Source organism: Piliocolobus tephrosceles, chromosome 8, assembly GCF_002776525.5.
Source record: "Piliocolobus tephrosceles isolate RC106 chromosome 8, ASM277652v3, whole genome shotgun sequence".
NCBI lineage: Eukaryota > Metazoa > Chordata > Mammalia > Primates > Cercopithecidae > Piliocolobus > Piliocolobus tephrosceles.
Window position 1 is genome coordinate 79620116 of NC_045441.1, and position 72089 is coordinate 79692204.

Below are 72089 nucleotides of genomic sequence, written 5' to 3' on the forward strand. Positions count from 1 at the left end.
GTGGATCACCTGAGGTCAGGAGTTTGAAATCAGCCTGGTCAACATGTGAAAGCCCGTCTGTACTAATAAAAAAAAAAAATACAAAAATTAGCCAGGTGTGGTGGCAGTCACCTGTAATTCTAACTACTCGGGAGGCTGAGGCATGAGAATCACTTGAACCCTGGAGGCAGAGGTTGCAGTGAGCGAGGATTGCAGCACTGCACTCCAGCCTCGACGACAGAGTGAGACTTTGTCTAAAAAAAGAAAGGGAAGATGTCTCTGAAGTTTTTGGCTTGAGCAGGTGGAAAGATCAAGTTGTCATTTACTGAGATGAGAAGAATGTAGGAGGACTTGGTTTTAGGGAGAATATTGGGAGTTGGACATCGGACATGCTAAGCTTGAGATCATATGAGACACTGAAGTGGGGGTGTTGACTAGGCAGTTAGAGGCACGAGTCTGGATTCCAAGGAAGTGGTCTAGGCTGTAAATAAAAGTTTTGAAATTGTCAGTGTATGGATGGTATATAAAGCTAGAGATTGGATGAGATCAACAAGAAAGAAAGTGTCTATAAAAAGAAGAGATCCCAGCCAGGTACGGTGGCTCACGCGTGTAATCCCAGCACCTTGGGAAGCCAAGGCAGGCGGATCACCTGAGGTCAGGAGTTCAAGACCAGCCTGACCAACATGGAGAAACCCCAGCTCTACTAAAAATACAAAATTAGCCGAGCGTGGTGGTGCATGCCTGTAATCCCAGCTACTAGGGAGGCTGAGGCAGGAGAATTGCTTGAACTCAGGAGGCGGAGGTTGTAGTAAGCCGGGATCATGCCATTGCACTCAGCCTGGGCAACAAGAGCAAAACTCCATCTCAAAAAAAAAAAAAAAAAAAAGAAGAAGAAGAAGAAGAGATCCAGAACCAAGCTCTACAGTGCCCCAATGTTTATATCTAGGAGCCCAGGAGTCGAAGGAAAATATGCAACAAAGACTAAGTGGACTTTACAAGAAGCAGTAGGTGAGCATAATGTCTGGAAATCCAAGTGAAAAAAATATTTTGAGAAGGAGAGAGTCATTGTTGTGACAAATGCTGCTGATAGGTCAAGGAAAATGAGGAGCAACTGATTAAGCAGCATGGAGAAGATGAGCAACCCTGAAAAGAAATCTTGATTAGGTAGTAGATGTAGAAGCCTGATAAGTTTTGATTCAAGAAAGAATTGGTCAGTAAGTGGGATGTGAAAAATACTAACTGTGAAATGAAAGGTACTAAGTGTAAAGTAAAAGATGTGAGGTGTGAAGTGTGACCTGGTACAATATTGACCCTACACTTTGATAAGCTCAGCGTACTTTCCTCCTAAGATCAAGAACAAAGCAAGAATGTCAGCTTTCACCACTTCTATTCAACACTGTACTGGAGGTGCTAGCTAATGCAATAAGCAAGAAAACAAAAAACATACAGATTAGAAGGAAGGTCTCTCTCTCTCTCTCTCTCTCTCTCTCTTCTTTTTTTTTTTTTTTTTTTGAGATGGAGTCTCACTGTCACCCAGGCTGGAGGCAGTAGCAAGATCTTGGCTCACTGCAACTTCTACCTCCTGGGTTCAAGCAATCCTCCCACCTCAGCACTGCAAGTAGCTGGGATTACAAGCATGTGCCACCACGCCCGGCTAATTTTTGTATTTTTAGTAGAGATGAGGTTTCACCATGTTGGCTAGGCTGGTCTCAAAGTGATCTGCCCAAGTGATCTGCCTGACCTCAAGTGATCCGCCCACCTCAGCCTCCCAAAGTGCTGGGATTACAGGTGTGAGCCACCACACCTGGCAAGTCTCTCTTTATTCAAAGACAGCATGAGTGTCTATATAGAAACTCCAAAGGCTCTACCAAAAAAAAAAACCTACTAGAATGAGTAAATTTAGCAAGGTTATAGGTTTAACTGCAAAAGAGCACAAGGAAACTTTCTAGAGAGATGGAAAATGATATCCTGATGGTAGTCACGGTTATACGATCACACACATTTGTCAAAACTCATCAAACTGAACATTTTAAACTGGTGGATTTTACTAGATGTGGAATATACCTCAATAAAGCTGGTTTTTAAAAGCAAAAGTAAAGATGTTTTCTTTCAATGCTAACAAAGCCATCCTGAAATAATTGTCCAAGAACGTTTATAGCTTGTGAGTCACCTCAACAAGGGTGGAACAAGAGGAAAATTACAGTGAAATTATAACCCATTGATTCAGGTGGCGCCCTCATGAGCACCAGAAACTTTCCTTTCTGACTCCCTTTACTTGGTAGCTTCCATTGCCTTTATCCAATAATAGTACTCAACCTGGGGTTTACAAGAAGAAAATTAATTAAAATGAATGTCTATTTGGTTTTCATGATCAAATCCTTTTTTAAAAACATCCTTTTTTGTATTTTTTACAGTGAGAAATATAGTTGTCAGGAGCACAAGATGATCACGTTTGCTGGGGATCGTTTTCTGTGCATGTAGCAAAAGTACATCCAGAGTTAAATGGTGAGTGTGGAATCAGAGCAAGGGCAGTTGATTAGCTGAGCAGTCCTATAAAATAACATAAATCAGAAAGAAGGGAATATGTTGGAAAATAAAAATTCCTATACCCACCCTCTAAACTCACTAATAGCATTATGAAGTCGCCAGCAGTGAAGATTTCAAGCATACATATGTAAAAAGTTGAACTATATGAAATTGCCATTCTTATAGGTTAGAAATTACCGCATATCGGCAATTTCATAAGGCTCAACCAATACATCCTCTTGCTGCACGTACTGCCAGCCATACTCTATACACTCACATTCACATTCTTTTTTTTTTTTTTTTTCCTTGAGACAGAGTCTCACTTTGTCACCCAGACTGGAGTACAGCAGCATGAACACAGCTCACTGTGGCCTCAGCCTCCTTGGGCTCAGGTGATCCTCCCGCCTCAGCCTCCCAAGTAGCTGGGTCTATTGTGCACCACCAACTCCAGCTAATTTTTTGTAGAGATGAGGTTTTGCCCTGTTGCCCAGACTGGTCTTCAACTCCTGAGCTCAAGCAATCTGCCCACCTTGGCCTCCCAAAGTACTGAGATTGCAGGTGTGAGCTACTACACCCAATCTACTCATACTCTTTATAATTCTCTTTTTCACTTAATAATAATGTATAGTGGCCATTTTTCCCTATCAACACAACTCTACATCACTTTCTAAATAACTGCATAATTTGCCATTACATGGACATACCATACTTTAACTCTTGTGATGGATATTTAACTTGTTTCCTGTCTTTTGCTCTATCCTTTAATATAGTTGGATAAACACAATGGCTGTTGTCTTCAAACATAAAAGCTCCATGCTTTCATTTCCAGTCTAGTGACATGCGTGCGAAAACAACACACTTGGGTTTGTGGGTTGAGTTTCTGTATCTCTCACCATTGTTTAAAATCTCAAATACCCACACAACAATTAAAAAAAAATAGGAAAATCAGGTTGGGCGCCGTGACTCATGCCTGTAATCCCAGCAATTTGGGAGGCTGAGGTGGGCGGATCACTTGAGGTCAGGAATTCAAGACCAGCCTGGCCAACATGGTGGAAACCCATCTCTACTAAAAATACAAAAATTAGCCAGGCATGGTGGTGACATGTGTCTGTAATCCCAGCTACTTGGGAGGCTGGAGCAGGAGTATCACTTGAACACGGGAGGCGGAGGTTGCAGTGAGCTGAAATCTCACCACTGCACTCCAGCCCGAGTGACAGAGCGAGACTCTGTCTCAAGAAAAAAAAACAAAGATGGAGAAAAAGAAAAATATATAGGAAAATCAACTATATTGTTTAATTTGGATATAGACCCAAGTTCATCACTAAAGATGCCATCTGAGTTATAATCTTTGTTATTCAAGCTGAAAAATCCTGCCTCAGATCATTAGTATTATTATTATTAGACTGTTAACTATTTACAGCTTTGCCTTTTATCAAAGCTTATGTTACTACCCTGCTTAAAAAGCTTTACCTCATTTGCAAGAACATGGGTAGATCTGGAAGACATTATACTAAGTGAAATAAGTCAGGCACAGAAAGACAAATACTGCATGATCTCACCATATGTGGAATCTGGAAAGGTTGAACTCATAGAAGTAGAGAGTAAAATTTGGTTATCAGGGGCTGGAGGAGTGGGAAGGGAGGGAAGTGGGAGTTGTGAATCAAAGAGTACAAAGATTTAAATAGACAAGAAAAATAAGTTTTGAGATTTACTGCACAGCAGGGTGACTATAGTCAATAATAATGTATCATATATTTCAAAATAACCAAGAGCAAATTTCATATGTCTCACAATAAAAAAGATTGGTAAGCAAGGTGATGGATATGTTAATTTGTTTAATCACTCCACATTGTATACATATAACAAAATATCACATTGTATTCCATAAATGTATACAGTGATTTGTCAATTAAACTAACATTAATTTTAAAAAGGCTCTACAGCAGGGTATGGTGGCTCACGCCTGTAATCCCAGCACTTTGGGAGGCTGAGGTGGGCAGATCATCTGAGGTCAGGAGTTCGAGACCAGCCTGGCCAACACAGTGAAACCCCGTCTCTACTAAAAGTACAAAAATCAGCCAGGTGTGATGGCGCATTCCGGTAATCCCAGCTATTTGGGAGGCTGAGGCGGGAGAATCGCTTGAACCCAGGAGGCAGAGGTTGCAGTGAGTTGAGATCTCACCACTGTACTCCAGTCTGGGCAACAGAGCAAAACTCTGTCTCAGAAAGAAAAAAAAAAGGCTCTGCCTGCAGAATAAAATATAACTTCTTCCTTTGGCATTCAAGGTCCTTTGCCTCCAGCCCCAGCGTACCTTTCCAGCCTTGTTCCCCTCTATCATATGTGTTCCATGCTGTCCAACCTGACCACATCACCACTCCTTTTATGCAGGCTGTTCCCTCTGTAATGTCCTTCCCTCTCAGTTCCTCTGAGGGAAGCTAGCCCAGGGTCACAATCCACCTGAAATGCCACTTCTCAAACCTCCCTCTCTTCTCTCCCCTCCCAAAGGCAGTGTGATTTTGTAAGGAAAGCATATGCTTTTATGGTGTGTGTGTGTGTCTATCCATGTCTACGTTTCTGCGTGTGTATTTAATAGAGACTGCATCTTGTAAATGCTTTCATGTTTGACACACCTGTGTTTGAATCCCCAGCTTCTCTGCTTTCTTGCTGTGGAAGCCGGCACAAATTACTCAGCTTCCCTTAGCCTCAGTTTTTCTCATCCACAAAATGGAATGTAATCTCTTGGTTATGCCTAGAACATTTGGAAGGGCATGTAGGCCCATTGCTATCAGGGAAGTGTATTTATTAGCAGATCACACATGTGCAGAGAATGTGTAAAGATTTCTACTGTCACTGAATTATATCCTGAGAAGTCTTGGACTGATTTGGTCTTTATGGCGTCTACTCAGATCAGCTCCCGGTAGCTCTTGCCATCTTTGTTATCTCCACAGGCCCCTGGTCATTTTCTTGTTTCTCTCTCCCCCCAGGGATTCATGTTTCATCCAGGAGGGGTTGTGTACATTGGCAGAGAGAGAGAGAGAGACTTCTAAAGGAAATACAACCTTTCTGTTGACTTATACCATATTTTTAAAAATTTCTGTGTTCTGTACAATCAGCCAACCAAGGAGCTGAAGAAGAAAAAGAAACTATATTATCTCACAGGCATTCTCATGATTATCATGTTGGAGTATTAAAAATAATATCTATCAAATGCCTACAATATTTAACACATGAAAAATAAGCCAGGAAAGAAAGAATAACTTAACATTAACAGGTTCTCCTCTTCGTCTTGTGTATAAAAAGAAGCCTGTCTTTAGTCAGAGTCCCCAGCTTAAGTCAGGGGTAACGGAGGAGGAGGAAAAATGAGAGATTGGAGGCCTCATTTTGGAAAGTGGGTTACTGAGAAATAATCAATACTTAGTAGGGAGCAGAACCACCAAGGACTGCATGTGAGAGTTTGGAAAAGTTTTGAGACAGAAAATGGCAGTCGGGAACATCTGTCATATAGTGTAGCATGAAAAATGCAGGGAGGCAGAGATTGGGAAAGATGACTTTAAAGCATGTTCTTGTATGTAATGAGTGTAATTCCCATTTTGCCATTTCCAAGAGTCCGGAGAAGATCCTAATGGATTTTCAACTACTTCCTAATGACACGTGCTAAGATGAACCCAGAAGGGTCGCTTTACTAAATGTGATTATCTTCTCTGGAGCCCAGATCATCTTCCTTAAAGTTGCGGTACGGAAGTGCCAATGTTATGATATGCTATGCAGTAAACTTGACCGTGTGTGTTTATCACCCTTACGAGTTTATAAACAGGCCCCTTGACAATAGCGATTTTTCTTAATCATCTTTGTGCCCTACCCAGCTCCAGCTTCCAGCCACCCCGTTAGTGACAACATGTTCAAAAATAAGTGTGAAATGAATGCATAGGTGATGAATGAATGGGATTGAAATTAGAGGGTGATTTTGTTAGCGGCGTCTATGACAGCACTGCCTTTCCCCCCACCAGCTGATGGGCTCCCTGAGGGACCAAGGCTCCTTGGTCCTCATTTTGTCCCCAGCACTTGCACTCTGTCAAGCACAAAATAAGCATCGGGAGAATCTTTGTGTACCCTCGCATATTTCAGCGCATCAAGAATGGAAGAAAGGCCAAGCACAGTGGCTCACGCTTGTAATCCCAGCACTTTGGGTCGAGGCGGGCAGATCACTTGAGGTCAGGAGTTATAGACCAGCCTGGCCAACATGGTAAAACCCTGTCTCTACTAACAATACAAAAAATTTAGCCCAGCGTGTTGACGGCCGCCTGTAATCTCAGCTACTCGGGATGCTGAGGCAGGAAAATCGCTTGAACCCGGGAGGTGGAGGCTGCAGTGAGCCGAGATCGTGCACTGCACTCCAGCCTGGTCGACGGAGCGAGACTCTGTCTCAAAAAAAAAAAAAAAGAATGGAAGAAAGCAAAACAATCCAAGGCCAAACTGAAGCGAGCTGCCTTGATGGGACTCCGGTGCATAAGTGCAGGGTCGACTGCTCTTGGGTGCCTAATAAACAACCGGACTCCCGCAGGCGCTCAGCCAGCTGCAGCGATCGCTGGAGCCGGCTGTCCTCCACAGAGATAGGGGGCGCTGTAGCCGAGCGCGGCTGTCGAGTCCGCCTGGTGCCGCTCTCTGGGCGGAGTGGGGAGGCGGTAGGAGGACCTGTGGCGGTCCTGCTTCTGCCGTCTCTCCGGCCCGGTTTTCCTTGGCGTGCGACTGTACGCTCAATCCAGCACCATGGGGAAGCGGGACAATCGGGTGGTGAGTACTCAGCGGGGAAAACAACAGGGCGACGCAGGGCCGGGCGGCAGGACAGCGAGACCCCTCGCTGTTCCCGGCCGGGCCGGAGGGCAAGCGGGAGCCCTCGGATGTGTGGCCCAGAGACCCAGCACCCTCCGCCGATCCCAGATGCGCGTGCGCCGCGCACGCAGTTGGCGCTTTAGGGTCCCAGCTCTCTCTTGCCCGCCCCTTTTCCTTCACCTCGCCTCTCTTTCTGGCGCTGCTCCTTTGCACCCTTGCTTCCTGGACGCGGGCCCTCAGTGCCCACTTAGAACCGCGAGGGCTCGAGGAAATCCCCCTTCCCCGCCCCGCCATGTAACTCCGAAGTCTTAGGCCCTGGGAGGCGCCCGACTCACCCGCTCCTCGGTATCGGCCACCCCAGGTCCGCACCCCTCTGCAACTGCGTACCCCGCTGCAACTGCGCACCCCTCTCCAACTGCGCACCCAAGTGGGAGGGAGGCACAGAGGCCTCGACTGGTCCCGGAGGGCTAGCAGCGCGTCTGATTTTAGCGACAAGCAGGCTCCCGTTTGAAAATGGGATGGCAGCATTGGCCTTCGTGTTTCCAGCGCCCTATAGGACCTGGCACCCATAGACACTGTGAAGGAATGAATGGCGTGAAAATAGTTGTTGGCTTTCGAGTCCAACACAAAAGTTTTGTTCCGTCGGAAGTTGGATGACCTAGAACAAGTTACTTTTCTTCTCTGTGCCTTAGTTTATTAAAGGAGATCGTTATTATCTACAACCTTACAGAATAATTGAAACCACAAAAGGCAAGATGTGTGAGCGAGTACTGAGCATGAAAATTATTACTCTAGTAAATGAGATAAAAGAGATACATAAATAACTTATAGCAGAAAGAGTAGGAAGTGGTTCTTGACAGATATGAGAAATTCTAAAGGCATTCAGAAGAAAAGATGCTTTTGAGAAGCGGAGATGGGAGGAAAGCATTCTAGATCGCTGGGGCCGGGGAGCTGATAAAACTCAGGTTATGAATCAGATTGAATGGGTAGTAAACATAATGAAATAACAATAAGCTTAGGTTGCAGCCTGACAGTTCCTGGGCTTGCCTGTGACAAAGTTTTAGCCAGAGTAGCAAAATGAGGAAAATGCACGTAAAACGAATGTGCTACGTTTCTTGAACTCGCTTTTTTGTTCAACAATTATTTGCAAACTGTGTGTCTCGCGCCAAAGGAGACTTACATTTATGAAATGATGACACTTGCCATCGGTATTAGCCAGTTCTTGCATGGCTTTTATAAAGAAAACCCTGAGACTGGATAATTTATAAAGGGTTTAATTGGCTCACGGTTCTATGGGCTATACAGAAAGTTTAGCGGCATCTGCTTCTGGGGAGGCCTCAGGGAGCTGTTACTCATGGTGGAAGGCAAAGCAGGAACAGGCGTCTTACATGGCAGGAGCAGGACCAAGAGAGAGATGGGGAGAGGTGCTACAGTTTTCAACAACGGCATCTCTTGAGAACTCTTATCTGTATACAGTGCCGGGGGGGGGGGGGGGGGGGGATGCTAAACCATTCATGAGAACTCCGCCCCCGTGATCCAGTCACCTACGACTAGGCCCCACCTCCAACATTGGGGATTACAGTTCAACATGAGATTTGGGCGGGGACACAGATCCAAACCATTTCACCATCTTAAAAGCTTTGTAGTTCTGTATAGTCTTTATAATGGAAAACGTCTAGGAACCACTGTGGTAGTGAATCTTGATTACAAGATAGCAGGATGTTCTTTCTCCTGGCTGCAGGTGAGACTTGGTTGTGGTATCTTGATTGTCATGGCGTTGAAGTGATGTAGCATAACACCGTTTCAGCATAGGAGCATCCTTAGGTGTTTGAATATTTGGGCTCTTTTAATACCCTTGGGCCTTGAATGTTTAGAGATCACCTGACCTTGGATGCAGTTTCATATACAGACCTAAAATGTTTCATATTACTGAAGAAACGTTTTGGTTTAAACATCCGTTTAAAGCATTTGAAAAACTTACCAAATTAGCTTCATTTACTAGAACGTTTTGCTAGCTCTGGGCTCTACTTACTGTTGGTATGCAGCCATGGCACAGAGTATTCTGGTAACATTTTGTATGCACTTCAAAGATTGGGATTAAGAACAAGAAATTAAGAGGTAGAAGACATAGATTGTCTAATTCAGTCTCCTCATTGCATAGAGGAGGGGTAAGACTGTTTAAACTGGGACCAAAACTTCAGTCATCTGACAGTTCTGTACGTCTTAACTCTTGATTTTCTTTTTAAGACTTTGTTTTTGTTTTGTTTTGTTTTTTTAAGCAGTTTTAGTTTTACAGCAAAATTGAGAGGAAAGTACAAAGATAACCCGTTTACCTCCTGGCCCCACTCATGCATAGCCTCCCCATTATGAACATCCTTCACCAGAGTGTACATTTGTTACAATTGATGAACCTACGTTGACATATTACTATCATCCAGTCAGTAGTTTATATTAGTGCTGACTCTTAGTATTCATTCTCTATGGGCTTGGACGAATTTATTTATTTATTTATTTATTTTGAGACAGGGTCTCACTCTGTTGCCCAAGCTGGAATGCAGTGTCGCCATCATGGCTCATTGCAGCTTCAACTTCCCAGGCTCAAGAGATACTCTTACCTCAGCCTCCCAAGTAGCTAGGACCACAGGTGCATGCCACCACACCTGGCTAATTTTTTGTCGTTTTTTTGTAGAGATGGGGTTTCACCCTGCTGCCCAGGCTGGTCTCGAATTCCTGGCCTCAAGCAGTCCTCCCGTCTTGGCCTCCAAAAGTGCTTGGATTACAGGAGTGCCACCACACGTGGCCAACAAATTTATAATGACTTGCGTTCGCCAATATAGTATCATAAAGAGTAAAAATCCTCTGTTCTGCCTAGCCATTCCTCTATCGCCCCTGCCCCCAAGTGTGGCAACCACTGATCTTTTTACTGACTCCATAGTTTTGCCATAACACTTGATTTGGAGCAACAAAATGAATATTTGCCTCTGAAAATACTGGCATTTTTTGAGATTGTCTCAAAAACAGTTCCTGTTCTTTTTTGCATTGATGATACAATCATAGTTTTAAAGATGATAGGATTGCTTTCCAAAAAAAACCCCAGTGAATTTCAGGTTGAACAGTTTTTTACATTTTTATTTTTAGAGCAGTTTTAGGTTCATAGCAAAATTGAACAGAAAGTACAGAGGGTTCCCATATACCTCCACACTTGTACAGCTCTGCCATTATCAACATTCACCAGCACCAGCAGGGTGGTACATTTGTTACATTTGATGAACCTACATTGACGCATCATCATCACCCCGAGTCAGTAGTTTACATTAGGGTTCACTCTTGGTGTACATTCTTGAACAGTTTTTATCATTGAACGTTTTAATTCAGGACTTGTAATGGACTCTTAAGTTCCTGATGGCCACCTTTTGTGCCTGTTGTTTTCCAAAGTGTTCTTCATGTTCTTTTATGCTACTTTGAGCCCTCTAAAATAGTTGTATCCTCTAGATAAAAATAGGTGATCAAATTGACAAATGAAATTCTGCACATTGTGTCTTTAGCCAGTTTTGCTGCGTTGCTCTTTTTGTACCTGCCCACATACATATCCCCTTGAGACCAATTTGCCATCCTGAGTTTCAGAAACAAATCATTTTCTGTTATCTAAACTCATGCAGGAGTTTGAAGCCACAGACAATTCTAGTTACATATGGATGTGAATGTTTGATTTAAAGGTCACAGTATTTATGATTAAGTGATAGTGAAGTGTTTCAAGAAGTTACACGATCTCTGTATTTTAGTGAATGCTTTACCATGCCACCCAGTTAATGTTAGGATCATTATTTTTCACACTGATTCAAAAATGAAAACTCTTGTACCTTTGTAAAAATAGTTACTTTTCTTGTTTTAAAAGCTTTCTGTTGTGCATAGTTTGAAAGAAAAGTATTGTTGCTTAATGAATAAGAGCAGACTATCAAGTGTTTTGCATGGAGCCTAGAACATAAGATGCACTTTTAAAAATATTGCTATTATAATTGAAATAAATAATGGAGATATTTGGAGTGTATTTAAGCAGACTGAGATAGTGTTTGGTCAAAAGCGTAAAAGTAAGCGTTATTCAGCAGTAGTTCATCTAATTGTACCCGTAGTCCTAGCATGTGAATATACTACTTTACTATTATTTTTCTCTGAAAAGTAGGAATGGGTTGGTATGTACTTTATAAAAGCAGTTTGATAGTACACAGTAAGACAGTAAAAATATTAATGTACTTTAAAGATACATGCTAGATAACTTGAAGACTGTAAAACATGGTAAATGTTACGATTTTTTTTTCATTAGAATGAAAAATTGCCACTGCATTATCTGTGAATTTTTACATAAGTATAGTTCGGTTCTCTGAGTTGGAATGGCAGTATTGTGGTTGGATTTTTGTCATTTTGTTTACCTTTATTATTACCATAATAATGTTTATGCAGTTACCTTTTTTGTTTTATAAAGGTAATCATTATTTAAAATTGTTTTCTCCAGTGTGAATGAATATAGATGTTTTCCTTTATATTTTGGTGCACATGCAGCCTAACTTTTAAATTTTTAGTTATTTATTAAAATAATTCTTTTTTTTGGCAACTTGCCTCTGCTTTTCACTTGAGAAATCTTAAACATCTTATCAGGAACTATGGATCTACTTCGTTGATTTTAGTAGCTACATAATATTTCATAGGGAGTATACTTTAATATATTTAGCGAATCCCAGTTTGATAGCTATTTGGGTGTTTTCAGTGTTTGCTGTTTTAGTAATTTAGACCTGAATATCCTTGATATGTATATATTTGCACTCTTTGGAAATGAACAATTTTTACAATTCTAACCTAAAATATTTTGCCATTAGGTACTGCCAAAATTATGACGTGATACCAAGGAAATTAGAATGTGATCAATATTGTTAAAAACAAAAACCTGAAACCAGTTAAATTTAACAAAGGTCATTTGAGCAAGAAAAAGATTCTAGAACTGGAGGAAGATGTTCTACATCCTGGTGACCTATATTTGCAACAGGAAATGACATACAGAGATTCCCTGATTGGTGCAGTTCTGAGTTTGCCTTATTTGGGCATAATTTGACAACCTTCTATTTGGGATTGTTTGAGGATTGGGCTCCTGTGATTGGCTGAGACTCAGTTGATTGGTTAAGAGGGCATACTCTTAGATTAGGCTAGAACTTATTTGCACATCACGCCAGGTTGCACTTCACCATATACAGAGGGTTTTTGCTTTGTTTTGTTTTTTCAGTAGAGACAAGGTTAGTCTCTCCTGAGCTCAAGCTCCTCCCACCTCACCCTCCCAAAGTGCTAGATTACAGGTGTGAGCCAGTGCACCTGGCCTTTTGGGCCACATTTTATTACCCAAATAGGAGGACACTTTGAGCCAAACTTAACTGTGTTGAACAGTACAAATAATACTCCTGTTTTACAAACAGTGAACTAAGCTGCACATGGTACTTGCTTTCATTGTCTTCATTTCTGCCTTCATAGTTTGTCATACTTCCACACCAGCTAATCGAAATGCTTAGCAAAAGCAGTTGAATGAAATCTTTGAGGGTATAACATTTTATACAAAAAAAATAACAATATGCCTCTGGCTTTAACATTGCATTTGATATCCACATCTTGCCCTGATTCTGTAAACATTCATGACATTAGGGGCTCTAGCATTTGTTCTTGCTTGTAGAAAAGTATGTCAAAGATTTGTCTTTTTCATTCCAAGTAATTAGGCTGTGTCAGTTGAATGGTAAGGGTTCTCAGTGTGTGTTGTTTATGCTGGTTTTATATTGATTACTCTGACAGAGAAATCTGGAAGTATATAACTTTTATCTGTTATAAAGCTGGGAAAGAAATGATGGTCATTTTCATAGATTTTGTTAAATAAAATGCAACAAATATATTGTTTCCTTTCACTTATTTTGGATTATTACAAGGTATAATGCCTTCAACCAACCTTGAGGATAGTCATTTTCAATCAAAATTATTTTTATTTAAAAAGTAGAAGAGTTTCATAAATGTCTGTTGACTGGGCATGGTGGCTCACACCTGTTGTACTAGCTACTCAAGAGGCCGAGGTAGGGGGATTTTTCGAAGCTGCAGTGAGCTATGATCACACCACTCACCACTGTACTCCAGCCTGGGCAAAAGAACAAGACCCTGTCGGGTTTTTTTTTTGTTGTTGTTGTTGTTGTTTGAGACAGAGTTTCGCTCTTTCGTCCAGGCTAGAGAGTGAAGTGGCACAGTCTCAACTCAGTGCAACCTCTGCCTCCTGGGTTCAAGTGATTTTCCTGCCTCAGCCTCCTGAGTAGCCAAGATTATAGGCGCCCGCCACCACACTTGGCTAATTTTTGTGTTTTTAGTAGAGACAGGGTTTCGCCACGTTGGCCGGGCTGGTCTCAAACTCCTGACTTCAGGTGATACACCCGCCCTGGCCTCCCAAAGTGCTAGGATTACAGGCGTGAGCCACCGTGCCTGGCTGACCCTTTTAAAAAATAATAATAATAGTAATAAATAAAATTTTTATTGACTTAAATTTGGAAAAACTAAATATAAGAGATAGAGAATGAATTAAAGACCAGACTGTACATCAGTAGTTTTAACAAAACAACATCGCTTTGCTAGACACTGTCAATAACAAAGAAACCTTTTGCTTTGTTTTGCCTCAATATATTTTTGAAAAAAATCTCTAAAATATTTTTCTGCTGTAGTAAGTGTAGTAGACAGCATGATTTAAATTTTTGCAGATGTTTTAAGCTAAAATATATATAACAAAATTTACCATTTTAACTGTTTCTAAGTGTATAGTTTAGTGACATTCAGTACATTCATACTGTTATGCAACCATCATCACTATCTATTTTCATCATCCCAAACAAGAACCTCTGTATCCATTAAACAGTAAACTCCCAAATTCCTCTTCTCCCCAGACCCTGGTTAACCTCCATTCTACTTTCTTTTCTAGGTATCAAATATAAATGGAATCATGTATTTGTTCCTTTTTGTTTTTCTTGTTTTATATCATTTAGCATATTTTCAAGGCTGATCCGGGTTGCTTATAGTATGTGTCAGAATTGCATTCTTTTTTAAGGCTGAATAATATTCCATTGTATGTTTATACCACAGTTTTGTTTATCCATTTGTCCATGGATAGACATTTGCATTGTTTCCACATTTCAGCTTTTGTGAATCCTGCGGTTGTGAACATTTGTGTACAAGTATCTGTTTAGTCCCTTCTTTGAATTCTTTTGGGTGTATACCTAGAAGTGTTATATAGGATCATGTGGTAGTTTTATATTTAACTTTTTGAGGAACCACTGAACTGTCTTCCACAGTGGCCACACCATTTTACATTCCCACCAGCAATGTGAAAGGGTTCCAGTTTATCTGCATCCTTGCTAACCCTTGCAATTTTCTGCTTGATAGTAGCCATCCTAATAGGTATAGAATGGCATCTCTTTGTGGTTTCAATTTACATTTCCCTAATGACTAGTGATACTGAACATTTTTTATGTGTTTATTGGCCATTTACTGTATACCTTCTTTAGAGAAATACCTATTCAAGTCTTCTGCCCATTTTTTAATTACTTGGGGTTTTTTTTGTTGTTGTTAAGTTGTAGGAGCTTGTTTTACATTCTGGATATTAATCTCTTACTAGATTTATGATTTACAAATATTTTCTCTCATTCTGTGAATTGTCTTTTCACTCTTAACAGTGTCCTTTGATGCACAAACTTTTACATTTTGATGTTCTGTTTATTTTTGTGTTGCCTGTGTATAATTTTTGATGTTAACTATTTGTGAATAAAATTGTCATCAGTATGACGTAGTATTTCCTGGGAGACAAAATGTAGTTGAATAAACAATGAATTTAGAGTTCGATCTTATTCAACTTCTTTGGAATTGAATTGAATTTATGTTATGTTATGTTATGTTGTGTTATGTTATATGTTATGTTATGTTATTGTAAGAGGGAGTCTCGCTGTGTCGCCCAGGCTGGAGTGCAGTGGCACAATCTCAGCTCACCGCAACCTCCACCTCCTGGGTTCAAGTGATTCTCCTGTCTCAGCCTCCCGAGTAGCTAGGATTACAAGCATGTGCCACCACGCCTAATTTTTGTATTTTTAGTAGAGACAGGGTTTCACCATGTTGGCCAGGCTGGTCTTGAACTCCTGACCGCAGGTGTTCCACCTGCCTCAGCCCCCAAAGTGCTGGGATTACAGGCATGAGCAACTGCACCCAGTCTGGATTTGAGTTTCTTAATTTTCTAGTGAACATACTGGTATCACCCTCACAGGATTACTGGGCTTTAGGAGAAAGAGCTGTAAAGCCATCAGTAGGTCAGAGGTATCTGTTATTTCATCAAATATCTTGTAAAACACACACACACACACACATTTTCTCCCAAACTTTAATATTATCTCCCAAACTTTTAAGGCTTAAAAGAGGGTTAAATTAATTTTTTTAGAATGAAAAGTTGGTTAGTCGGATTGCATATACTTAGCTGGATATATTATGTATTTATAGTAAAGATTACTTGATGAGTAAGTGAGCTTTTGCATGTTTAATGGTTGCTTTAATGGAATTAATTGTTGTTCTTTCCCCAAGGCCTATATGAACCCAATAGCCATGGCGAGATCAAGGGGTCCAGTCCAGTCTTCAGGGCCAACAATACAAGATTATCTGAATCGACCAAGGCCTACCTGGTATTTGTGAAACACTTTACCTATTTATAAGCTTTTTATCAACTTTTTAAAGTTTATTCTTAAGACTTTAATTGATTTTATTGATTGCCAAGCAATTACCAGATGAATAATTTTTTTTAAGTAGCATTTGATATATGCTTTCTTTTGAATGTGTGAAACACATGCATGTACAATTAAAAAGCAAACATTTGAGAACCCACTACCCAGTATGGCCAAAGCACTGCCAGGTAGCTTTTTCATACCAATCTCTTCACTGTCCCATAAAAGATCTTAACCTTGCAGTGGTCAGAGCTATTTAGTGAGTTTAAGTAGTGTTGTCCTTTAGTGAGGTGTAACCAGATATCAGGAAGAATAATATTCAACTTTGTTTCCAGTTTTATCTGCCATCTTTTCAATGAATTAGAAAAACTTACTGATTTTTTTACATAAAGCATCAGAGTATGGGCCATGTTATTCTTTAGTATGTCTTGCTTATTAATACCATACTCCTGAGACAACATGTGACACAGGCTTTAGAGCTGTTAACTTCAGAATCCCAAGTGCACCTAAAAACTGGGCAACTGGTTGAAAAGTATGCTTATGTATAATAGGGAATCCTTCCTTTGAGTTAAATAGGAAGTAAGGATTGTTTACCAGTGGGTGTCAGTGCCATTGTTAACCATTGCAGCATACCAGAAAATGCATTATCCCAAAACAAAGTATGTTTTAATGGGGAGAGGGAATGAATTTTTCAAGGGGAAATGTCCACCTAAATATATTATATGTGTATCACAGATCATCAAGATAGCCCTCAGGTTGAGTAACTCATAGGGACTCACTGGAGTTTCAGCAGATAGTCGTACTCATGATAAGATGTATTACTGTGAAAGGCTACCAAGCACAATCAGCAAAAGGAAAAGGCACATGGAACAAAGTTTGTCCAAGTCCTGGAGCAGGCTTTGAAGGGTCCTCTCCTAGTGGGATCACATGAGAGGCACTTAATTCCCTTAGTAAGGAGTTGTGATAATACATATGAGATATTGGCAACCAACTGAAGCTCATTAGAGACTCAGTGCCCAGGGTTTTATTGAGGCTGATCAGGCTTTGCCTGTCATGTACCAAAATTCCAGATTCCAGGGCTGGGCATGGTTGCTCATGCCTAGAGTTTCAGCACTTTGGGAAGCTGAGGCAGGAGGATCGCTTGAGGCCAGGAGTTTGAGATCAGCCTGGGCAACATAGCAAGATGCTGTCTGCACAAAATATATATATATATATATATATACACACACACACACACACACACACAAAATATATATATATATATATATTTTTTTTTTTTAAATTAGCTGGATGTGGTAGTACATGCCTGTAGTCTTAGTTACTTGGGATCCTGAGGCAGAAGGATTGCTTGAGGCCAGGAGTTGAAGATTACAGTGAACTATGATCACACCACTGCATTCTAGCCTGGGTGACAGAGCAAGGCCTTGTCTCTTAAAAAAAAAAAAAAAAAGTCCAGATTCCCAGAAGGAAAACAGGTATTTAGCTTGAACTACGTTGTTTGTAGAAACAGTTTAGGCACAATGATCTGCTCTTATCAGAGAATAGCAAGAATCCTCCAAATTCAAGTTCCCAGATGCGCCTCTAGGGCCAGTCTTTTAAGTACGTCTTTCCAAGAATAAGCCATCAGGCGAGCTGTATTAACTCTTCTCTGCACAGCATGTTAGCTACCTTATTAAATGGGTCATATATAGAATACAGTAGTTCAGTCAGATAGATTTTAGGGCATCCTAACACTGAAAACTGCCAGGTTTATGACTTTAGGTGGATTTCTTACCTTCTCCAAGCTTCGGTTTCTTTATCTGTAAAATGGGGATCCATACCTTTTCCCACAGGGTTTTTGTGAGGATTAAATGAAAATGTATTTTAAATAGTGCCTGTTGTAAGTGCTTAGATGTTTGGTGTATTTGCTCTTATAATCCATATTTAGAAAAGGAGTGATGAGTGTTATCTCATAGGCTTTATTATGGTAATTTATTTTTATAGATGCGAGCAAAGAAATACCAACATTGAATAGCGGTCTATTAGAATATTTAAAAGAGTTTATGAAATTTTTTTGTCTTATTTGTAAGCATTTATCTAATTTGAATTGCTTGAAATTTTATTTTTTCATTCTGTTTTTTAAGGGAAGAAGTAAAAGAGCAACTAGAAAAGAAAAAGAAAGGCTCCAAGGCTTTGGCTGAATTTGAAGAAAAAATGAATGAGGTTTGTAAAAAGCACCTGTTAAAAAAAAGACTAATTTGGACAGTTATGGTGGCTCACACCTATAATTCCAGCACTTTGGGAGGCCAAAACGGGAGGCCAGGAGTTCAAGACCAACCTGGGCAACAAAGTAAGACCCCCCCCACCCACCGCCTTTTCTCCATTAAAAAAAAAAAAAATACCCTAAGTATTTGGGCGTAGCTCTCTCAGTTAAAGAGGTTCTGTATTTTAGAAGTGTTATTGTTATAGTGAATACAAGTTTATATTTACGTGGATGCTTTAAAAGATAGAGAATAATCATCTTGTAAGTCATCTAAGACTCGGATAACTTGGATTCCAAGTTAGGGTTGAGCAGTCCTCCCACTTCAGCCTCCCGAGTAGCCGGGACCACAGTTGCAGGCCACTATGCCCAGCTAATTTTTTTTATTTTTAATAGAGACAGTATCTCACTATGTTGCCCAGGCTGGTCTCCAACTTCTGAGCTCAAGCGATCTTCCCACCTTAACCTCCCAAAGTACTATGATGACAGGTGTAAGCCATTATACCCAGTCTGTTTGCTTGTTTTGATTACAAACATGTATATAATGTATCAATCACAGTAGCGATTAATTCAACTTTTACAGACTAGACGGAGAATCTAGCCATCTTTGTTGAAAAGAGACCTCAGCTTCAGTAATAATACCTGCCTCTCAATAATACAGAACCCCTATCCCTTAATATGCTCTTTGAAAAGAGCCGGTAGAAGGTCCTTTGGTGATAGGGTCAAGGATTGGCACCTGTGTTTCTTTTACTATAATTAGAAGCTGAGATGGGTGAGAGGTATTAGAGGATGGAGGGAAGGAAGCAGTGGCTGTCTCTGTATATTAGGTGTATTAGAAACGATAGATAGCCTCTGATGGTGTTTATAACCTTTTTGTAGAACTGGAAGAAAGAACTGGAAAAACACAGGGAGAAATTATTAAGTGGAAGTGAGAGCTCATCCAAAAAAAGACAGGTAACACCACTTTTAGTTTATTGCTATTCTTCATCTCATAGTTGGATTTTCATAATAATGCTGTTGTATACTACTGTTAATAGATGCATTTGGAAACTCACACCAGCTTATTTAGACTTGTACTTTTGTTTCCACTTAGAGAAAGAAAAAAGAAAAGAAGAAATCTGGTAGGGTGAGCAAAGTTTTCCATTTTTCTAAATGTTATAATTAAGAGCCAACAAAAAAAGTAAGAATAATTTGTTTAACTTGTATGCTAAAGGTAACTTAAACTCTAGATGAGTCAAGGAACTTAGAGGTTCTTTGATTGTGAAGAGTGGTTTTGTTCTATCACTGATATAAAAAAAGGTGCCAACCACCTTATAACCTAGTAAATTTTCTGTTGCTATTTAAAGAGAAAGATTGGTGACCATGGCCACATATGTTAAGTTGTTGAGCTTTTGTACGGGGAACAAGTGTGACATTTTATATTTTCATATTTATGACTTATGAATATGGCATCTGTTTCTCAGACACTAGATTGATTTCACTAAGTATTTGAGAGACTTTGTAAAAGAAAAAAATTCTCGCATCTCACAAGCTTTAATTGTTTTGTGCTTGGTCAAGTATTCATCTTCTTCTTCATCGAGCTCTGATTCTTCCAGCAGTTCTTCTGATTCCGAAGATGAGGTAAGGTTTGCTTATAATGGTTCATGAAATAGTATCTCTTAATTTCTTTAATGTCAAGTGGAAACCCATTGTGAAATATCTGTTAGAAATGTTGACTTCCAGGTTTTGATTTAATTATCCATAACTTAGAGGACTAACATGAATGAGCGGTAACTAGAAACTTAACTATTGGTGTATAATATATTTTTTAGATTTTAAAATTTGTTTTGTTGACTTAAAAATATCAGTAGAAAAAAATCTGAAAAATCAAATGCTATTTGACTAGATGCTAGGCATTACATGTGATTCAAATCACTTGATCTTTATAACAGGAAAGTGATGTATTAAGAAAAAAGTATAGAAACTGATCCTTTCATTAAATTTTGTTCACTGATTAAAGTTTTATATTAATAAATGTGTAGATTAGATTTTTGAGACAGAAAGCAAATGTTTCTAAAAATATTTCATGTAGGATAAGAAACAAGGAAAACGGAGAAAGAAAAAGAAGAACCGTTCACATAAATCTTCTGAAAGCTCCATGTCAGAAACTGAATCAGACAGTAAGGTAAATTATTTAAATTATTAATATATTGGATACAAAGACATTTAATTTTTTCTTCCTACCTTAAGTTGCTCTCAATTTAAAAATAAGATAGTCTGATATTTGTACTTTGATGTTCTATGCCGCTTAATTGATGTACTTGATAATATCTTGCTTGTGACATTTAATAATTTTTCAAATGCTTTCATATATATATCTCCATGTCTCCACATTTCCATGGCAACTGACATTATTGTCCTTGTTTTCATAAAGAAGTTAGAGTTCAGATAAAAAGCATTGGCTTTAAATGATACAGCTGAATTAGAATTAAAAGTTGAATCTTTATCTTCTAAAATCTGGTCCAGTGTCCTTTCTACTATATTATACCTAAATTTATTCTGTACTAACCAGAATTATCAGACACACAGTTGGCTTTCAAACATAAATGGTCAGAAAAAAGTTAAAAAGTTCTCCAAAAAAAGTGTTGATTCCTGAGCCCTGTCCCCGGAGTCTGATACAGTATCTGATTACAGTTGGAACCTACATCTTTAACAGGTGGCCTGTGTGATTCTGATACCAGGGTGTGTATGGACCATAGTTTGACAAACACTATACTAGAGTCTCAGGAAACCAAAGCAGCTGTCTGCATTTATAACAGATAGCTGCTTGCCCCTGTGAGAGATCTTCTGGCAAAATACCTGGCATCTAGAAAGTACTCAGTAAATGTTGGTTTTCTCTTTGTCTTTTAAAACAGAAGAGCCAGTCTCATGATAATGATGGCTAACGTATATTGAGTGCATACTATGTGTTAGGCACAATTCTAAGCATTTAATTTATTAACTCATTTAATCTCAACAACTTTAGTAAGTAATTTGGTAATCTATGGACAAAGTGGATAAGGAAACTAGGCTCAGGAAGATTAATAGCTAGAACTCAAAGGATTCAAAAGAAGAAATTGTTGCCTTCTCAAGTTAGAGTACAACTCCAGTGCATGTGACCACCATAAGCACACAGTCTATGGCACGAAGTCCTATTTTAAAATAAGCTATGTGGGTATTACAGACAATACTTACCATTTTAAAAGTAAATTTGGTATACAGCCAGATAAATAAAGAAGCCTATTTGCTTACAAGCAAATGCATACATAACATACATTTCTCTTAAATTTTCAGAATAATATTCTGGGATTGGAGTAGCCTTCTTTCAGTCATAGAGCAAATCGCTTTTTGGGTATTTTTGTCTTTGTTCTATAATGCTGTGTCCTTAACATTTATTGATTGATAAATTGACACCTACATTTCTTTGTTTAGGATAGTTTAAAAAAGAAAAAGAAGTCAAAAGATGGAACTGAGAGAGGAAAGGTAACTATACTCTTACATTGCCTTAAGATAGTCTGTCATATAATACTTAATTGACTTAAAGAAATAATAATATGTACCTCTTTTTAACTTAAGAGATGTATTTATTTCGTTTTTGTAATATTTTGTTTCAACTTAAAACAATTTTTAATTTGGATTCGTTATTGAAGATAAAGGATCAAAAGAGTATTCTAGGCCGAGAGTTTGAATTTGTGTAGATTAATGGATTATCTCAGATTAAAAGTACAAAATAATGCAGATGAGCAGATTAAACATTTATTTTGATTTCTTTTTCTTTTGAGATGTAGTCTTGCTTTGTCACCCAAGCTGGAGTACAGTGGTGCCATCTCAGCTCACTGCAACCTCTACCTCCTGGGTTCAAGTGATTCCCCTGCCTCAGCCTCCCTGTAGTTGGGACTACAGGTGTGTGTCACCACACCCAGCTAATTTTTGTATTTTTAGTACAGACGGTTTTGCCATGTTGGCCAGGCTGCTGTCAAAACCCTGACCTCAGGTGATGCGCCTGCCTCGGCCTCTCCGCGCTCGGCCCATTTCCTTTGATTTCTTAAATCATTTTGAAGAAGGCCCTTCCAATTAAAGAACATTAATTTCTCTTTCAAATTGAATATACTATAGATAAATATTGAAAAATCTTCTTACTATTGTAAATAGATGTTTTACCTTCATTTATAACTTATCTGTATAGTTAAAGCAGAATTTATGCCCATCTTAATTTCTGGTTTACATTTTAAATTGTTATTCTGGTTATTAAAAATAAAGAAAAACCTAAAGAGGGCAGTATTAAAACTATAGACCAGTGTCACTATCTTTTTACTCAGAATTTATATTTTTTTTAATGATAGAAAATGAAACTGAAATTCAGTTTCAGTTTCATTTAATATACCATGGTACACAATGGTATATACCATATACAATGGTATATTATGTGCAGTTCACATAATATACCATTGACATTTTAAAACTAAAATTTGGCCAGGCGCAGTGGCTCAAGCCTGTAATCCCAGCACTTTGGGAGGCCAAGACGGGCGGATCACGAGGTCAGGAGTTCGAGACCATCCTGGCTAACATGATGAAACCCCGTCTCTACTAAAAAATACAAAAAGCTAGCCCGGTGAGGTGGCTGGCGCCTGTAGTCCCAGCTACTTAGGAGGCTGAGGCAGGAGAATGGCGTAAACCCGGGAGGCGGAGCTTGCAGTGAGCTGAGATCCAGCCACTGCACTCCAGCCCGGGCGACAGAGCAAGACTATCTCAAAAATAAATAAATAAATAAAAATAAAAATAAAAATAAAATTCAGTATTAGTTAATGTATTTACAGTATTGTGCAACCACCATCTCACATTTCAAAACTTTCATCACCCTATAAAAACACTCCATATCCATTAAATAATCACCACTACTCCCTCATTCTCTGGTAACCTCTAATGGGCATTCTGACTATGGATTTGCCTATTCTGGATTTATCATATAAAAGCAGTCATATAATATGTAACCATTTGTGTCTTTCAGCTAGCATAGTATTTTCAGATTTCATCCAACTTGTAGCATGTATCAGTACTTTGGTGTTTTTGTATGGCTAAATAATATTCCATTTGTGTGTGTGTGTGACAGCGCGAGGGGAGCTGATTTCTCTGTCCGTTCATTTGTTGATGGGCATTTGGTTTTGTTTCTACCTTTTGGCTATTATAATGATGCTATGGACATTTATAAACACAAGTTTTTGTATGGATGCATGTTTTCATTTCTCTTGGGTATATGCCTAGGAGTGGTTTACATAACAATTTGCAAATAAAAATTAATTTTAAAAATTAACCAGGCATGATGTAGTCCTAGCTACTTGGGAGACTGAGCCCACAAGGTCATGCCACTACACTTTATCCTGGGAGAGAGAGTGAGACCCTGCATCTCAATTGAAAAAAAATAAAATTTAATTTAAAAACACACTTAGAAAAGAAACTATAATGACCAATTCCAAGAATTCAAGGATAATTTATTAATATGATTTGCCATATTAACTGATCAAGGAAAGAAACCATATGATTATTTCAGGAGTTGCCAGAAGGACGTGATGTAATTCAGCATTAATTCCTGATTTTCAGAACAATTATAAAATAAGTGGTTACCCTGTTTAAAAAAAAACAACAAAAAAGTATGTGTGAAATTAAATCTGGTAACGTAGAAACATGAAATATTAAAACTGAACTGCAATTTTTAAGTACTTAAAATATTAGATACAGAGTAATATACACACATATAATCAACAAATATTAATATATTTACCAGCTGGAATTAGTAAATGATTTACATTGGCTTCAGGTCTTGTTTTATGTAAAAAAAAAAAAAAAAAGAAGAAGAAAAAAGACTGGGCACAATGGCTCATGCTTGTAATCCAAACACTTTGGGAGGCTGAGGCAGGAGGATTACTTAGTTTCTCCTGAGACTGAAGTGGGAGGATCACTTAAGCTGAGAAATTGGAGGTTACAGTAAGATATGATCATGCCACTGCACTCCTGCTTGGATGACAGAGTAAGACCCCTATCTCTTAAAAAAAAAAACAAAAAGTCCCCAAACTATCATTTCTTCCTTTGAGGTAGCTGATCCTGAAACTAGTGCATGTCTTTCCCATCCACATTTATATACTTTTATTACATTAGTATGTGTTCATAAATAACAGAATATTGTGTGTATGTGGTTTTTTTTTTTTTTAGTTATACCTACGGAATGGGAAGAATATTGTGTATTATCAAAATGGTATCATTGTGTTTCCTTCTGAAACTTGTTTCTTTTCGTTCAGCGTTACTATTGACATCTATCCTTATTGATACTTTCAAGTTTGTTTGTTTGTTTGTTTGTTTTTGCTTATAGTATTCTACTAATTAATCCACCACAAATTATTTCTTCATTCCTCTTTTTATGGACATCTAGATTGTTTTAATTTTTCAGTAATGCAAACAGTGCTGCTGTGGATATTTCTTACCCATTTCTTCTTTTACTGTTTTGTTTTGTTTTGTTTTTGAGACAGAGTTTTGCTCTGTCACCCAGGCTGGAGTACAGTGGTGCAATCTCAGCTCACTACAACCTCTGCTTCCCAGGTTCAAGCGATTCTCCTGCCTCAGCCTCCTGAATAGCTGGGATTACAGGCATGTGCCACCACAGCCGGCTACTTTTTTGTATTTTCAGTAGAGATGGGGTTTTACCATGTTGGTCAGGCTGATCTCGAACTCTTGATCTCGTGATCCGCCCACCTCAGCCTCCCAAAGTGCTGGGATTACAGGTGTGAACCACTGCGCCAGGCCAGTTACTGTTAATTTTCTAAAGGATACTTTGGACTGTAATTTCTAAGTTCTAGGATGTACATTTAACTTGTGAACATTTTGCTTGCCCAAGTGCTTGTTACTTTGCATTCTTGCTAGTGTGTAAAAATACTCTTGTTTCACATACTTGTCAACCCAGGGAGATGTCATTATTGCAAATTTAATGTATACAAATGGTTGAGCTTCTTAACTTGTTTATTAGCCATTCATATTTCATTTTCTTTGCATTGCTTTTCATAGTCTTTGCCCATTTTTCTGTTGGAAAGAAACAACATTTTCTGGTTCATGGCATCTCTTTACTTGGTTTTTGTGTCTGTTATAATCATATGAAGTCTTTAATTTTAAGTCACATAATCATTGTTTTTATCCCCTTTATTATTTAAAATTGTTCTGAAAGTGCTGATAATAAAATACTCAATTAGAAAATACAGTGGAAGAAAATATCCCATTTATAGTAGTAACCAAAAAACTATAGGAAAATTTTAAAGAAGTAAGCAGTACTTATTTGAAGAAAACTATACAAGTCTATTCAGAGACATATATGAAGATTGAATAAATGGAGAGTCATAACATGTTCCTGGATATAACTTGCCATACTGGATATTAACACATTATAAGAATGTTTTAATTAACGTAGTGCAGTACTAGTACAGGAATAGACAAAACAGTGGGACAGTGTAGAGTCCAGGTCAAAATTCGAGAATTTGTGGAATGTAGTAATATGATAAAGATGGCATTTCTTGGAACAAAATGATTAATCATTTGGAAAATATAAAGCTGGCCACTACATAAAGCCAGATAAATCCCAGACAGCTCAGAGATTTAAATGTATAAAAATGCAACTAGAGAAAGGGTGAATATTACAGTACTGGAGTGAGGAAGGCTTATGCCTCAAAACTCAGAAACTTCTGACCATATATTTCAAATTCCGAATGGCAAAAACTGATTGCAAAAATTAAACTGTGAACAAAGTTTAAATACAATGAACAGACTAAGAAAAACTTCTAAGAATATGTAACACAAGGCCGGGCGCGGTGGCTCAAGCCTGTAATCCCAGCACTTTGGGAGGCCGAGACGGGCGGATCACGAGGTCAGGAGATCGAGACCATCCTGGCTAACACGGTGAAACACCGTCTCTACTAAAAATACAAAAAACTAGCCGGGCGAGGTGGCGGGCGCCTGTAGTCCCAGCTACTCGGGAGGCTGAGGCAGGAGAATGGTGTAAACCCGGGAGGCGGAGCTTGCAGTGAGCTGAGATCCGGCCACTGCACTCCAGCCTGGGCAACAGAGCGAGACTCCGTCTCAAAAAAAAAAAAAAAAAAAAAAAAAAAAAGAATATGTAACACAAAAAATTAATGATCTTTAATAAGGAAAAAAGAATACCACACATACACAGACAAAGAAAATACAAAGTGTATTCTCTGATACAATTGATAAAGAGCCTGAGAGGGAGGCTTCTTGGTAAAGTGTGATTCATAAATGGGTGACAGACAAATTTTGGACACGGTGGGAGAAAAGGATTACGTTTGTGTGAAGGCTATGTTGGTCTTTGATTTAGTCATCATTATTAAAGAGTTTGCACTCACGTACTACACTTCATTCTATTTCAACTTTGTTTTAATAGCAAAGAGTCCATATTCCTGTCCTCCAGAAGGAGATGGGTTAAGTAAATTTGGCATTTTCGTGAATGTTAAATGCAGCCATAAATGATGTTGTAGTTGGCATGGAAAGATATTATTGGGTGAGAAGAGCATGTTCCAAACAGCAAGTATTCATATAATATTGTAAACATACATGTAGAAAGATGTTTCCAAAAATCTTAATAGTGTTTAATCTCTGGTAGTGGGATTTGAGTCCATTTTCTTACAATTAACATTTAACATTTCAGCCAAAATAACAATGCTGTTTGCAGAAACTAAAGGAAGTCTCCTATAATCTAGCGCATAGAGAGATCATCACTGTTAGTTTATTTCTGCATTTTTGTTTGTCTTCAAAATTAGACTAATGCTGTATAAAAAGTTTTATATCCTGAATTTTTTTATGTAAGATTAGGTGGTGAACACTTTTTCCATTGTGTAGTTTTGTTTTTGTTATGAACTACTTCAAATATACAGAACAGCACTATGAAAAATAATAAAATGATAACCAGCATATCCACTATGCAACTAATAAATCTTAACATTTTGTTATACTTGCTTTGGGTGTTGTCATAATTTTTTATTTCTTCAAATATATATTTAAGCCCCTAAGTACTACTCCCAATCTCAGTCCCCTCTCCTTCTCCAGAGTTACTCACTTTTAACATTAAAAATACTAAGAGTTTAAGATTTTTTTGCCTGGGTGCAGTGGCTCATGTCTGTAATCCCAGCACTTTGGGAGGCCAAGGCAAGTGGATCGCGAGATCAGGAGATCAAGACCATCCTGGCTAACACAGTGAAACCCCGTCTCTACTAAAAATACAAAAAAAATTAGCCGGGCGTGGTGGCAGGCCCCTGTGGTCCCAGCTACTTGGGAGGCTGAGGCAGAAGAATGGCGTGAACCCGGGAGGCGGAGCTTGCAGTGAGCCAAGATCACGCCACTGCACTCCAGCCTGGGCGACAGAGCAGGACTCTGTCTCAAAAAAAAAAAAATTTTTTTTTAAACACATATTTACATTTAACACTTTAAATGCACTAAAGGAATTACTATGTAGAGACTCTTTTAGATCATTGCAAATAATTACCCATTTATTTTCTTTTTTGCAGTACTAGGCCTATCTAATCCAATCCTGCATAGAAACAAAAGAATTAAAATACAAAGGAACCAAATCTTACATCATCTGCGTGGTTTCATATGAGCCTTTAAAAGTCTATTCTGTATAATTTAAGAAAATAAGGTGGATAGTACATCTAAATGGATATGTAGTTACTTCTCTTCAATTTATTTAATATTGCTTTAATGGAATTAAAGACAAATCCTCATAAATGTTACAATTTTTAGGCATTCTAAAATAAAAATGGGTAATTGTAATAATTAGAAGAATTAAATAGAACTTAGAAACATAAAATGTATGTGACAAAGTGTATCTTTTTGAGTCAAGATAAATGTATTTATTTTTCATAGGATATTAAAGGACTCAGCAAAAAGAGAAAGATGTATTCTGAAGATAAACCTTTATCATCTGAGTCTTTGTCAGAATCAGAGTATATTGAGGAGGTAAGTATATGATCAAATCCATTTTCTCTATTTCAAAATGCTTAGTAATTGATTTAATAAATATGACTTAGTAAAAAGAAATACTTCATATTTAATTTATTTACCTTTCTAGTATGAAAAAAAGAAAGTTATTTCATTTCAGAATGAGTTTTGCTTTTTTCCAGAATATAATTATCTTTTATTTTTTGTAATTAACCATATTTCCACATACCTTTCCAATCTGAGATATTTTTAGTCTTCTAATATTTTCTTTTTATTTTGCTACCGTTCTTATTACATGAAAGAAGCTGTGTAACATACAACATGTTGAAACCCAACATTCTCTTACATTGTTAAAATAGAATATTGCATATACTATCTCAGTTTAGTTGATACTATTTAGTTGTGTTTTGAGATACTTTTCGGGGCATAGAAAGGTCATTAAGTGGAGAAGAAATGTTGGCAGGAAACATACATATTACTTTGTTGTGAGAACTAAATGAGGTGATAAATTACGAAAGGCATTGCATCATACCTGAGACAGAGTAAATGGTGGCTAAAGGTTGTATAATTCTTGGTATTACAGTCAAATCTAAGCCAAGTTTGCCCTAGAATCATTTATCTTTAAAACTGTAGCTTTCTTTGGCAATCAACATATTTAATCCACCATTAGTATAATCTAAAAGAGTTGAGGATCTTACCCTTGCTTACAAGGGGTGGTAGCAGATTGCAACAAGAGCTGGTTTTCGTGATTCCTTAGTTGTTTCCGTATTAGCCTCCTCCTGTATCAGTCCTGCCCAGCTCTGTCTGTCTACTGTATTCCTCATCTCCCCATTCCCTGAGTCTTGCATTTTTGTTTGTTTGTGCCTCTCTCCTTTCTAATTTCATTGTTCTTGGTCTGCAACAGTGGCACTCGGTCCTGTAAGATCTATTGCCCCCATTTTATAGCAGTGTCTTGTAATTGCTCCTGAAATGAAAGCTAATGCTGAGGCAAGAAGGTTGCTTGAGCCCTGAGTTTGAGGCTGCAGTACATTCTGATCCTGCCTGTGAATAGCCACTGCACTCTAGCCCAGGCGACATAGCAAGACCCCATCTCTAAAAAAATAATAATGATAATAATGTGTAATTTTATGAAATTGTATTTCAGTGTAAATGATTGAATGCCATAACACCAGGCCAGGCGCAGTGTCTCGTGCTTATAATCCCAGCACTTTGGGAGGCTGAGGCGGGTGGATCACCTGAGATCAGGAGTTCCAGACCAGCTTGGCTAGCATGGTGAAAAGCCATCTCTGCTAAAAAAAAAAAAAAAAAATTAACCAGGCGTGGTGCCTGTAATCCCAGCTACTCGGGAGGCTGAGGCAGGATAATCACTTGAACCTGGGAGGCGGAGGTTGCAGTGAGCCAAGATCACACCATCACACTCCAGCCTGGGCAACAAGAGCGAAACTCCATCTTAATCGGTCAGTCAATGCGATAACACCAGAAGACATAGAATCTTAAGAAAAAAACGAAATGCAGGCTCTAGCAGGTGTATTACATATGCCCTTCAAAAACCATGTGGTGGCATTATCTTAAAATGTATCTTAAAATCCTGCACAAGAGGCTGGGTGCAGTGGCTCAGCCTCTTGTGGCACCTGTAATCTCAGCAATTTGGGAGGCTGTGGCAGGAGAATTAGTTCAGACCAGGAGTTCAAGACCAGCTTGGGCAACATAGTGAGACCCTGTCTCTTTAAAAAAATTTTTTTTTTATTTTTTAAAATTTAGTTTCTGGGCTGGGCGTGGTGGCTCACGCCTGTATCCCAGCCCTTCGGGAGGTCAAGGCGCATGGATCACCTGAGGTCAGGAGTTAAAGAGCAGCCTGGCCAACATGGCAAAACCCTGTCTCTACTAAAAATACAAAAATTAGCCAGACACGGTGGCACAGGCCCGTAATCCCAGCTACTCAGGAGGCTGAGGCAGGAGAATCGCTTGAACCAGGAAGGCGGAGGCTGCAGTGAGCCAAGATCGCACCACTGCACTCCATCCTGGGCAACAGAGCGAGACTTTGTCAAAAAAAAAAAAATTAGTTTGTGTATTGTAAACAGGTTCATCACGTGAATGTTTAGCAGGCTATTCAAAAATTGTGAAGGATGTACAGGGCTATTCAGGACATGGCGTGACAGCATCCCTCATCTCTGCCTGGCTAAATATAGATGCAGTACATCTGTCACCCTTAGTCATTGTAATAACAAGAATAACAATAAAAATCTTGTTTCCTAGGTTCTCGGTAAAAAGAGCTAGTGAGTTAGTGATCTCTGTTGTGAGCTTGTGATCTCTAATGCTTTTGTGTTGTATTTTAAGTCCTTATATGCTTTCTTTTATTGTTGATTGCATTTTAATGTATTTGTGATGTATTTAATATTGTAGCCACTCAGCAGCAAAATTATACAATTCAACATTAGGCAAATTTATAAATATTGTTTTATATGTAATGCATTAGTATTGTATTATGTTTGTCTGCTACATGGTAGCAAATTTATTATGAAATAGCTTACATTTGGGCTTAACATGTAATATGAAAGCTTATGAAAGCTTTGGCAACTTTCAGTTTATTTATTCTTATTTTTTTAGAGGTAGGTTCTTGCTCTGTCGCCCAAGCTGGAGTGCAGCAGTACAGTCATAGATCACTGCAGCCTGGAACTCAGTGATTTTCCACCTCACCCTCCCAAGTAGCTAGGACTACAGTCACATGCCACCATACCCCAGTAATTTTTAGCAAAACTTTTTTTGTAGAGGTGGAGTCTTAACTAGGTTACCCAGGCTGGTCTTGAACTCCTGGCCTCAAGCAATTCTCCCACCTTGGCCTATCAAAGCGCTGGGATCACAGACACCAACCACTGCTCCCTGCCTCAGTTTAGTTTAAATCCAGTGTACCACACTCAAAAAGATTGAAATAAAATATAAATGGGATGATAATTCTTACTTAGAATTTTAAGCTGTTGGCTTATACCAACTACACTGAATATAGAGCTACCATTTGTTGAGCACCATAGAGTGAGAGAAATACCTGCTGTATTTTAGGCACTTCCCCTTGAGGGTGGATATTACCTCCATTTTACAGATGTTGAGAGTTAAGATAGGATTCAGACATTAATCTGTCTCATTTCAGAGCTGATGTTTTTTTTTTTTTGCCTGTTTTGAGACAAAGTCTCACTCTGTCACCCAGGCTGGAGTGCAGTGGCGCAAACAGGGCTCACTGCAGCCTCAACCTCCTGGGCTCAAGTGATCCTCCCATCTCACCCTTCCAAGTAGCTGGGACTACAGGCACATGCCACTGTGCCCAGCTATTTTTTTTTTTTTTTTTTTTTTACTTGGTAGAGATGGGGGACTCTCACTATGTTGCTCAGGCTAGCCTTGAACTCCTGTGTTCAAGCAAGCCTCCCGCCTTGGCCTCCCAAAGTGCTGAGATTATATGTTTTTTATTGAAACCTCATTGAGATGTAGCAGGAGTTATTTTAAATGTCCTGTGATTGTCAAAACGTTTTTTACATTTAAATTTTGAAGATGCAAGATAGAGAATGAAAGAAAAATGCCTTGAGTGCAAATTACATGTTTGTCTTCTGTTCTCCACAAAAATTAAAACTTTCTAGGTGCGAGCAAAAAAGAAGAAAAGCAGTGAAGAACGAGAAAAAGCAACAGCAAGTATCTCTTAACATTTTTACAGACAATAGCATAGGTGTTTTGGTTTAATATAAAATGAGTCATGGGAAAGCTTGATTGGATTTACTGGGACCAAATAAGTATTTGTTGGGAAAGGTGTGGTGTATTCAGCAGCTTCACTTAATGGGTAGGAGGAGAAAGTCAAAATGGTTCATGAAAAATAAAAAATGCCCTGGTAGCAAGCATGTCCTGTTTCCATTTCAGTATTTTACTGTTAGAAATATAAGCTCAGGGCCGGGTGCGGTGGGTCACGAAGTCAGGAGATCGAGACCATCCTGGCTAACACGGTGAAACCCCGTCTCTACTAAAAACAAAAAAAAATTAGCCCGGCGTGGTCACGGGTACCTGTAGTTCCAGCTACTCGGGAGACTGAGGCAGGAGAATGGATGAACCCGGGAGGCGGAGCTTACAGTGAGCCTAGATCACGCCACTGCACTCCAGCCTGGGCGACAGAGTAGGGCACGGTGGCTCACACCTGTAATCCCAGCACTTTGGGAGACCGAGACCGGTGGATCACGAGGTCAGGAGTTCAAAATCAGCCTGGCCAACATGGTGAAACATCGTCTCTACTAAAAAAAAAAAAAAATACAAAAATTCGCTGGGCGTGGTGGTGGGTGCCTGTAATCCAGCTACTCGGGAGGCTGAGGCAGGAGAATCGCTTGAACCTGGGCGGCAGAGGTTGCAGTGAGCTGAGATCGCTGCACTGCATGCACTCCTGCCTTGGCAACAGAGCAAGACTCCGTCTCAAAAAAAATAAAAAACAAGAAATATAAGCTCAAATTTCTGTTTCGACTTTCTTAAGCTACAATATGAAATACGAAAGACCAAAGTATGGTGATTTCCGTTATCTTTGATAATAGTTACTTTCAAATCAGCCAAATCTGGTAATAACAGAAAAAGCCTCTCCAAGCACTAGCTGCAATGAAAAAATAAGAATATGACAACATAAATGACTCATTAATAAAGATTCTTTTGATAGTTTTTAAAGCCAAACTCTGCTATTAATGCAAATTGAGAAGAAAAGAGAAAGAAGAGGTGAATTAAGGAAAATAGAAGTAGTATCCAAATAAGAAGGAGATCAACCAAGAGAAAATGGTTAACAGATTATTTTCAAAGAGTAATGCAAACAGTATCAGCAAAGTAATTTAGGGGTCCTCAGTATAAATGTGAGCGATGACCTTTGAAGGCATTTTCTTAGGGAAAGGTGAAAGAAAAATGAAAACATCATCATTGGTAGGTTTGAGTAACTCCTTCCCAGAATTTCCCTGACTCTTCAAACGAGGTACCTTCTCTGATAGGAAGGCTCACCTAGTAATGATTCAGAAATAACATTTTATATGCTCCAAGCCTACGATGACAAATAAGGTTTTTTTTGTTTGTTTTTTCTGAATGTGAAAGTAGTTTGGGTGAAGATAGCTTTGGTCTGTGGTTCAGATTAATTAAGACATAATCACATTAGTATTTGCATACTTTCACTGTTTCTATGCTTTCAGCTAGTTGTGTATGTATGAAGCATTTCTGTGCAGGCACTTAGTCTTAAGAGTATAATGGAGTACAAGATAGAAGAGTATGATACGTGAGAGAGATACTGTGGGGAGGGGCTCATGAAATCCTCGCTGAGGAAGTGAAATTAAGCTGAAATCTGATTTATAAGAAAGAGCCAACCACATGAAGATCAAAGGAAAGAATATCCTAGGCAGAGGGAAGAGCTCTTAAGGACCTATAGTGAAAATAAGCTTGTTATATTTGAGGGACTAAGAGAAGGTAAGTGGCTTAATGCCTGGTAGGGAAAGAGGAATGCCATACAATGAGGGTAGGAAGTAAGCAGAGGCTTACTGACATTACACAGCAGAGTGTGTTTTCATCAGAATGTTATAAGAAGCTGTTCTGAGGGTTTTAAACAAAGGTAACTTAAATACTTTACATTTTGTAAATGCTTTGGTACAGGAGGTAAGTGGGCACAAGTGAGGAATGATGTTTGTACAGCAGTGATAGTAATGGAGTTGGACTGGCAAGGATGGATTTGAGATACATTTTGAACTTAGATGTAAGACTTCCTTGGTGCTTTGAATGTGGACATTGGAGTTAAAGCAAAGAGCAGAATCAAAGATAGCTTAGATTCTTTGACTTAAGCAAAATGACAGATAAGTAGTGCCAGTTACTAAGGTGGCTGGGGATTTGGAGAGAAAGATGAAGCATTTTGTTGTGGTAATTTCAGATATGCCTACCAGACATCCCAGGTAGAGCTGTTAGTGAGGCACTTACAGTCCTGGGGTCAAAGTGTAGGACTGCATATAAAGATCTGGGCTTCATTGGTGTTTAAGTGGAAAGTAAAGCATGTGACTGGAAGAGTATGTGGAAAACAACGGAAGGAAGCCCCAGAAAAGCTGAGTAGAGGAAGAAGAGCAGGCAAAGGAAATGAAGAGGTCTTAGTGATAGAAGAAAACCAGCAGAGAGGTGTCATGGAAGCTAAGAAGAAAGTGATTTTTAGAAGAGAGTGCTCAGCTGTCCTTTTGTGGAAAAAAAAAAAAGCAACCTATACCCAAAACTTAGTTTTAAAAGCCCAAATTACAAGATTTTGGACTCTGTAAAGTTTCCTATGTACTTCAAACATGTAGTGAAAAAAGAATGATGAAAATTAGCTTAGTGCCACAGAGTGGTAGAGGCCTTTGAGAGAGGGGAGAGTAGGTAGTGCTGATAGATAGGAAATGGATAGGAAGCTCTGCTGTTACCATCCTTATAGGTCTCTTCTCCTTTCTTGCTTTTCATTTTCTTCTCTTGAATATCAATACACTAGCAGCAGTCTCTCATTTGGTACCACCTTTCCAAAGTATCCATGTTTCTAAAAGTTCTGCCTTCTGTAACAGAAATAGGAGAGTCAGACTTCAGCAAAACTCCAGCTCCCTTCAATTCACTCAGTTAAACTACTTTTACCAGGCTTTAGTGGCATTTTCTTCTAAAAATCAGACATCTGTTTTGCTTAACAAAATAAACTTTTTAACTATATATTGATACTTTGTACTAATTAATTGATTTTAATTTAATAATTACAACAACTCCAATTAGTGCTGCCAGTCTGAGCAGTACACAGTACCTGTGTTCCTATTTACTGAAAACTAGCAAATTTAATATTTCTGTTCTGTCTGAAAACTATCTTACAAAAAACAATTATGTTTTTCTGTGGTTACTGCTTTCCAGTAACTGTAATTACTTTACCTTTAGAAGTTGTATAGCATGAAATACGGTGATTGGTAGCGTGATTCAATTGAATTTATTTCCTTTAGGAAATTTTGTTAGAAGTTACGTAAATGTGCTAATGACTTAAGAGTTTCTCCCTGTCTTTTTGAAAATCAACAAGAACTCTTTTAGTCCTCATGATGCTGGTTGTTGAGACTTTTCGAGAAATGTTTTGAGTAGTTTACTTGGTTGTATGGATTGTTTGGAATTATGTAGTAGCTTAGGAGAAGCATGGTAAAGATGCTTTTAATTTGCATATTTGTATATAGTAATGTATAATATGGAATTATCTTTACAGGAAAAAACGAAAAAGAAAAAGAAGCATAAGAAACACAGTAAGAAGAAGAAAAAGAAGGCTGCTAGTTCAAGTCCTGACTCACCATAACATTAAGAAAAATCAGGATTCCCTTCTAAAGAAAGTGCAATGAGGAAATTTCAACTGTGAAAACTACAACATATTTACTAAAATGCATGAATTTTCTTGTTTTTAGAATTATTCCTGGACTCTTCAGTAGCCACTCAGATGCCACTGTGTGAAAGGGCCATAAATGTTGCCTGCTGCTTGAACATCTTTTTTGTTTTTTTCTTCCAGTGCTTGATAACTCTGGGAGATAAGACACTGCAGTCATACTAGTGGTTAAGATATTTGGGAATAAAATTAATACTTTTGACTAGAAGTGTCTAAGGATAAACCAACAGAAATTGAATCTGGATGTATCTTTAAGATGTAATCAGAAATGACCAGATGACTCTAGTTAAAATTTTTGAAGGAGGGATTACATTAATATTTGAAAACCCTTACTCTGTAGATAAGTGTATTTTAATTTTTTCCCCTTGTATACTTTTATTTACCTGGGGAAGGAGCTTTCAGGGTTGGGGGGGTGGTTTGCTATCTCTTTAGCTAGCAGAATAGTGTGCCTTTGATCCTACACATCCTATATTCTGGACACAGTAGCCATGCTTCACAGGGAGGTCAGAGCTGGCTACCAGCAGTCTTGCCCTTTACTGAGCTTAGTGTCATCCTTGGATGCTGTCATATGCTGCTTTCAGTGAACCAGAGAAACAGCCATTTGCAGCATGAGAAAGCCCCAAAAGCTCTGAGATTTACCTCCACTTCAGTAATAATGAATATTTTTTAGCATTAGAATGTGTTATGTCATTTGAATTAATTTTGATTACACTTTGGCTTGGGAGAGGAATTATTTTAAATAGACACTGGTACTTTTTGAACTTGATAGCTAAAGATTCTAAAATGCATGTTTTATACTAAGTTTTAACCAGTCAGGAAAATTTTATGTAACCAGTGATAGTTTATTTTTCGTATGAATTTTGTTTAGGCTGCAATGTTTAGCTTTTGTTAACTCCTCACTCTTGCTGTCTTAAGTTCATTACTGTGTTTAATGGCCTACTTGCCAAGATATTTAGCATGTAAAAAGCAGGATTTTGATTTAAAAAAAAAAAAAAAAAAAGGCTTCATATTGAAGCTGAGACTTACAATAACAAGTTGAGTGGCAAGCCTGGTATGCTGTGTCTTATTGCCAGAATCTTAGTAAATGTAATGTTTTAAAAGTTTGTTGTCTTTGTATATTAATAGCAAATTATGACAAGTTAAGTTTAAACAAGAGTTACATTATTGCTCTCCCTGTGTCATATTTTACTAAGATTTTGTGCCTCATATCTACTGCTGAATTGTTTACTAGGAATGTTAAAAGGAATTGATAATTCATTTTCATTTTACATTTTTATATAATCAGGTAACATGAAATACAACTTGATGTACAATTTTGCCTGTTACAAAGGATGTGCTAATTATAGTGGTATATGCACAGAACATTTTGGCATGACAACAGGCTGAATAAATAGCTATTTTGCTTAAAAATAGCTGTGTTCTTATCAGCTCCCTTTGGACTGCAAGTAAACTTACAAAGATAAGAAACACTCCTAGGCGGGCGCGGTGGCTCAAGCCTGTAATCCCAGCACTTTGGGAGGCCGAGACGGGCGGATCACGAGGTCAGGAGATCGAGACCATCCTGGCTAACCCGGTGAAACCCCATCTCTACTAAAAAATACAAAAAAAAACCTAGCCATTTGAGGTGGCAAGCGCCTATAGTCCCAGCTACTCGGGAGGCTTAGGCAGGAGAATGGCGTGAACCCGAAAGGCGGAGCTTACAGTGAGCTGAGATCCGGCCACTGCACTCCAGTTAGGGCAACAGAGTGAGACTCCGTCTCAAAAAAAAAAAAAAAGAAAAACACTCCTAGATGTTAAGCCTGAAATAAATAAGACATATCCCTAAATTTTAGCTAAAATTTAGTTTCTTTAAATTTCATACCCAAAGGTGCATACTATTTCCTAATAAAAGATATCTGTATGCTTTTGAATACACAGAAAATTTAAGGGACATTTTGCATCCAAAAGAAAGTTTCCTAGAATTGTTTGTGAAAATGCCAGAAGATAAGTTGATCAGATCACATGGTCATCACTTTTGTTATGACACAGAACTGCAGATTTACAGACTAGTCCATTATATAAAGATTATATTCCACTAGAAGCAACTGTTCATTTTATTAGACTGGGGGAGAAGGTGATTTGGTGAAAAACTATTCTTTCCAGAATGTGTTAACTGTCTGGACAACACTTTTTTCTAGTCCTATGTTGGTAGCCTTAACAGCCTCCTAACAAAGTATGGAAAGAAAAGAAAATTTGACAGAGTAATTTTATTTTTATTTATTTATTTTGCATTTGTGTGTGTGTGTGACAGGGTCTCTTTCCTGGACTGGAGTGCAGTGGTGTGATTTCAGCTCTCTGTAGCCTTGACTCCCCAGGCTCAAGTGATCCTCCCACTTCAATCTCCGAGTAGCTAGGACTTCAGGCGCACACCACCATGCCTCGCTAATTTTTTTTATTTTTTGTAGAGACAAGGTTTCACCATGTTGCCCAGGCTGGTCCCAAACTCCTGGGCTCAAGTGATCCACCCACCTCTGCCTCCCAAAGTACTAGGAATACAGGCATGAGCCACTGCGCCTAGCTGACAGAGTAATATTATCAGTTAGGTTTATTCCAAAGTTATTACCCTGTGCAAATTACATCTCTTCCTCCCTTCCAAACTACCCTTTTTCTTGACAAACTTTACACCAATTTTTTACAAATAGAAGGCATGTTACTAGGAAAATGGTACTGGAATAGCTGCTGTAAATCAGTGGATGTTCCAGATAGAAAAATTGGCTTTATACTTGTGCTACCTCTTTGTAATTGTTTGGATTCCTTTAGCTGTCGTTAGTATAGTTAGATGTTTTAAATACCATTAGAGTGTCCTGAATTTATTTTAACTAGAGTACAGATTGACATTCCTTCAATCAAGATGTATTAAAAACCTATTGCTTAATTTTCTGACATTTCATGGAGACCCATAGACAGGACTTATGGAAACCAAGTGAGAACAGCTATTCTTCAGACTTAAGTGACAGGGTTCATACTTTTTAAAAAATTGCCACTTTTTAACTTAACGTCTATGAATACTCATTTATTTATTTGCTTAAGAAAAGTTTTGAGAAACCTTTTTCCCCCTAACTGTATTTAATCATAGGTCACTGCATCCTTGACTCTCCAGGCTCAAGCCAGCCTCCCACTTCAGCCTTCCCAGTAACTGGAATCTGTGACAGGCATGCACCGCCACACCTAGCTAATTTTTATTTGTAGAGACAGGATCTCCCTATGTTGCGCAGGCTGGTCTCAAACTCCTGGGCTCAAGCAGTCCTCCCACCTCGTTTTCCCAAAATGCTGAGATTACAGGCATAAGCCACCACGCCCAGACTTTGCCGTATTTTAAATTTTGGTTTTATATTTTATTTGAAAGTAAGAATCTAGTGTCCTAAATTGTAAAAATCACTTTAATACATTTGCTCGCCTTACCACAGTGAAGGCCAGCAGACATAGATGACATGTTTGTTCTCTCTACCAGGATTTTACAATCAAGTTAGAACAGTTGACATTTTAGTCAACTTTGGCATAATCACACCATGTTATCCTACCAGTCAACCCAATCAAAGTTGGAGGGGTAAAAGTGAGTATTTACGTTTTTCTAGAAGCTCCCAGATAGAAGCGTTTGTTTAGATATCATAAAAGGGTGCTTGGTTAGAGTTTGGAGGAGGTTGTAACCTTTGAAGGAGCTGCTGATAGTCTGAGAAATTACTTCAGCTTAAAGAATAAGGTATTTGTAATCTTACTTAGTTGTTAGGTGTTCAAATATGTTTTCAACTGTTCTGTTGATGCTGAAGGAGTATAAATGATACCAAATACCACTTAAGTGGTGTTTAGCCCTGAAGAAAAATGTTAGAATTGCTATAAATTTTTAAATCACATTAGCTGGATGTGATGACTTGTGCCTGCAGCCCATACTTGGGTGGCTGAAGTGGAGGATGGATTGAGCCTGGGAAGCCGAGGTTGCAGTGAGCTATGATTGTGCCACTACACTTTAGCTTGAGCAATGTGACACAGCAAGACCCTGTCTAAAAAAAAATTAGCCGGGCATGGTGCCTCAGGCCTGTAATCCCAGTAATTAGGGAGGTGGAGGTGGGTGGATCGCTTGAGCCCAGGAATTCAAGACCAGCCTAGGCAGCATGGCAAAACCCCATCTCTAAAAAAAATGCAAAAGATAAGCCAGGTGTGGTGGTGCATGCCTGTAATCCCACATATTCACGAGGCTGAGGTGGGAGGATTGCTTGAGCCCCAGGAGGTGGAAGTTGCATTGAGCTGAGATGGCGCCACTGCACTGCATCCTAGGCAACGTGGCAGAGCAAGACCCTGTCGCAAAAAGAAAATAATAAAATCTTAGATCACAGAAACCTTAATGAAATTACCATATTCGGAGTGGTAGCAACCATTATTGCATACTTTTCCGTTACTTGAGAACCTTCTGTGTTTGGTTGCCAGGATGTTGCTATGGTCACATTCCATGTTGGGATTGGAGTAGTGAACTGTGGAAACAGTGATAGCTCAGGATGCCCAGGCTTGAAGCTAGGCTATCTGGAAATTCTGGAGTGTGCTAAAGCCACACTGGACATGGACCAGACAGCTCTGAAGAACCTGGTAGGATCCATCAGTGAAACTGTCAAGAGCTGTAAGTACTGACCAGACTTCTAATGCTGCCTGAACATCTTGATTCACAGAAATGTTTAAAAAGCAAAAGGATGAGGATATATTAAAAAGATACAGGAGCCAACCTGAAAACTGCCAATGGCCAAGGCCGGAACAGCTTGAGCAACAAAGTAACATAGTATTCATAGGCGTCTTAGTCTATTTGGGCTTCTGTAACAAAATACCATAGACTGTGGTTGTTTATAAGCAACAGAAATGTAGTTCTCACAGTTCTGGAGGCTGGGAAGTCCAAGGTCGAGGCCGATTCGCTGTCTGGTAAGGAAGGGCCTGCTTTCTGGCTCATGGATGGCACTCCCTTGCTGTGTCCTCACCACAGTGGAAGAGACTAGCTAACCCTCTGGGGTCTCTTACTTTATAAGAACACTAGACCTAACTGCCACTGCCTCCCAAAGGCCACACCTCCTCATACCGTTAGCTTGGGGGTTAAAATTTCAACCTGAATTTGGTGGAGGCCGGGGAAGGGCCTAAACAGACCATAGCAGTGTATAACCAGTGGTATAAAATAAATGCATGTGACAATACTAATTAATAATAATAAATGGAAAAGAAAAATCTTCCTTATGGAAGATTTCTAAATAATAGTATAGATACCACTTCCCAGGGAGTGGAGCTTAACTCCCTTCTTGGGTGACCGGCTTCAAAAGAATAGATCGTGGAAAGAAAAATAGTAACTACCGTGGAGAGAGCTGGCAGACTCTAGCTTAACCAAATGATCAAGTTTAACAACCGTGGTGATATGTCATGTTGAGATCATGTTTCCCTTTACATGTGATTAGAGCAGCATTTTACATCTGTGGTTTTATTCCCCAAAACACATGATCACAATCTAATCTTAAGAAAAACAGGCAAACACGCAGATGTGATGGCATGCACCTGTAGTCCTAACTACTGGGGAGGCTTTGAGGCAGGAGCATATTTTGAGCCCAGGAGTTTGAGGCTGCAATGAGTTCACGGCACTGCTCTCCAGCCTGGGACACACAGCAAGACTCCATCTCTTTAAAAAAAAAAAAAAAAAAAAAAAAGAAAAGAAAAAAAATTTAAGAAAACAAAATGATGACCATTCCATTCTACAAAATAAATCCAAAACTGTCAGGTTCGTGAAAGGCAAGGAAAGACTGAAAACTATCACAGGTTGGAGGAGGCATGACAACTGAATATGGTATCCTGAATTGAATTCTGAGATCAAAACAAGACTGTTAGTGTAAACTGCAAATTAAAGTCTATAGTTAATAGTAATGCACCAATGTTAATACATTAGCTTTGACAAATGTACCATGGTTATGCAAGACATTAGCATTAGGGAGAAGCTGGGTGAAGAGTATATAGGAACTCTTTGTAATACCTTTGCATCTCTTATGTAAATCTAAAATTATTTCAAACTAAAATGGGTCAATTTCTATTATCTCAACACCATCCTCATTACTGACCCATGGTTTCTCAAATATCATTTACAATGGTTTCTTTTCTCCTTTTCTTTTTGAGGCAGAGTCTCACCCAGGCTGGACTGTAGTAGTAGTACAAACACAGCACACTGCAGCCTTGACCTCCCTAACTCAAGCCATCATTTCACCTCAGCCTCCCAAGTAGCTTGGGCCTACAGGTATGCGCCACCACACTCAGCTAATTTTTGTATTTTTTGTAGAGATGGGGTTTCATTGCCCAGGCTGGTCTCAAATTCCTTAGCTCAAGCAATCTGCAACTCTGCCTCTAGGAGTGCTGGGATTACAGGCGTGAACCACCGTGCCTGGCCTTACAGTGGTTTCTTGACCACATGTGAAAGGTCTTTAGATGTAGTGAAACATGAGATACACTGGGAAAATTCAGGAAAAGTTAGCTTACTACTTGCTGAAGATTGTATCTAAAATCTTTGATTGCTTTGTTGGATGACTTGTCAACATTTGACTCTCAGAGAAGCTCCTGACTCTTATTCTTCCAACCTCTCTTTTCTCGGGCTTCCATTTTCACACCACTATTGGTGCAAATATTTCCACACCACTGTTGGTGCTAACATTTCCACTCAGATAATAACTTTCTACCAGAGTGGAGCAGGGTCTCTTTCAGGCAAGCATTAATACACTATATTCTATATAATACATCTACACCTGAGCTTCCTTTTTCTTCATATTCCAAACAAGAAAAGACTTTCCAAGTTTTTATGCTCAAAGCAGCTGCACCCATTTTATGACCTAGCCTTGTAAATCACAGAGCCTCATTTTCACTATATTCTATTGGTTAAAACAGTCACAAAAAGCCCCCTAGTTTTAAGGGGAGAAGACATAGACACCGTTTCTTTAAGAGAGGAGTATCAAAGTCACACTGTAAGAAGAGCATGTTCAATGGGATACATTGATATAATCATCTTTAGGAAAATACAAACTGCCTCATCAGGATTCACCATTAATAAGGTAGTTTCAAGAATCTACTACCAGGTGGCGAGGCACAGCGGCTCACGCCTGTACTCCTAGCCCTTTGGGAGGCTGAGGCAGGCGGATCACATTAGGCCAGGAGTTCGAGACCAGTCAGGCCAACATGGTGAAGTTCTATCTCTACTAAAAATATACAAAATAGCCAGGCATGGTGGTGGGCGCCTGTAATTCCAGCTACTCAGGAAGCTGAGATAGTAGAATCGCTTGAACCCAGGAGGCAGAGGTTGCAGTGAGCCGAGATCATGCCACTGCCCTCCAGCCGTGACAGAGCGAGACTCCATCTCAAAGGGAAAAAAAAGAAAGAATCTACTGCCAGGCCTGGCACAGTGGCTCACACCTGTAATCCTAGCACTTTCGGAGGCCAAGGCAGGAGGACTGCACGAGCCCAGGAGTTGGAGACCAGCCTGGCCAACATAGTGAGACTTCATCTCTACTAAAAATTTAAAAGTTAATGGCCTTTAGATAGAGCAACTTGGGCGGAGCTGGAGGCCTTTTTTCTAAATGAAGTAACTGAGGAATGGAAAACCAAATATTGCATGTTCTCATAAGTGGGAGCTAAGCTATGAGGATGCACAGGCATAAGAATGATACGATGGACTTTAGGGACTCTGTGGGAAGGGTGGGAGGTGGGTGAGGGACAAAAGACTACATACTGGGTACCATGGACACTGCTCAGGTGATGAATGCACCAAAATATCAGAAATCACCACTGAAGAACTTATTCATGTAGCTAAAAACCACATGTACCCCAAAAACTATCGAAATAAACTTTTTAAAATTAAAATTAACCAGACTTGGTGGTGTGCACCTGTAGTCCCAGCTACTCAAGAGGCTGAGGCAGGAGGGTCTCTTGAGCCCAGGAGTTCAGGACTGCAGTGAACTATTATCGCATCACTGCACTCCAGCCTGGGTGACAGAGAAAGATCCTGTGTTTTAAAAAAATGCATAAAGTGTAATCCTTTTTTTTTTCTTGAGACAGACTCTCACTCTTGTTGCCCAGGCTGGAGTGCAATAATGCGATCTTGGCTCACCACAACCTCTGCCTCCCCGATTCAAGCAATTCTCCTGCCTCACCCTCCTGAGTAGCTGAGATTACAGGCATGCACCACCACGCCTGGCTAATTTTGTATTTTTAGTAGAGATGGGGTTTCTCCATGTTGGTCAGGCTGGTCCCAAACTCCTGACCTCAGGTGATCTGCCCACCTCAGTCTCCCAAAGTGCTGGGATTACAGGCATGAGCCACCGTGCCCGGTGACACTTTATGCTTTTAGAGACTGAAGGAGTCTCAGAGATCATCCAGGACAAAACCTAAGTGTTATAGGTGAGGGTAGTGAGGCGTAAGGAAGCTGTATGGTTTGTGTAAGTCTCTCAGCATCTAGCATAAGAAATAGAAGTGGAACCCAGCGGCTTATTAAGTCTTGTATCCCCAGCCCACTAAGTCTCACCTGTTGGTTCTCAGTCCTGACAGTGTGTCAGACGCTTGTGCACTTGTTCAAAACAGGATTTTACTAAGTCTGGAGTGAGAACCAGGTATGTGCATATTTAAAAATTTCCATTTGAACACTGCAGATCTGATCAGTCACAAAGCCTGAGTTTCTGCAGCATCTCAGGCTCCCTCCCCAGCTTTCTGTCTTTATTTCCACCTTTCTATCCCAAACCTTATGCCTCCAAGCCTAGCTTCCATGCTTCTAGCTTTCCTACTTCAATGGATTTTCCTAAGTCCCTTTTACTGTTATGCCCCTCTCCTGTTCCGAAATGTTCAGTGGCTTAACCCAAAAATTCTCAACTCCTAGGGCATAGAAGTTGTGCTCTTGTTCAAAAGCTAATTCCTGGGCTTGCTGTTAACAATTCTGGTTTAGCAGATTTGGGGCAAGTTCTGGGAAACTGCAAGCATGGGGCAGTGGAGAAGGGGTTAATTCTCATACAGATGGTCCAAAATGACACCGATTCTGTACAGTAAATGTTAATCCTCTGACCAGGCATTGAAGGCCCTCCACCATCAGCCTATCCTCTTCAACCTTGCCATTCTCTTCTTACCAACTCCTTGCTATGCTCGTTATGCTCCCAGTAAGGCATGTTCTGTTTCAATCTGAAAATTCTACCTCTTTCCTTTTACTAATGTTGTCCTCTTTTCCTAGAATTTTCCTCCTCTTTAACACCCTCAACACATTTCTTCCTACATAGATACTATGCATCCTTCAAGGCTCAGCTCACAGTCTAGTTCTCCCAGGAAAATGGCCCAACTCCTTTCCCATACTGATTTTTCTTTCTTCACATGCCTATAGTGGTGAATGTTATCTTACATGATTTAGCAGCTGCGTACCATGTCAGGAAATTTCTAAGTGAGGCCCACATTAATGTGTAAGCTCTTTAGTAACTAGTCCATATCGTATATATTTTTTTCTATCAGAACACCTAGCATCATAGGAACAAAATAACTGCTTAGTAAGATATACTTAATTGGACTGAATAACTCATTGATTAAATCTAAGTTGTATTTATTTGCCTTTTCATTTTACAGCCAAAAAAAGTGAGCTAGAGTGTCTCATAAGACTTTTCCACAGCTTGGTGGGAATTGCTGATGGAAGATTTGATAACACTGGGATAGATTGTAACACATTTCAAGGGGTCCTGCAGAATGTATTAGGAATGACTGATGACATATTGATGAATAGGGGTAAGAAGTCATAAGACACTAAAAAGACCCAAACTGAAATAGCAAACTACTCAGATCCCGAGTAGCTGGGACTACAGGCATGCACCACCACACCTAGCTAACTTTCGTATTTTTAGTAGAGATGGGGTTTCACTATGTTGGCCAGGCTGGTCTCAAACTCCTGACCTTATGGATCTGCCCACCTCTGCCTCCCAAAGTGCTGGGATTACAGGCGTGAGCCACCATGCCCAGGCTGAATTTTTTTAACTCCAAACTAGAAAGGCATAATTCCAGAGGCATGGTGCTATAAACATAATTGGTTTGATCATGAGGATAGTTTTTAATACAAACTCACTCAGAATTTCATATTTCATAGGTGTACGGCTTTGAGAAATAACCAGTAGGTCCAGGCACGGTGGTTCACACCTGAAATCCCAGAACTTTGGGAGGCTGAGGCGGGTGGATCTCACCTGACGTCAGGAGTTCAAGACTAGCTTAGCCAACATGGTGAAACCCTGTCTCTACTAAAAATACAAAAAATTAGCAAGGCGTGGTGGTGCACGCTGAGGCAGGAGAATCCCTTGAATCTGGGCGGCAGAGGTTGCAGTGAGCCGAGATTGTGCCATTGCACTCAAGCCTGGGTAACATGAGCGAAACTCTGTCTCAAAAAAAAAAAAGAGAGAGAGAGAGAGAGAAACAACCAGTAATGAGCTAAGTAAGCTAACAGTATCTTTTTTATTTATTTATTTATTTATTTATTTTTATTTATTTTTTTTTTTGAGACAGTCTCCCTCTGTTGCCCAGGCTGGAGTGCAGTGGTGCGATCTCAACTTACTGTAACCTCCACCTCCCAGATTCAAGGGATTCTCAGGCCTCAACCTCCAGAGTATCTGGTATTACAGGCATGCCACCAAGTCCAGCTAATTTTTGTGTTTTTAATAGAGACGGGATTTTGCCATGTTGGTCAGACTGGTCTTGAACTCCTGACCCCAAGTGATACACCTGCCTTGGACTCCCAAAGTGCTGGAATTACAGATGTGAGCCACCGCATCCAGCCTGATCAGTAACATTTTTAAAAAATATATGCAGTTTGTGGCTTTTAATCATGATATCTTTAGATTCACGTGCTGTAGACATGTAAATTACTAAATGGCTTCGTTTTCCTCATAAAAATAAAGAACATGTATCAGTCAGTATAAAAAATGGTAATGACTCATATTGAAAAACTCAAAGATCCATATCTTTAAAATAAAAAAATTACTTAATGTGATCCAGTTAGTTTTAGTAACAGAATATTTTTTTTTTTCGAGATGGAGTCTCTGTTGACCAGGCTGGAGTGCAGTGGCACGATCGCAGCTCACGCAACCTCCACCTCTCGGGTTCAAGTGATTCTCCTGCCTCAGCCTCCAGAGTAGCTGGGATTACAGGCGCCTGCCACCACGCCCAGCTAATTTTTTGTACTTTTAGTAGAGACAGGGTTTCACCATGTTGGCCAGGCTGGTCTTGAACTCCTGACCTCAGGTGATCCGCCCTCCTCGGCCTCCCAAAGTGCTGGGATTATAGGCCTGAACCACCGTACCCAGCCAGTAATAGATTTTTAAGATATACAATTGCTAAGTTTTAACACATGTATACACCTATGAAACCATCACCACAATCAAAATAATTAACATATTCATCATCTCAAAAAGAGTAAATAACTTATTTTTATAGGATAATACTAAATTTTCCAATTTTAAAAATAATGTATTATTTTAGTAATTTACCTTTAGGTATTGTGCAAACTCTTTAGAACATATTTTTTGCCACTTTTTTTTTTTTTTTTTTTTTTTTAGAATAAACATAATCCCATTAACTCCACTGTGTGTCTTCTTGGCTCATAGTAACTGTATAAAACATCACAAATGAAACTCATCATTGCTCATGAAGGAGAATGTCTCTTTTCTTTCTTCAAGAATACAGCGGAAAACACATTTCCTGTAATTTTGATTATTTCAAGAGACTGTGCCAAAAATTTTCCCCCTCAATTTGGGAGAAACATTTTTCTATCTATTCATACTTACGTACTGTTGAATTACAAAATAGCACTAAATTACAATACAATTACACATTCTTTTTATTTCAGTGTTTTTTGCATTTGACAAAGACAATGATAACTACATAAAAGTAAAAGAGTAGGTTAGAGGATTATCAGTGTTTCTTCAAGGAACTTTTGAAGAAAAGCTGAAGTGTAAGATTTCTGTATGTAATTACTGGCTTGGTAATATATAGACAATTTTGTACTTAGTGAATGCTTAAATGTTTAAAAACATAAAATCAGTGTTCTTTATAGCAACCTTGCAAAAATAGTTCATGACAGCTTAAAAAAAAAGCAGATGAAATGGGTGGCACAATTGTACAGTCATGGAAGAGTCCCCAGCCCCAAGCATTTCCTTTACTGGTTCTGGAATGCCCAATGTCACCACCAGGATGGTCTTTGGCTTATGGCCCACATTAAGAACAACAGCTAAGGGTCAGGGCTTGTGCCAAGTCTGATCGGCTGGCAACACTGCATTTCCGAGGCTGCCTCCGAGGCAGGAAACAGGCCTTGCACATGGCAGTGCATGGGTTATGGAGGGGAAATTCTTTGACTTTTCTTTGACATTTATGAATTTTTTAGTTTCTCTGTGTTGTACTTTTTTTCTCCCACTCTAACTTTGCATGAGATAAGATAACTTTTCAATATAGTTTCCAGCTGGTCGTGGTGGCTCACTTCTGTAATCCCAGCACTTTGGGAGGCCAAGGTGGGTAGATTACTTGAGGTCAGCAATTCCAGACCAGCCTGCCACCATGGTGAAACCCCCTCTCTACTGAAAATACAAAAAGTAGCTGGGCATGGTTGAGTTTCCCTGTAATCCCAGCTACTGGGGAGGCTGAGGCAGGAGAATTGCTTGAACCCAGGAGGCAGAGGTTGGAGTGAGCTGGGATCACTTCACTGCACTCCAGCCTGGGTGACAGAGTGAGACTCTGTCTCAAAAAATAATAAATAAGTAAATAAGTAAATAAATAAATATAGTTTCCACTGTAGTGTTTTATACAAAAGTCTCACTGAGGAGTGAACAGTTGTTTTCAGAATGTAAATTCTTGTGGTAATGCTAATATTTGGTGAAAATGGTCTTGACACTGAATGCAGCTGTACACAGTTGAACAGCCTCCCATTATGAAAAAAAATTTTCCATCTCTAATCTCACTTCCTAAAACTGTTTCATATACACTTAAAGATATGTTAATTTTGAGAAAATACTACTTTCTAGTCAGGTTGTATTGCAAATTCATATGTATGCTATAGACTGAAGAAATTCAACAGAAAGACCCAACTAATCTGATAATCTGGAGTTTTATTCTTACTTTTACTAAAACATTTAATTAGATTATAAAACCCCACAAAAGCTCCTTCACTGTGGGACTCCCTTATTCACAAATGACCTGAGTAAGATCATTTGTGGGATAAGTGAGTGAACTTTGTGCTTATAAAGATCATGGAAAGCATGACCTTAAGTTCCATGATTATAAGTTATGGAAAGCATTCTCCAGGGAGAGGTTATTTGATAATTTTGGATAGTGCAGATGAACAGACCCCAAGGACATTACTGATTCACCATCCAAATACATCCAAAAACGTTCTTTGTCAGCAATATAGTGAAGTGTGTATTTCGTTTTTGCACTCTATGTAAGAAGAGAATGATAATATTGATATAGATACACACATGCATATACATGTGTGTATATATATGTATTGCATGATCAAAGGTTTAAAAACTTCATCTCAAAGCTCCTTGATTACAGCTTCATATCCTTTTTAAACTTGCAATGTAAAAATCCAGAAATTATGTTTTTCTTTTCACATCCCAAGGAATATTTAATCTGATAGAAAAAATATAAAGAGTGCTTTATTCTAAAATCTCTCTACCATATAATAGATTAAACTCGTCATTGTGTGGAATATCAATGTTTTTGTCTTTTAGTATCATAAATTGAAATAACTAAAGAGAAGACTAATGACACTTGAACTGCTGTTATTCAAATCTTTAAACTTCTTATGCTTTAAAAAGTCTGTAAGTTTATTATTTGAATGGAGATGAGAAATACATTTCTTGAAAGCAAATATTTGACATGTTGAAGAACAGTCTACACCAACAGTCATCTGAAGAAGAGACTATGAAGGAATTAAAGAATTGGTAGATATAACACTGAAGAAAATGGTAAGAATGAAAAACCGCAATTCATTATAGTTAGAGCTAAGGAAATGATTTCTTTTCTTCCATAATGAGTGCAGCCTTTATGAGTGCAGGGGTTTTTGTTTGTTCTCTGACCTAACTATTGCCTAGAACAATGCCTGACTGATAGCAGTGCTCAACAAATATTTATAGAATAGCTGGGCAACTAAATGAATCACTATACAAAATGAATGCTTATTTTACTATTTTTAAAAATTTTACTCAGTAAAACCTCATTAGTTTAGGGGGAGACCAGATGCAATGCATGTACAACTGGATGCTACTCTATTTTGTCTTTATGACCTAACTCCTCCAATCCATCTACATATTCATTATAATACAATAACATAATAATAAAAATAGTTGACCCCTCTAGAGTGCTTTCTAAATGCAGGGCCCTTCAGGGAGCTTTAATGTGCGAACTCATTTTATTTTATTTTTAATTTTTATTTTTTTTGAGACAGAGTCTCGCTCTGTCACCCAGGCTGGAGTGCAATGGTGAAATCTCAGCTCACTGCAGCCTCTGCTTCCTGAGTTCAAGCGATTCTCCTGCCTCAGTCTCCCGAGTAGCTTGGATTACATGCGCCACCACACCAGGCTAATTTTTGTATTTTTAGTAGAGACGAGGTTTCACCATGTTGTCCAGACTGGTCTCGAACTCCTGACCTCATGATCCTCCCACCTTGGCCTCCCAAAGTGTTGGGATTACAGGTGCGAGCCACCGCGCCTGGCCGTGAACTTATTTTATTCTCAAAACAACCTCATTGTCATGGGATTCTTGGGGAGTCACTTTGCCAGCCAGAAACCTCTGTGGCTAGTGGCACCTTTGTCCAAATTTTGCTCAGTCCCGCTGGACTCATTCCATCCACTGGGCCTGGCAGGGTTGTGCTTAGCTTGTGCTACTGACCCTGGATCCCATGCCTGCCAAGGGTGAGTCAGGCACAGAGCAGCAAAGGGTGTGTGGTGTGTGAGTGAATGATCACGGGGTCCAGCCACTGCGCACAGACAGGCACACTGGCTGCGGTGGGGTGGGCAGCTCCAGGTGCCGGCACAAGGGCTAGCTCCCTGTGAGGCTGCAGCTGGACCAGGTATACCGCAAGCAGCTTCCACGGCTGGCACCAGCGAATGTGGTGGTGCCCAGAAGCTTGGAGAAGCCAGGAACTACAGATTCCCAAGCAGGGTGTCACATCCCTGGCTTGCAGAGCTCCTAGGTCTGGGCTCTCTGAAGGGCGGCAGCTCTTCTCTCCTTCTCTCTTCTTAACTGAGAACCCACCCCTTTCCACCCCAGAGCCTGTCTGCCTCCTGCCATTGTTCATGGCGCCCAGGTTGTTTGAGCCAAGGAGTGCCTGCAGGCCAGCGCTGAGCTGCCTTCAGCACCCCCTTGGCCTCCCTCCAATGCTAATCAGTGCCCAGAGTCCGGAGGGGGCTAAGTCAGCAGGGGGCTGAAAGGTTTACCCAAGGTCACCCTAGAAAATGGGGTGCATAATTCATCTCTCAATAAAACCTAAGGTAATTGTTGGCCAAGTGCAATGGCTCACACCTGTCACCCCAGCACTTTGGGAGGCCGAGATGGGGAGATCTCGTGAGGTCAGGAGTTCAAGACCGGCCTGGCCAACATGGTGAAACCTCGTCTCTATCCAAAAGAGAAAAATTAGCCAGGCATGGTGGTACACACCTGTCATCCAAGCTACTCAGGAGGCTGAGACAGGAGAATCATTTGAACCCAGGAAATGGAGGTTGCAGTGAGCTGAGATCATGCCATTGCACTCCAGCCTGGGCAACAGAGCGAGACTCTGTCTCCAAAAAAAAAAGCCTAAGGTAATTATTTTACTGTGAACATGGTGATTTCTACCTTTTCTTTCTTTGATCCTAAGCTGGATACCAGTGAGGTTTTGTGAATCTAAGGCTGCCCAGGCCCGGTTCACCTGTATTACTTTGGAGTTCAGGAAAGAAACAGATGGTGGGAGGTTTTGGAGTCTCAGATCCAGCTAATGCAGTCTCCAAAGTATCCTCTTCTTTTGGAAATACACTCACCAGGCCTGTTAGGGCTGAGGGTAGATTCCTTCTTGAGAGACAGTATGTTTCCCAGTACCACACACACCCTTCTTTCTTTGTATGAATATATTTTTTAAATTTTTAATTCTTGTGGGTACATAGTAGATATATATATTTATGGGTTGCATGAGATACTTTAATATAAGCATGTAATGCATAATAATCACATCATGGTAAACAGGGCATCCATTCCCTCAAGCATTTATCCTTTGTGTTACAAACAATCCAATTACACTCTTTTAGTTATTATTAATATTTTGGGTTTTCGGGAGTTTTTTTGAGAAAGAGTCTCACTCCTTTGCCCAGGCTGGAGTGCAATGGCGCCATCTCAGCTCACTGCAACCTCTGCCTCCTGGGTTCAAGCAATTCTCCTGCCTCAGCCTCCCTAGTAGCTGGGATCACAGGTGCCAAAAATTAGGTGTCCAGCTTAATTTTTGTATTTTTAGTAGAGATGGCATTTCACCGTTGTGGCCAGGCTGGTCTCGAACTTCTGACCTCAAGTGATCCGCCCATCTCGGCCTCCCAGGCTGTTGGGATTACAGGCGTGAACCACTGCATCTGTCTCTTTCAGTTATTTTTAAATGTGCAATGAAATAATTGTTGACTATAGTCACCCTGTTGTGCTATCAAACACTAGTCCTATTTGTTCTTCCCATTTTTGTACCTATTAACCATCCCCACCTCACCCCCACCCCTCTATTACCCTTTCCAGCCTCTGGTAACCATTCTACCCTCCATTTCCATGAGTTCAATTGTTTTAATTTTAACTCCCATATGTAAGTGAGAATATGTAAGTTTGTCTTTCTGTGTCTGGCTTATTTAACTTAACAAAATGACCTACAGTTCCATTCATGTTGTTGCAAATGACAGGATCTCATCCCTTTTTATGGTTGAACAGTACTCCATTGTGTATATGTACCACATTTTTTTTTCTGAGATGGAGTTTCGTTCTTGTTGCCCAGGCTGGAGTGCAATGGCACGATCTTGGCTCACTGCAACCTCTGCCTCCTAGGTTCAAGCAATTCTCCTGCCTCAGCCTTGCGAGTAGCTGGGATTACAGGTACATGCCACCATGCCCGGCTAAGTTTTGAATTTTTAGTAGAGACGGGGTTTCGTCATGTTAGCCAGACTGGTCTCAAACTCCTGACCTCAAGTGATCTGCCCACCTTGGCCTCCCAAAGTGCTGGGATTACAGGCGTGAGCCACTGCGTCCCGCCACATTTTTTTAATCCATTCACCCGTTGATAGACACTTAGGTTGCTTCCTAAGTGGCTTGGCTATTATGGGTGGTGCTGCAATAAGCATGGGAGTGCAGCCATCTCTTCGATACCCTGATTTCTTTTCTTTTAGATATATACCAAGCAGTGGGATTGCTGGATCATATAGTAGTTCTATTTTTAGTTTTTTGAGACAAGGTCTCACTCTGTCACCTAGGTTGGAGTGCAGTGGCATGATCACAGCTCACTGCAGTCTTGACCTCCTGTGCTCAAGCAATCCTCCTGCCCCAGACTTAAGAGCAGCTGGGACTACAGGTGTGTGCCACCATACCCAGCTAATTTTTTTAATTTATTTTTTTAGAGACAGGGTCTCACTATGTTGTCCAGGCTGGTCTTGAACTCCTAGATTCAAGCAATCCTCCTGCCTCTGCCTCCTAAATTGCTGGAACTACAGATGTGAGCCACCACGTCCAGTTTTGAGGAACCTCCAAACTCTTCTCCATGGTGGTTGTACTAATTTATATTCCTGCCTATAGTGTACGAGGGTTTCCTTTTCGTCGCATCCCTGGCAGCATTTGTTATTGCCTGACTTTGGGATATAAGCCTTTTTTCTTTTTCTTTTTTTTGAGATGGAATTTCACTCTCGTTGCCCAGACTGGAATGCAATGGCACCATCTTGGCTCACCGCAACCTCCGCCTCCCAGGTTCAAGTGATTCTCCTGCCTCAGCCTCACAAGTAGCTGAGATTACAGGTGCCCGCCACCACACCCAGCTAATTTTGGATTTTTAGTAGAGACAGTTTTCTCCATGTAGGTCAGGCTGGTCTTGAACTCCTGACCTCAGGTGTTCCAAGGTGCTTGGCCTCCCAAAGTGCTAGGATTGCAGGTGTGAGCCCCTACACCCGGCCGATATAAGTCATTTTAAATGGGGTGAGATGATATCTCATTGTAGTTTTGATTTCCATTTCTCTGATGATCAATGATGTTGAGTACCTTTTCATATACCTGTTTGACATTTCTACATTTTCTTTTGAGAAATGTCAGATCTTCTGCCCATTTTTAAATCATGTTGTTAGATTTTTTTCCTTTAGAGTTGTTTGAACTCCTTATATATTCTGGTTATTAATTCCTTGTCAGATGGATAGTCTGCAAATATTAATATTATCTCCCATTCTACGGGTTTTCTCTTCACTTTGATTGTTTCTTTTGCTGTGCAGAAGTTTTTAAACTTTCATGATCCAATTTATTCACTTTTGCTTTGGTTGCCTGTGCTTGTGAGAAATCTTTGCCCAGACCAATGTCCTGCAGAATTTCTCTGATATTATCTTGTAGTAGTTTCATATTTTGAGGTTTTACATTTATGTCTTTAATCCATTTTGACTTGACTTTTGTGTATGGTGAGAAGTAGGGGTCTAGTTTCATTCTTCTGCATATGGATATCCAGTTTTCCCATCACCCTTTACTGAAGAGACTGTCTTTTCCCTACCGTATGTTCTTGGCACCTTTGCCAAAAATGAGTTCACTGTAGATGTATGGATTTGTTTCTGAGTTCTCTATTCTGTTCCATTGCTCTGTGTGTCTGTTTTTATGCCAGTACCATGCTGTTTTGGTTACTATAGCACTGTAGTGTAATTTGAAGTTAGGTAACGTGATTCCACCAGTTTTGTTCTTTTTGCTCAGGATAGCTTTGGTTATTCTGGGTCTTCTGTGATTCCATATAAATTTTAGGATTGTTTTTTCTATTTCTGTGAAGAATGTCATTGGTATTTTGATAGAGATTGCGTTAAATCTGTAGATTGCTTTGGGTATTATGGACATTTTAACAATATTGATGCTTCCAATTCATGAACATGGAATCTGTTTCCATTTTCGGGGGTGTCTTCTTCAATTTCTTTCATTAGTACCTTATAGTTTTCATTGTAGAGCCCTTTCATTTCTTAGGTTAATTCCTAGGTATTTAATTTTATGTATGGTTATTGTAAATGGGATTACTTTTCTTCTTTTTCAGATTGTTGGCTTATAGAAATGCTACTGATTTTTGCTATGTTGAAATAGTATGTTGATTTTGCATCCCGCAATGTTGCTGAATTTATCAGTTCTAATAGTTTTTTTGGGGTAGTCTTTAGGTTCTTCCAAATGTAAGATTATATCATTTACAAACAAGGATTATTTGATTTCTTCCTTTCCAATTTAGATCCCCTTTATTTCTCTCTTGTCTAATTGGGACCTCTCCTTTGAAATAAAATGTTATGGAGTAAATTTTTTCAGACTATTACTCAGGTTTTCTCTAGACTGAACTCTCAGCAACCCTGATGTAATTAGGCCCAGACGTGAAAAACAAGGACCTGCTGAAACCAATCCAATTAAGCAGTTAAAGGCATTCATAATCTCTCACATGCTACTCTCACCCCCTACTCCTGCGCAACATACTTAGTCTCTCATAATCCCTGTCATGAATGCTTCTCTCCAGGCAGGTCTGTCTTAATTTATACCCATTTGCTGTCTTAATTCGGGTGGGCCACTCTTCTGCACTTCCTCCTCACACCTCTCTAACTATCCCAACCATCCTTAAAGGTTCAGCAGTGGTCTGCAAGTCTTCTTCAGAACTGTTGCTTCCATAACTCCCAGTGCCTTGCTCCTTAGCAGAGCAACTTCACTGTTACCCTTTTTATCTGATGGGCTCCCAAGTAAGAGATCTTTTGTGGAATAAATTCTACAAAATAATTAATTTGAAAATCATTGCCCTATTGTACTTACTTTATCAGAAAGTAGCCATATAATAATGGACTTCCTCTAATTTTTATCTTATTTCTCCAATTAGAGTATAAGTGTTTTAGGGACAGGGCTATATTTTATATATCTAAGGTAACTCAGGTATGCCTATTAGAATAATACAAATAAAATAAGTGGCCTCTGTAAATAAACAATTTTTGAGGTATGTAGGGTGTCTACAGAAGTGTAAACTTTTATTTGGTAAATTTTTTTTAGTCTAGAGAGCTATTTTCCATGCAAAATTGAAAACTAGTATTTATCAAGAAACATATTCATCTCTAAGGTTATGACAACGATGGCAAGATATCGCTTGCAGACTTTGAAAAAGCAGTAAGAGAAGACAGACTTCTGTTGGAGTTGTTTGGACCATGTTTACCAGAAGCAAATGTATACTTACTAATGCCAACAGCCCGAACAGATTTGGGAGAAATGTTAAAGGGTCAGAAAGTAATACTTGCTAGACACTCTCCTTTGTTGGGCTGCAGCCCACTGCTGAAGTTATGGCAATCATTGAGAGTTCAGCCCCATCCTGGCATTTGGGCCCCAAGAAGACATTCTTGATTATTTCAGTAACTATATTCGAGACTTTCATTGAGCTTTTAACCTCTTTAGCAATACACAATTCCTGTTTCCTGTAAGTATGGTGTATTTCCCAAACCAAATCCGGGGTATATTGGCTTGCTTAGGGGATAGAACACTGAACACCGAATAGAGTTTCAGCAAGTACACCACAAATGCTAGAACACTTGATCTCTTTCAACCCAGTTGCTGTCAATGTTTTTAAAATTTTGGAGACATAGAGTACTTTGTGCTTATGAAGGTTTTTCATGTATGCATCTGACAAAAGTTTTCTGAGCTGGAAGTATCTGTCTAATAATTGATTTGGCTCATAAAATTGCCTTACATATTCTTCCTTTATCAACTATGCATTCAAACACGGTATGCAAAAACACTTTTTTCTTTTTTGAGACAAAGTCTCCCTCTGTTGCCCAGACTGGAGTGCAGTGGCATGATCTCAACTCATTGCGACGTCTGCCTCCCGGGTTCAAGCAATTCTCATGCTTCAGCTTCCCAAGTAGCTGGGATTACAGGCATTTGCCACCACGCCTGGCTACTTTTTGTATTTTTTGTAGAGATGGAGTTTTGTCATGTTGGCCAGGCTGATCTCGAACTCCTCACCTCCCACCTTGCCCTCCCAAAGTGTTGGGATTACAGGCGTGAGACCCTGTGCCCAAAATAATAACCTATATGGAAATTTTGTAAATTAGCTTGCATGTTATTAAGCTATCCTGATCCACCTCAACTCATCTCTTTAATTTGGACCCCTGTAGTTTATTCCCTCTACCCCACATTTTAACATGGTCACAGGACTATCAGGAACCCATTCAGAAACACATGACCCATTTAGCAGCTCCTCTCTTTAACTGTCAGGTAACTTTTGTTATGCAACAAATCTCTAGAACTCCTTTCATCTTCCAAAACTGAAATTCTGTACCCATTAAATAGTAAATCCTCATTTTCCCTCCCCACAGCCCCGGGCCACCACCACCAGAATCTGCATTTTATCAAGATCCTGAGGTAGAGGTCGTAGCAACTTATTTATAGTCTGAGAAGCCTGAACCAGACAGCAATTTGCTCCTTCCAATTCTGTGCTTAGGTCTCTAATATGTCCTTTACCTGAGATTTCAGCAAAAACTATCTAATTACCTCACATGGAAGTAGGGCCTGCCCTCCTTTATCTGCAGCTTGCTGTTAGTACCATCTACCATTTGGAGCCATCCTAGTTAATTTGGATCAGTATGAGGAAAGAAGCCATTTTTCTTACTGTCTCCTGTCTCTGAAGAGAAGGAGGAAGTAAAAGCTGAAAAACAACAGGAATGAAGTCAGTGGCAAGACCAACCGACGCCACTGACCAGGCCTGAGGTTAAAGATTAATGCCCCCACTCTAACCACATGTGTTACCTATAGATCACTTGCTCAATCTACCACGACCCTTCCACGTGGACCCCCTTAGAGTTGTAAGCCCTTAAAAGGGCCAGGAACTTTCTCTTCAGGGAGCTCGGTTCTTGAGACGCAAGTCTGCTGACGCTTCTGGCCGAATAAAGCCTCTTCCTTCTATAACCCGGTGTCTGAGGTGTTTTGTCTGCAGCTAGTTCTGCTACATTTCTTGGTTCCCTGACCAGGAATTGAGGTGACTAATGGACGGTCAAGGCAGCCCCTTAGGCGGCTTAGGCCTGCCCAGCAGAGCATCCCTGCGGGGGACTCTGGCTAGCTTAGGTGACTTGAATCCTGAGACCGCTCCCGGGTAGGCATTTGCTCCGGTGGAACGCCCAGTCCGAGTGGTACATGGCAAGACCCCGCGGAGGATCAATGCAGCGGCTGAACAAGGGGAAGGAACTGGCGCTTGGAGTCTGGACATCTGAAATACAGTAGGACTGGTCCTGGGAACTTGCCCACTCCATTTGAGTGGAAGCGTGGCCTGATCACCCACAGTGTGCCTTTATCAGCACTTTGGTCTCAGTTTTGATTTTGATTTGGCTTGGCTTGTTTGAAAAAAAAAAAGGAGAGTGACAATGAGTGAATGCTTGTGTTTCAGACAGGCACCGGATGGACAGTGGTCACCGTCCAAAGTGAGTGTTGAGCCCCAAGCTGCAGTTCAGTAGGATACCTCAAATGGCTAAGTGGCAGTTCATGCTGTCATCTGGTACCAGCCTGCCTGAGTTAAGAGGATCTAAGATTCCCACAAGAGAAGCAGCCAGTGACAAGCAAGGCAAGTGAGTAACCCCTTTACCCTTTCCCTTCTTGTGGCATGAGCGTTGTTTTTGTCTGGGGGAGGGTGGGGAGATGGGTGAGAGATAAAGTAAGCCCACTCCATCAGGAACTATGTTAAAGAATTTCAAAAAAGGATTTATTGGAGATTATGGGGTTACTATGACCCCAGGAAAACTCAGAACCTTGTGCCACATAGATTGGCCAGCATTAGAAGTGGGTTGGCCATCAGAAGAAAGCCTAGACAGGTCTCTTGTTTCAAAGGTATGGCACAAGATAACTGGTAAGCCAGAATACCCAGACCAGTTTCCATACATAGACACTTGGTTACAGCTGATTTTAGACCCCCTACAGTGGTTAAGAGGACAGGCAGCAGCAGTCCTAGTGCTGCTAGGACAGGCATTAGCCATACTAGTGGCAAAGGGACAGACAGTCAAGGAAGAATCCCGCTAAACCTGCAGAGGGAAGTCAGCTCCTAAAACCCTGTCCAACCCAACATTAGAGGATTGATGGCAAGAAACAGCACCAGTGCCCCTCCCCCTGCTTTCACCAATAAGGAAGGCCTCCCACTCCTGCGTCCACTGCGCCAAGCTTCCACAGGCCTACGTACCCCTAGGCCACCCAGAGTCAAAAAGAAAGGATGCGAAGTCTCGGGAGACACCCCTCCCTTGGCAGCTCATTTGCAACCTAAGACCGGGACACAAATACCCCTGCGAGAGCAGTGTATACTGGGGTAGGTGAGAACGGGCATATGGTAGAGAGGCGTGTTTTTGTGTACCAGCCCTTCACCTCTGCCAGTCTCCTCAACTAGAAGAACAGCACCCCATCCTATACCGAAAAGCCACAAGCTCTAATTGATTTGCTCCAAACTATTATCCAGACCCACAACCCCACCTGGGCTGATTGCCACCAGTTGCTCGTGTTCCTCTTTAACACAGATGAAAGGAGGAGAGTGCTCCAAGCAGCAACTAAGTGGCTGGAAGAACAGGTTCCAGCTGATTACCAAAACCCCCAAGAATATGTGAGGGTCCAATTAGCAGGAACAGACCCCCAGTGGGACCCAAATGAAAGGGTATGCAAAGGCTAAACTGGTACAGGGAAGCCCTTCTGGAAGGGTTAAAGAAGGGAGCTCGAAGGCCACAAATGTTAACAAAGTCTCTGAGGTCATTCAAGGAAAGGATGAGAGCCCAGCACAATTCTATGAGACACTATGTGAGGCCTATCGTATGTATACTCCCTTTGATCCTGATAGCCCTGAAAATCAGCACATGATTAACTTGGCTTTAGTTCAAGTGCAGAAGACTTTAGAAGAAAACTACAGAAACAGGCTGGGTTTGCAGGTGTGAATACTTCGCAGTTACTGGAGATAGCCAACCAGGTGTTTGTGAATAGAGATGCGGTAAACTGCAGACAGAACCACAGAGACAGCAAATGCCAAACCCGGTGAAATGCTGCCCTGCTAGCTGCAGCTATTAGAGGGATCCCCTAAAGGGGCCAGAGAGGGCGGTCCTTGAGAAAAATACCCAGTCTGGCCATCCATGCCTGCAACATAACCAGTGTGCTTACTGTAAGGAAATAGGACATTGGAAGGACAAGTACCCCCAGTTGAAAGGGCAACTGTTGGGAACAGGCCCCCCAAATCTGGCCATAAACTGGCCCCAAAACTGGCCATGAACAAAATTTCTGCAGCACTGTGACATGCTCATGATGGTCTTGATGCCCATGCTGGAAGGTTGTCAGTTTCCCAGAATGAGGGGAAGGAACACCTGGCCCACCCAGGGTGGAAAACCGCTCAAGGCATTCTTAAACCACAAACAATAGCATGAGCAATCTGTGCCTTAAGGACATGTTAATGCTGCAGATAACTATGTCAGAACCCATCCCTTTATTTTGGCCCATCCCTTTGTTTCCTGTAAGAAATACTTTTAGTAAATCTATAATCTATAGAAATAATGCTGATCACTGGCTTGCTGTCAATAAGTACGTGGGTAAATCTCTGCTCAAAGCTCTCAGCTCTGAAGGCTGTGAGACCCCTAATTTCCCACTCCTCACTCTATGTTTCTGTGTGTGTGTATTTAATTCCTCTATCACTGCTGGGTTAGGGTCTCCACAACCGAGCTGGTCTCAGCAAGTGGTGCCCATATGTGGGGCTCAAACCCAGGTCAAAGGGTCGCCAGAGTGACAGTTGGAAAACACGGAACTAAGCTGGAGGACACCCAAGTACTCTTAAAGCAATCCAAGTGGTGAGTAAGAAGGGGAGCTCAGAAGCATCAGGGCAACAATGGGACAAGTGTGGGCTCTGGTTCGTTCCACCTTGGAACGTTTTCACACTAATGATGAGGAGGAAGGAGAGTATAATGACGTAACAAAAGAAGTAACAGAGCAGATTTGTTTGCTGGCTAAAGCTAAAGCAGCAAAAGAGGAAGAGGTTCACCCCTACCCTTCACCCCCTCATTATTTTGAAGAAAAAGAGTGGCCTGACTTTCCAGATCTTTCTTTTCCAGAAGACATTGGGCGAACAGTGGTCGCCCCAGTGACTGTTCAAGAAGCACTGCTCTCAGTTCTATTCAGGCAGGATTCCAGCAAGCTAGAAGAAAGGGTAATTTAGAGGCTTGGCAGTTCCCTGTTAGAATACACCCTCCAGATCAACAGGGAAATATCACAGCTACATTTGAGCCTTTTCCTTTAAAATTACTCAAATAATTTAAACAAGCTATTAATCAGTATGGACCAGGTTCTCCTTTTGTAATGGGACTGTTAAAGAATGTTGCTGTTTCCAGTCGGATGATTCCTACTGACTGGGATGCTCTTAATCCAGCTTGTCTGACTCCTGCTCAGTTCTTACAATTTAAAACTTAGTGGGCAGATGAAGCTTCCATTCAGGGTACTCACACACCCAGGCCCAACCTCAAATTAATATAACTGCAGACCAACTTTTGGGGGTTGGCAGCTGGGCTGGTTTAGATGCACAAGTGGTTATGCAAGATGATGCCATCGAGCAGCTTAGAGGAGTGTGCATTAGAGCTTGGGAAAAAATCACTTCAGAGGAGAGCAATACCCTTCCTTTAGTGCTGTAAAGCAGGGACCAAAAGAACCGTACGCAGATTTTATAGCTCAGTTATAGGAGTCTTTTAAAAAGTTGATTGCAGATTTGGCTGCTCAGGATATAGTGTTGCATTTATTAGCTTTTAACAATGCTAATCCTGATTGCCAGGCTGCTCTGCGACCTATTAGAGGGAAAGCACATTTTGTTGATTATATCAAGGCCTGTGACAGTATCGGAGGTAATCTGCAGAAAGTTGCTTTGTTGGCATAGGCAATGGCAGGACTGAGAGTGGATAAAGGAAACTCCGTTTCCTGGAGCTTGATTTAACTGTGGGAAGCATGGTTAGTCATACTAAAAAAGAATGTAGAAAAAATCAGCGAGTCAGGCCACCAGGTAGTGGAAAAAAGAAAACTGCTGAGCCTGAAATATGTCCAAAATGTAAAAAAGGAAAACATTGGGCCAGTGTCACTCTAAGTTTGATAAAGACGGGAACCCTATTTTGGGAAATGGAATGAGGGGCCCACCCTGGGTCCCATTCCAAACTGGGGCATTTCCGACTCAGGCCATTGCCTCACCCCTGTACAATATCTGTCCACTGCCACAGCCAGTAGTGCCGCAGTAGGTTTATGCTGCACAAAAGCTGTGAGCCTTCTGCCTGGGGAACCGCGCAAAAGGTCCCAACAGAAGTCTGTGGACCCTTGCCAGCAGGGACGACAGGATTTCTTCTAGGAAGGTCTAGTTTAAGTTTAAAAGGAGTACAAATAACATACAGGAGTCATTGATTCAGATCACAATGAGGAAATTCAAATTGTTATATCTACTTCTGTTTCCTGGAAAGCAGAGCCAGGACGGTGTATAGCACAGCTCCTGATTGTGCCGTATGTGGAAATGGGGAACAGTGAAATTAAACAAACAGGAGGATTTGTTATAACTGCAGACCAACTTTTGGGGGTTGGCGGCTGGGCTGGTTTAGATGCACAAGTGGTTTTGCAGGGTGATGCCATAGAGCAGCTTAGAGGAGAGTGCATTCGAGCTTGCGAAAAAAATCACTTCGAGGAGAGCAATACCGTTCCTTTAGTGCTGTAAAGCAGGGACCAAAAGAACCATACATGGATAAACAAGGCAAAGCAGCTTATTGGGTGAATCATATTACTGATAAACATCCTACCTGTGAAATAACTATTCAGGGAAAGAAATTTAAAGGTTTGGTAGATGCAGGAGCAGGCACTTCAATCATTTCTGTACAGCACTGGCCGTCTGTGTGGCCAATTCAACCCACTCAATTTAACATAGTTGGAGTTGGTAAAGTCCCTGAAGTATAACAAAGTAGTATTTTGCATTGTGAAGGGTCCGATGGACAACCTGGGACTATTCAACCAATTATAACTTCTGTACGTATAAATTTATGGGGAAGAGATTTATTACAACAAAGGGGAACACAAGTTCTAATTCCAGAACAATTATATAGCCCTCAAAGTCAACATATGATGCATGAAATGGGTATGTCCCTGGTATCAGACTAGGAAAAAATTTGCAAGGTTTGAAGGAACCTCTTCAAGCGGAAAGACGAAGTTCCCCCCAAGGCTTAGGATATCATTTTTAATGGCGGCCAGTGTTAAGCCTCCAGAAGCTATACCTTAAAAATGGTTAACAGATAAGCCAATTTGGATAGAACGATGAGCTAAGTAAAGAGAAACCGAAGGCTTTAGAGAACTTCATTAATGAACAATTAGAAAAGGGACACATAACTCCGCTGGGTTAGCGTCTCTATGACCCAGCTGGTCTCGGCTGGAAACAAGGTGGCTGTGAGCCGGCGGCATCAGACAAGGACGAAGGGGCCTTGTTCAATCTGGCAGAAGGGTTTCTGGACTGAGGGGGACTGGGCTTATGTGCCCCCAAAGAGCCCACGGTCAAGATGACAGTCGGGGGCAAGAACATTGATTTTCTTATCGACACTGGTGCTGAACATTCAGCAGTAACCAGCCGGGTTGCCCCCTTATCCAAAACGACTATTGATATAATTGGAGCCACAGGGGCTTCAGCAAAACAAGCTTCCCATTTGCCCTGGACCTGCACAATGGGAGGTATTCACCATGTTCCTGTATATGCCTGACTGACCCTTGCCTTTACTAGGAAGGGATGTCCTTAGCAAGCTGAGAGCCACTATCTCTTTCACAAAGCACGGCTCTTTACAGCTAAAGTTACCTGGAATGAGAGTCATCATGGCCCTTACAGTTCCTTGGGAAGAGGAATAGAGACTCTTCTTAAAATTAATAGTCCCTTGTCTCCATGGAACACTCCCCTCCTGCCTATTCCCAAGCTAGGGACCAAGGACTACAGGCCGGTACAGGACTTGCCTTGATCAACCAAGCTACGGTGACTTTGCACCCAACGGTGCCTAACCCGCACACATTGTTTGGGTTGCTGCCAGCTGAGGACAGCTGGTTCACCTGCTTGGACCTAAAAGACCCTTTCTTTAGCATCAGGCTAGCCCCTGAGAGCCAAAAACTGTTTACCTTTCTGTGGGAGGATCTCGGGCCAGGTGTCACCACTCAGTACACTTGGACCCGGCTTCCCCAAGGGTTCAAGAACTCCCCCACCATCTTCGGGGAGGCGTTGGCTCGAGACCTCCAGAAGTTTCCCGCCAGAGACCTAGGCTGTGTGTTGCTCCAGTGTGTCGACAACCTCCTGCTGGGACACCCCACGGCAGTCGGGTGCGCCAATGGAACGGATACCCTGCTCCGGCACCTGAAGGACTGTGGGTATAAGGTGTCCAAGAAAAGAGCTCAGATCTGCCAACAGCAGGTACATTACCTGGCATTTACTATCCAACAGGGAGAACGCAGACTGGGATCAGAAAGAGAGCAAGTCATCTGCAACCTACTGGCGCCTGAGACCAGAAGGCAGGTGAGAGAATTCTTAGGAGCTGTGGGGTTCTGGAGGTTGTGGATCCCAAACTTTGCAGTATTGGCTAAGCCCCTGTGTGAAGTCACAAAGCGGGAGATAAGGAACCTTTTGAATGGGGGTCCCACCAGCAACGAGCCTTTCATAAGTTAAAAGAGAAACTCGTGTCAGCCTCAGCCCTGGGGCTACCTGAGCTGACAAAGCCTTTTACACTGTATGTGTCAGAGAGAGAAAAGATGGCAGTTGGAGTTTTGACCCAGACTGTGGGGCCCTGGCCAAGGCTGGTGGCCTACCTTTCTAAACAACTACACGGGGTTCCTAAGGGTTGGCCCCCCGTTTGAGGGCCTTGGCAGCAACTGCCCTGCTAGCACAAGAGTGGATAAACTAACTCTTGGGCAAAACCTGAACATGAAGGCCCCCCATGCTATGGTGATTTTAATGAATACAAAAGGACATCATTGGCTAATGAATGCTAGACTAACTAGGTACCAAAGCTTGCTCTGTGAGAATCCCCACCATTGAAGTTTGCAACACCCTAAACCCCGCCGCCTTGCTCCCAGTATCAGAGAGCCCAGCTGAACATAACTGTGTAGAGGTAGGTGTTGGACTCAGTTTATTTTAGCAGGCCTGACCTCCGAGATCATCCTTGGGCATCAGTAGACTGGGAACTGTATGTGGCAGGAGCGGCTTCGTCAACCCACAAGGAGAGGTGTGTGTGGGATACACAGTGGTAACCCTGGATGCTATCATTGACGTCAAAGCATTGCCCCAGGGCACTTCAGCCCAGAAGGCCAAACTCATTGCTTTAATTCGGGCCTTAGAGCTAAGTGAAGGTAAGACTGTAAACGTTTACACTGACTCTCGGTATGCCTTTTTAACTCTCCAAGTGTATGGGGCATTATTCAAGGAAAAAGGCTGTTGAACTCTGGGCAAAAAGACATAAAGTATCAGCAAGAGATATGCAATTATTAGAGGCAGTGTGGAAGCCCCAAAAGGTGGCAGTCATGTACTGCAGAGGACACCAGTGAGCTTCCACCTTGATTGCCTTGGGGAACTCCTGAGCTGACTCAGAGGCTCTAAAAGCAGCATCCACCCGCTACCAGGCAGCAGTCACAGCCCCTCTTCTCCCTCAGGCACCTGACCTTGTATCTACTTATTCCAAAGAGAAGGACTTTCTCCAGGCAGACGGAGGGCAGGCGATAGAAGAGGGATGGATCTGGTTATGGGACAGAAGAATAGCCGTGCCGCAGTTGCTAGGAGCCGCAGTCGTACTGGCTGTACACAAGACTACCCACCTAGGCCAAGAGTCACTTGAAAAGTTGTTAAGCCAGTACTTCTACATCTCTCGCATCTGTCAGCCCCTGCCAAAACAGTGGTGCAGCAGTGTGCCACCTGCCGACAGCACAATGCTAGGCAACGTCCAACCGTCCCGCCCAGCATACAAGCTTACGGAGCAGCCCCCTTCGAAGATCTCCAAGTACACTTCACCGAGATGCCCAAATGTGGAAGTAACAAGTATTTGCTAGTTCTAGTGTGTACATACTCTGGGTGGGTGGAGGCCTATCCAACATGGACTGAGAAAGCTCATGAAGTAACCCATGTGCTTCTCCGAGATCTCATCCCTAGGTTTGGACAGCTCGGACAATGGGCCGGCGTCTGTGGCTGATTTGGTACAGAAGACAGCAAAAGTATTGGGGATCACATGGAAACTACATGCTGCTTACTGACCACAGAGTTCCGGAAAGGTGGAGCGGATAAATCGGACTATCAAAAATAGTTTAGGGAAAGTGTGTCAAGAAACAGGATTAAAGTGAGTACAAGCTCTCCCTATTGTATCGTTTAAGATTAGATGGACCCCTTCTAAAAAAAACAAACAAGATATTCCCCTTATGAGACATTATATCATAGGCCTCCTCCCATACTGCGGAACTCCCAGGCCCTCCTCCGGAGCTAGGTGAAATTGAGTTACGGCGACAGCAACAGGCTAAAGCCTGTTTTCCCTAAAGGGAAAATTATACAAACAATTTCAGCCTGGGTAAATGAAAGGTGCCCTGTCAGCTTATTCTCCCCAGTTCACCATTTCTCCCCAGGTGATATGGTGTGGATCAAGGATTGGAATGTAGCCCCCTTGCGACCACAGTGGAAAGGACCCCAGACCATCATCTTGACCACTCCCACAGTCATAAAGGTAGAGGGAATCCCCGCCTGGATCCACCACAGCCGTGTAAAACCTGCAGCACCTGAGACATGGGAGGCAAGACCAAGCCCAGACAACCCCTGCAAAGTGACTCTGAAGAGGACAACAAGCCCTAATCTAGTCAAAATCAGAAGCTGACTGGTCCACGCACAGCTGAAGCATGAGGAAATTCATCATGGGACTCATTTTCCTTAAATTTTGGATTTGTACAGTAAGGACTTCAACTGACCTTCCTCAGACTGAGGATTGTTCCCAGTGTATACATCAAGTCACTAAGGTAAGACAAAAGGTTGCTGCAGTCCTATTATTTTATAGTTATTATGAGTGTATCGGGACTCTAAAAGGAACTTGTTTGTATAATCCTACTCTACACAAGGTATGTAGCCCGGGAAGTGACCAGCCTGATGTGTGCTATAACCCATCTGAGCCCCCTATGACCACCGTTTTTGAAATAAGATTGAAGACTGGCAGCTGGGGAAAAGCTGATACAAGTAAAGTAATAACTAGAACAGAAGAAAAAGAAGTCCCCAAACAAATTATCTTAGAACTTGACGCCTGTGCAGCAATCAACAGTGACCTGTATGGAAATGAAAAAGATGTGGCTCTCTAGATTGGGAAAGGGGCTATATAGTAGAAAACAAGTATGTTTGTCATGAATTAGGACTGTGTAGTGATGAATGTAGTTACTGGTCTTGTGTCATTTAGGCCACCTGTAAAAAAGATGAGAAGGACCCTGTCCGCCTTCAAAAAGGAAAGAATAACTCTTCCTGCACTAGGGGTCACTGTAACCCATTAGAACTACTAATTACAGGCCGGGCGCGGTGGCTCATGCCTGTAATCCCAGCACTTTGGGAGGCCGAGACAGGCAGATGACGAGGTCAGGAGATCAAGACCATCCTGGCTAACACGGTGAAACCCTGTCTCTACTAAAAATACAAAAAATTAGCCGGGCGTGTTGGCAGGAGCCTGTAGTCCCAGCTACTTGGGAGGCTGAGGCAGGAGAATGGCGTGAACCCGAGAGGCAGAGCTTGCAGTGAACCAAGATTGTGCCAGTGCACTCCAGCCTGGGCAACAGAGTGAGACTCTGTCTCAAAAAAAAAAAAAAAAAAAAAAAAGATAAACTGCTAATTACCAATCCCCTTGACCCCCCTTGGAAAACAGGAGAGTATGTAACTCTAGCAATCAATGGAACTGGACTGGATCCCCGAGTAAATATTTTAGTTCAAGGGGAAGTCCACAGGCGCCCTCCCAAACCAGTGTTTCAGACCTTTTCTGATGAGCTGAATCTGCCAGCACCAGAGCCTCCACAAAAAAAGTCCAAGAACTTGTTTCTCCAGTTAGTAGAAGATGTAGCTCATTCCCTCAATGTTACTTCATAGCTATATGTGGGGGAACCACTTGCAAGACCGATGGCCTTGGGAAGCCTGAGAATTGGTGCCTACTGATCCAGTTCCTGACATAGTACTAGTCCAGGAGGTTCAAACTAGCAACTTCTGGGTCTTGAAAACCTTGATTATTGGACAATACTGCATAGCTAGAGAAGGGAAAGACTTCACCATCCCTGTAGGAAGGCTTAATTGTCTAGGACAGAAGCTGTGTAACAGCACAACAGGGACAGTCACCTGTTGGGGCCTAAACCATACTGAAAATAACCCATTCAGTAAGTTTCCTAAGTTGCTGTTCTGGCCCATCCAGAATTTCATCGGGACTGGATGGCTCCCGCTGGGCTGTATTGGATATGTGGGCATAGAGCCTACACCAAATAACCTGACCAATGGACAGGGAGTTATGTCATTGGCACCATTAAGCCATCCTTTCTCCTACTGCCCATAAAAACAGGTGAACTCCTAGGTTTCCCTCTCTGTACCTCCTGAAAAAAAGGAGAACAGCTATAGGAAATTGGAAAGATAAGTGGCTCACACAGTACTATAGGCTGCCACGTGGGTGCAAGACGGCTCGTGGGGATACCGAACCCCCATCTACATGCTCAACTGGATCTTATGGTTACATGCTGTCTTAGAAATAATCACTAATGAAACTGACAGAGCTTTGACTCTTAGCCTGGCAGGAAACCCAAATGAGAAATGCCATCTATCAGAGTAGATTGGCCTTAGACTATTTGCTGGCAGCTGAAGGAGTCTGTGGAAAATTCAACTTGACCAATTGCTATCTGCAAATAGATGATCAAGGACAAGTATATAGAGATATGAAGATACAGAGATATGACAAAGCTGGCACATGTGCCTGCGCAGGTTTGGCATGGGTTTGATCCTGAATCCCTGTTTGGAAAGTGGTTTCCAGCTCTAGGAGATTTAAAACTCTTCTTTTAATAGGTATAGCAGTAGTGATAGGAACCTACCTATTGCTCCCTTGATTGTTAGTCATATTTCTCTAACTACTAAGAAGTTGTTACTACTTGGATTCATCAGAAAACTTCAGCACAAGTGTATTACATGGATCACTATCAATCTGTCTCATAGGAAGACCTGGGTAGTGAAGATGAGAGTGAGAACTCCCACTAGTGAGTGAGGTTCTCAAAGAGGGGAATGAGGAGAGGCCATTTCTCTTACAGTCTCCTGTCTCTGAAGAGGAGGAAGTAAAAGCTGAAAAACAACCCGAATGAAGTCAGTAGCAAAACCAACCGACGCCACTGACCAGGCCTGAGGTTAAAGATTAACCCCCCAATTCTAACCACATGTTACCTATAGATCACTTGCTCAATCTATCATGACCCTTCCACGTGGACCCCCTTAGAGTTGTAAGCCCTCAAAAAGGTCCAGAACTTTTTCTTCAGGGAGCTCGGCTCTTGAGATGCAAGTCTGCCAACACTCCCGGCCAAATAAAGCCTCCTCCTTCTATAACCCGGTGACTAAGGGGTTTTGTCTGCGGCTTGTCCTGCTACAAGTACATCATAGCTGAAACTGAACCTTATTAACTGGTATGTTCAAATTCAATCCACTAGGCAAGAGGCCATTAAAGATAGGGAGAAATGAAAACAACATGCCATGGTATGGACCTTCTCAAGTTATTTTTACCAGTAAAGAAAATGGCCAGGTGTAGTGGGTCACACCTGTAATCCTAGTACTTTGGGAGGCCGAGGTGAGTGGATCACTTGAGCCCAGTTCAATACCTGCCTGGGCAACACAATGAGACCCTGTCTCTACTAAAAAGAAAAAGAAAATGGAGACAACCTAGATGTACTGAAATTTCCAATTATGTGACCCACTGACAGAAAAAAGTGTGGATATGCCAGAAACAGTAACAGAAGTCTAGAATTTATAAATACTGATTTATTTTTGGATTGCCACAGGTCAAGCAAATTCTTCTTAAAAGTTAATTAAAGCATATAAGATTCTAATTTCAGCTTTGTTCTAATAGTTAATCTACTTTTTACCTCACAGAATTGTCTTGATTTTGAAACCCTGGCATTCGGAAACATCCTGACTTCTAGTGTTTCAATGGCTCATTCAATACTTGTATTATAATCAGAAACAGATGCTGGTTGCCTATCTTTATTGTAGTTTCCATATTTGCTTCAATTAATTTACATATAATTACTGTACATGAGAGGTAATGTTATGACAAGAACAGTTTCTGCAACATTAAGTATGGGTCAAAAAAAAAAGAAACGGGCCAGGTGTGGTGGCTCATGCCTGTAATCCCAGCACTTTGGGAGGCTGAGGTGGGAGGATCACGAGGTCAGGAGTTCGAGACCAGCCTGACCAATATGGTGAAACCCCATCTCTACTAAAAAAGCACAAAACTTGGCCAGGAATGGTGGTGTACGCCTGTAATCCCAGCTACTCAGAAGGCTGAGGCAGAAGAATTGCTTGGACCCGGGAGGTGGAGGTTGCGGTGAGCTGAGATCACGCCACTGCATTCCAGTCTGGGCAAAAGAGCAAGACTCCACCTCCCCCCCACAAAAAAAGAAAGAAATGACTTTAGACAAATAGCTTGAATGAAATTACAAAGAGGAGTGCGTTAAAAAATACCAGCAGTAAAATCTCTAGAAGAATTAAAATGACAGGCTAAAAATAAATAATAAATGTTCTTTTCAGGAAGTACTAATTTGCTGCTGGCACTCTATATTCTTCTTCTTTGTTTTAATGGATGACTTGTATGTACATCTTCCGGCTTGTCCTCTGGACGCTTTGGCACAGATGAAATTACCTAATTTAAAAAAAAGAACCATTAAAATTTAGTTTCTATAGCACAGGAGTAAAGCTATTAGAAGAGGTACGACTACATCCAATAGTTCAATCCTTGATGCGGCTTTTGAGGCAGAGTTGGCTTAAGTTCAAGGTACAGCCTATGACCTAGGCACAGAGTGAAGTTTTCTGTTCAAACACTGATGACAGTAAAATTTCTAAAGCTATTTAAAAAGAAAAAAAATTTGGAGGAAGAAAAGTGAACATATGCTCCACTTTAACATTCCTTTATAGATCTAAAGTCACTTGTTATATTACAGATTCAGATAGATATCCTGGTTTTGCATTCTTGAAACACTGATAATGTCTGATAGATTTGGGGGGATGAAAACATTTGGAGAAATGAGCAGGAAGCAGTATAATCCTCAATTTCCTAGGAGAAAAAGGAAAGGCAAACACACTATCAGAAAGAGTGTACAAAGAGTGTACAATAAGCCAAAGCAAAGAGTCTTCATTTGAAATGGAAAATTATTAGAAACTATAGTAAACTGTATTTAACTTTTTTTATTGTTCTACTATTTCTGGACCTAGAATTTGGACTTCACACATTTTTCTTTAAAATGTAATCAGCTCTGGCTGAGACAGCTGCGTATCTATGTCTATGCCTCAGTTCAGCTGCAACTGAAGGAAGGAAGGGTGGAAGCACAAACTGAAAACATTTTTTTTTTTTTTTTTTTTGAGACAGGGTCTCACACTGTCACCCAGGCTGGAGTGCAGTGGCATGATCTTGGCTCACTGCAACCTCCGCCTCCCATACTCAAGTGATCCTTCCACCTTAGCCTCCCAAGTAGCTACAAGAGTGCACCACCACACCTGGCTAATTTTTGTATATTTATGGTAAAGATGGGGTTTCATCACATTGGTCAGGCTGGTCTCAGACTCCTGGGCTCAAGCAGTCTGCTCACCTCAGCCTCCTACCTCAGCCTCCCAAAGTGCTGAGATTATTGGTGTGAGCCACTGTCCCCAGCCTAAACTGAAAAACTAAAGAAGGCTTCAAAACTGCCCACAGATTTTAATTATTATTAAATAATGCCTCTTTAATCAGATGTTTTTAGGTAAAAAATGTACATATAAGAAATTAAGCTACCTGAGCCTCCCTTAATCACATTGTAAAATATGAGTAAAACTATGTGAAAAGCACTTTCTGC

General features: G+C 40.8%; 2 protein-coding genes across 4 annotated transcripts in view; one reads left to right on the forward strand and one right to left on the reverse strand.

Moving 5' to 3' along the window:
- Positions 1–7163: 7163 nt before the first annotated feature.
- FAM133B (family with sequence similarity 133 member B) lies at positions 7164–36920 on the forward strand. Of its 2 annotated transcripts, XM_023226615.2 has the most exons (11): positions 7164–7297; positions 15965–16062; positions 18225–18303; positions 19220–19294; positions 19434–19466; positions 19898–19960; positions 20412–20504; positions 21791–21841; positions 28274–28366; positions 31975–32022; positions 35580–36920. In XM_023226615.2, exons 1-11 carry the CDS (start codon positions 7274–7276, stop codon positions 35664–35666), a joined length of 744 nt encoding a protein of 247 aa, XP_023082383.1. In that variant the 5' UTR covers positions 7164–7273; the 3' UTR covers positions 35667–36920. The 2 variants fall into 2 exon arrangements, with proteins under 2 accessions (XP_023082383.1, XP_023082384.1); XM_023226616.2 differs by lacking the exon at positions 31975–32022 and having other exon boundaries at positions 35580–36850.
- A 33309-nt stretch (positions 36921–70229) lies between these two features.
- Positions 70230–72089, reverse strand: part of RBM48 (RNA binding motif protein 48) — a 9412-nt gene continuing 7552 nt past the window's right edge. For both annotated transcript variants that reach the window (XM_023226741.2, XM_026449174.1), the window contains one exon: positions 70230–70903. In XM_023226741.2, coding sequence (XP_023082509.2) covers positions 70817–70903 — 87 coding nt within the window. In that variant the 3' untranslated portion in view covers positions 70230–70816. The remainder of the gene's footprint in view (positions 70904–72089) is intronic.

Bases quoted from the DNA above. Each gene is read 5' to 3' on its own strand.
- FAM133B (XM_023226615.2), top strand. From the start codon at position 7,274: ATGGGGAAGCGGGACAATCGGGTG. The intron at 20,505-21,790 runs GTAAATTATTTA...TTCTTTGTTTAG, and splicing joins AAACTGAATCAGACAGTAAG to GATAGTTTAAAAAAGAAAAA. The intron at 21,842-28,273 runs GTAACTATACTC...TATTTTTCATAG, and splicing joins ATGGAACTGAGAGAGGAAAG to GATATTAAAGGACTCAGCAA.